This window comes from Pongo abelii, chromosome 19 (genome assembly GCF_028885655.2).
Source record: "Pongo abelii isolate AG06213 chromosome 19, NHGRI_mPonAbe1-v2.0_pri, whole genome shotgun sequence".
NCBI classification, from domain to species: Eukaryota; Metazoa; Chordata; class Mammalia; order Primates; family Hominidae; genus Pongo; species Pongo abelii.
The window spans coordinates 13,765,625-13,837,713 of NC_072004.2; positions in this window are offsets into that span (position 1 = coordinate 13,765,625).

Genomic DNA, 72,089 nt, shown 5'->3' on the forward strand with positions numbered 1-72,089 from the left:
CAGGAAGGAGAAGAATGAGTGCCCAGTGAAGGGGAAGCCCCTTATAAAATCATCAGATCTCGGCGGATCACGAGGTCAGGAGATCGAGACCATCCTGGCTAACATGGTGAAACCCATCTCTACTAAAAAATACAAAAAATTAGTCAGGTGTGGTGGTGGGTGCCTGTAGTCCCAGCTCTTTGGGAGGCTGAGGCAGGAGAATGGTGTGAACCGAGGAGGCAGAGCTTGCAGTGTGCCAAGATCACACCACTCCACTCCAGCCTGGGCAACAGAGTGCGACTCCATCTCAAAAAAAAAAAAAAAAAAAAAAAAAAACAGAAAGAAATCATCAGATCTCAGGAGAACTAACTCACTATCACAAGAACAAGATGGGGGAAACTGCCCCCATGATTCAATTATCTCCACCTGGTCCCTCCCACAACACATGGGGATTGTAGGAACTACAATTCAAGACACAGCCAAACCATATCACTGGTGGAGCACCAGTGTCTTGAGATCCGAGATTTGTGTGTCTTTTACTGTACTCTTTTTCCAACCTGGCCCAGTGGCTGTCAGAGAATGAAGTTGAATTTGTTGAACTGATGGATTAACAGCTCCTCCATGGTCCTGGATGGATTAACAGGCCCTGAATAGAGAGGAGGGAGGCAGATAGATATGGTGTCTGACATCTCCACTGATGTTACAGCTTCATACCCAATAGTTCTTTTGAGATAAACATGATGTTCCCCATTAAATTGGTGAACTTTAAATAAACAAGAGAGGGTTTTTTTTTTTTTCTCCAGGTTCTCCTTTTGAGATGAAACTGTAGAAAATCTACCACATTTGAAATTCTTGCTCATGTTTTTCTATTTAGTTCAACCTATTTTCAAAATTATAATTTGGGTCATAAATACCAAAATAAGTTGTCTGGTTTTTTTGGGAAAACAGTATAATAATTTATCTGATTTTGCATTTTTTCTACTTCTAAGAAAAAACAGGAGACATTCATGGCAATGTGATATGACTGGAGATTGTCCTGTTGGTAGTGATGGTTTGTTTTTTTCTGGATCGCCCACCCATTGTAGAGCACTCAGAGAATTCTGAAAGTATAAAGAATTGTAATCCTTAAATTACCTTTTATTTTCAAAATAAGCATTTTTTCTTGAGCTGGATTTCTCAAAAGCAAACACTGAGAGAAGAATTGGCATGTAAGTTATTTATTTTGGAAGTAACCTCAAGATCACCTGTAGGAGAGTGGGGAAGTAAGAGGAGGAAGGAAGGTATTCAACAGAAAGTGTGTTAAAGAGCAGGTCACCAACATAAGCAATGGGCTTAATCCTGCTGGGGATGTCTGTGAGGCTATATAATACAGACTTCTGAGTTGTCCCACCTCAGTTAAAAGTAAATTGATGTATTCATATGCCATTTCCAGCCCATGATTGGTTGAGGGCTGCTGCTAGGGATGTTAACTTGCTGGGCACCCAGTTGTGTCTTCTGGTCCTGCCCCAAGCACAGACTGAGGAAGTTACCATGGCCAAAGAAAGCCCTTAGGCTGAGATTCAGGGGAAGGTACATTAAAAAGAGAGTATGCACCAGAACAGTGTGTGGTACAGAGGCACAGGAGGGCATGGACAGCGCCCCCCACACAATCATTAGAGACTGGCTGGCATAGACCCAATCTAGCACCAAGTTCTACCCTCCCCTACAAACAGGCAGTGCTTAACAGATACAGCAGTAACAAAAACACTAGTTTAGGAAAATCAAATTCAAGACTGAACATACGAACAAAAATCCCCTTTAGTGGTTGTAGCAGTGACCCGAGGCTCCAAACATGCTTGCACCAGTTGACTTGGTCTCTTGTGTTCCTATCATTCACCAGGAGGAGAACATGCACCCAGGTAGTTGCTGGTCCAACGAGAGTGTGAAGTGGGGCAAACCTGGATCCAACCCAAATGCAGAAGCCCAGCCCAGCTAAATGTCACCTAGAGTAGAGCCACCTTAGTCTGCAGATGTGTGAGCAAGAAAAGTAAATGCTTATCATTGTCAGTCACTACTTTTCAGGATTGTTTGTTATGCAGCATTATTGCAACAATAGCTGACTGACACAATACTCCAGGAAACAGATTTAATACAGCAATGAGAACAATAGTTTAAATTTTTAATTGCAATCTTCACAGACATAGAGTGGCTATTATAGACCTTTTTAAAAAGGAAGAGAGAATCAGTGAGACAGCTTGTGAATTATAAATGCTATCACTAAAATTAAAATCTCAGAAATGTGGACTAAATGGTGTCATGGATACAGACAAAGAAGAATAAATTCTTGAGTTACTAGATAGAGCCTAAAACTTGACCTGATGTTTAGCACAAAGAAAGAAAAAGATAACTATATATCTTGATAAATGATGGATAGATCCAAGAAAGGAGGAAAGCAAATGTGAGAAGTAGTGATGGGAAAAAATATCGAAGAATTAAGAGCTCATCAAATATTTGAGAAGGAATGAATGAAAAAGGGCCATCATTGAGATACATTGTGGCAAATTTTTATTAGAATAATAAAATTTGAGAGAGAGAAAAGGATACCTATGAGGCAAAAAGACTGAATTAACACCAATACTCTCATCAGCAATGTTGGATTTAAAAGTTAAAATTAAAAAAAGGTTTGATAAATTAGAAACAGAGGGAAACTTTACTAACTCACTAAATGATAATCCTAGGAACATATAGCAAACGTCATACTTAATGGTGAAACAATTAAATTATTCTTTTTATAATTTGTCAATTTTAATTTTCAATTTCAAATATGTCATAGGTAACTTTTAAAGCCAAATTGGTATAGATCTATACAAAGAGTGTGAAGGGTTGCATACTATTTCATTGTATACCTGATGTGTTCTAATGTATTTAGTCAGTCCCTCTTTTGCAGGTGATTGATGATGTCTAATTTATAATCGAAAAATGTGCAGGACAGTTTAAAATTCCTCTACCCTCTCTAAATCTGGATATTACCAATATCTTTAATCTTGACTAAATTAATGACAAAAAATACATCTTCTGGGTTTATTAAAATATTCTTGTATAAGTACTACTCTACAGTGTATATGCTGTGGAAATTTTAAAAATAAAATCAAAAAATAAAAGTGCTACTCAGCTCAGGAGGCTAAGGTGGAAGGATCGCTTGAGTCTGGGAGGTAGAGGTTGCAGTGAGCCAAGTTCATGGCACTGCACTCCAGCCTAGGCAACAAACTTCTCTCAAAACAAGCAAACAAAAGAAAGCGCCACTAAAGCTAAAGATCCTCTTATATTTTTTCATTCAATATGAATGACTGGTGAATATGTGCACCAGGTCTTTCCTGAGCGATCGGAATACATCACTAAACCAAATGCAATTCACTGCCCTCAAGAACCCCATGTCTTCCTTCTTTTACCAGCTGTTAATCTACTCAGCTGGTCTTCTTGCTCTTTTTGATTTTTACAAACCATTGATGCATTAGAGTAGTAATCCTTTGTCATGTGTGTTACAAAAATTTTTAGCACACTGTTTATGTTTTACCTCTTTAGAGTTCTTTTGTGGAATCTCAGGGAAGTTTTGACTTTATGTAGACATGTTTTTTATGTTTCCCTATTTTTCTTTCTATTTATCCCAGGATTGAAGAAATAGTCACCTACATTCTCTTCTAACATTTTTATAATTATTGAGCTTCTAACTGAAACTTTTAACTTACCAAGTCATATGTAAAACAGATTTATTCCCTACCTGGGCATGACTTAAGAATCGTATATACCATGCATAATCTAGAGTGCATTGTTTGGTAATGAAAGAGTGCTTTCACATATTAATGGTTATGCTTTTACTCCTGCATCAGATTCTCCCGTGTTAAAACATGGTGATGTCATCAGAATGGTGTCAAATCACCCAAGTCAAAATGTTCTTCTTGGAAGCAGTTGATGCCTTTAGAATAAGGTCCAAAATCCTTAACATGGCTTACATAGCCTTTCACCACAGGCCTCCCTAGCCTCTCCCCAGCACGGCTCACCCTCCTCTTCCTGGCCCCTGCACCTACTTCAATCGCGGCTCTCTGCAAGTGTCATGCACTCTCTCCTGGAGCCCTCCTGCCTGACCTTGTTGCTTCTCACTTAGCTAACTCCTACTTATCCCTCAGGTGTAAGGTTCCATGTGTCCTGCTCAAGGAAAGGCTGGCAGTCAGTTTATAAATATTTATTGGGCCACCTACTAAATGCCAGACCAATGATCACCCTCACTCGGCAACAAAGGCTGAAGAGGTATTAATCCTATGCATGGCATATCAGCCATCACAACAACTTACAACAGCCTTGTGGCTTGATAGTAACAAATTGCTAGGTAGCAAGCATCTTGAGGGTAAGGACCTTGTCTTTTTCACTAGCGTTGCAGCAGCTGACATAGAAATCAAAGTGAATACGGACAAAACGGTAAACCAATGAGAGCCAGGAGGAAAGTATGATACAATTTCATTTCCTGGAAAGTGAATAGGGCAAGAGAAAATATGCCTGTTGTTCAAATATCTGTGCCATGGGTGGCTTTGAAAGAACACTGACTTTGAAGTCAGGAGAACTTGTTTCAACTTGAGGTGGCATCCAGTCCTAACCCTGTGACCTTGGATGAGTAAACTTTTTCAGCTCCGGTTTCCTCATGTATTAATCAGCATAACACCTATGCTACCCAAATCTCAGGGTTATTACATTTCTTGAGCTCTTATGATGTGCCACACATTGCAATTATTTCATTAATTTTATTACCTTGTTTAATCTTCATGCTGTATGGTGGAGATATTATTATTATCCTTACCCATAAGTTGGAGAGTCTAAGGACACTGAGCCCACATGAGGAAATTAGAGAGGGTTACTTAGTGTAGTAAGAGTACTTAGAGTTTATTTAGTGTCGTCTGAACCTTGGAGAGGTTAAATGAGCTAACCAAGTTCACACAGCTTCAAAATGGTAGAGCTGAGATTCTGACCCAGGACTGCTTGACACCTGAGCAAGAGCACTTAATCACTGCTTAAGGCTCACTCATGTCGGAACAAGAGAGTTTGTAAGTGGACAGGCTTTGTAAACTGTCAAGCACAAGGTAAATGCTGGTGATGAGGAGCAAGTCATTTGTACAACAAGGAAGGCAGTGGTATCATCTGGACGTATGTTTGCCTTCAGGGAGGGATGAATGCCTGGGATTTCAGATCTGATCCAAGTTCAATGTGTCTGGCCCAAGGTTATTTTTGATTCAAGGCCACTGTGTCCTGGTTTCTATCAACACTGAAATAAACACCACTTTGCAATCTGCGCCTTTTATTAATGGTGTGACTCACTTAATGAGGGCTTTGCTGACTCACATCAATCTTCCTTGTAGAAGAGGCCCATCAAGGAATGGTAGACAGCTGCCAGCCTGGAGCTACTCTGCGTCAGCGTTTGGCAAGTTCAGCCACCCTGCAAACACCTTCTTGCTTCAGAAGGGGGGAAAGAGTGAAGCTTCAAGGCTCAGGATCAGTACAACACACACACAGACACACACACACACATTTAAAAGCCTATTTTATTGGGTTTATCTGGACATTGTTGTTGTTGTTTTAAGTTCCAGGCAGCCAAGCAGCCATGGATGGATTACTTTTATAACCTGATCATAAAATATTGTCTACGTGGGCAAAGGCACTAATCGAAACTGTGAAAGGGAAGGTTTGAATTAAGGAAAAAGTTCAATGAGACACAAGGGATTTTTCATTGTAAAGTTTCTCTAATTTTGTATCCCAGGCTGACCCGTAAAGGAACAAAATATTCTGCCTTGATGACAAGGTGTGGTTTAGCGTAGTCTGTATTACAGAATGGCCACAGCTTGAAGATGGCGGCATGGTTTCCCCAGAGTCTGGAGCAGAACTTGTAGTTTTGTCTACACAGAATGACCCATTGAGCATTTTTTCCTGAGGAATTGCTTTTTTTTGTTGTTATGTGAAAAAGCCTTGCCCAATCTGCTAGTTCTTAGGTCTGTTTTTTGTCACTGTCCACATAGAGTTCCTGGAAAACAATATGGGCTAACCCCAAGTTTGGTTGTGAATTTCTTCCATAATAACCCACACTTCTTGTTTTACATGCAAGTTGCTTGCTGTGTCCCTCTCCTTGCCCTCCCTATGAGTCATCCACTTAGGTTGGGAGCTTCTAGATAATGATGCCCCTTCCAGGACCAGCATCTTTCCCTTTTCCACCCACACAGTCCTGCCTGCACTGAAGAAGGAAACCTAAAAACAAGGAAAGTTTTCATAAGCATTGCAATACAAGGAATGATGCTATTTAAATGTGAGATTATACAACAGATATAACATAGAGTAACACATAAGAATCACCTGGGCAGCACTGTAACTTACCTTTCCAGGATGGCAATTCTGACTTCATAAGAAACATGTAGGGAGTCCCCTTGTAGATTCTATTGTTTCTGGGTTGAGGGATGCTGGAAGTGCTGGGATGCTAAGAGGGTCAAAGAGATTGCTTCATTTAGAGGACTCTCTTTGGCTACCATGCAGAGGTGGAACTGCAGGGCGTCTGTGTGGTTCTGAGTTGGGGGTTTCCACAAAACAGTCATTCTCCTCCTCCCCACCCCTGCCTCTAGGCATAAGGAGTGGCCGTGCCTGAGAAGAAGACATGTGGAATTCACAACTGGCCTTGCCAGAACACCTGGGCCAGAAGCCAGGCACCAGCAAAGGCAATGGAGGCAGGATACAGGATTCTCTCCAAAGCAAGATTTCTTATTGCACCAGGCAGTGGCCACCACAGCAGTTGGCCAGATAGAGAGAAGAACTGCAGAGAGGAATTCATCCTGCCAGAATGCCAGGATGAATTGCTGAAGCATCACCCACCCTATCTCGCTATTCAGCTTCTGAACTGGTAACCAGACACCCAGATTAAGAGCTGAGAGGAAGACTGTGGAAAGGAAGGGGACAAATATAAGACATGGAGACTGTTGAGGGATTCAAAGAAAATGAAAAGAAAGGAAAGGAAATAGTGCACTCAATAAGTAGAGAAGGAATTAGGGAAAATGGTCAGAAACAGTCAGAATGTGGGTGTGTTGGCTGCCATTACCAGTCTTGACAACACCCACAAGAGACAGATGACCTCCAATTTACAATGGGATGGGCTGCAAGCCCTTGGAAGGGAATACAGCTTTTCCAGGAGAAACATTTTCGCTTGTAGTCTTCAATTTTAGTAGACTGAGAGTTTAGTAACCTTTACAGGGCTAAAAACTAACAAACAAACAAACAAAAGCCAATTTCTTCTAAACTCCAAACTGAAGCAGTTTTAAGTAATGACTTGAAGTCCTGGAATTAGCAAGATATAAAACTTTGGTCCCAAATCTCTGCTCAAAAGTCTTTCATTACGGAATCTTTAGCAGATGACATGTTCTAGCCTGGTAAGATTACCCAGGATTATCCCCAAAGCCTGTTGTTTTAGACAACTTCAAGGTCACTATTGAGAGGAGGGTTGCATAGAGCACAGAGTTCAGTTTGGAAACTACATGGAAACAAGATCTTTGGCAGTAGTTACTTACACATGCAACTGATGGGAAGCAAATAAACAGGAAATATCCTAAATTATTAAGGGAATTGTATCCAAAGAAATCACAAGCTTACCCTCAAAAGCCAGTAATCATTCAACCCCTAAGCAACTCCCAGGCCCTCAAAACTGCACCAGCAGGAAGAGAGCAAATAAAGTGCACAGCCCCCCAAGAGATCAGTCTTTCCAAAGCCCACCCCAGATGTGACCACCAAGGACAATAAGCAAGGAGCAGAGGCTGAGGCTGCAGGAAGGGACCACCAAGCCATCGACCAGCTGTGGCTACTTCATGGCATGGCTCATTGCTATAGATCCAGTTGGAAAGAAGGACAGAATTAGGATCACACAGTAGCCAGTGCTCAGGAAATATTGTGTGTTTCCAATTCTTTTTCTCCAAGAATACATTTTTGTTTTGGTCATCATATTTCTCCTTCACTGATATAGATTAGATATGGAAGGACAGGAAATGTGTGTTTGGGGTTAGACACTGATTGAAGAGGAGCCATAGCAGACATGGAGAAGATTGCACATCATCCTGCAATCATGGAGTTTGAGTTGAGCGCCCTAACTAGATAGGATTTGGAACTGTCTCCCTGTGGAAGAGGAATATGCCAAATGAATGGAACAAATGCACCTGGATATTCAGGTGGTCAAAAGGGCAGAATGACAGAAACAGCTAATTGACCTCAATATCTATTTTCTTCTATCCCAGAAATAAATGTCTAGCTGCACAGATGGCTAGTCAGAGTGAAGAAGATGCTTCATGGCCTCCCTCTCATTGTAACTAAGTTCTAGCCAATTCTATGTAAGCCAGCATGGTAAATGCACCTTCTAGGAAGATTCATTAATAGGAGGGTCCAACTTCTTCTTTGGGCTTTCTTCCTTCATGCTGGATGGAAGAAGATGTGATAGATGGTGCTGCAGCAGCCATTTTGCTACTTAGGAATGAAAGTGAAAACAAGATGGGCATTCTGATGACTGTGAAACTAAACTTCCATAGCAGCTCCAGACTGCCTAATGATTTTTTTATGAAAGAAAAAATCAACCGAATTTGTAAAAGTCATTATTTTTTTCCCATTGGCCCTTACAAACTTAATATGACTATAATACATGTATAACCTAAAATTACCTGAAGAAATATTCCAATCAACTAGTAAATGGATCACAATAGTCCTCACATAGAAAACTATGATATGAAAGAATTGAGGGTAGGTGAGAAAACTATTAAAGTAAAACATAAAGTCTAAATAATTCCCCAGATAAGCCTGTAAAAGTAATTAATGAATAAAAAGTTTCATGATGTAAAGTAATGATTATCTTTTAAAAAGTTAAAGGATGTATTCAATCTTACTGATCATTACAATGTTACTGCTGACTTACCATGTGCCAGGCACTGTTGTAAATGCATCCTGTGCATTATGTCATTTTATTTTCATAATAACCCTATGATACTATTATGCCCACTTTTGAGCTGAGGCACGGAGAAGGTAAATCCTTTGATCACTGCCCTATGCTATCTGTCAACCAAAACCTAGGAGACGGAAGAGCAAAGTAAGAAGTTAAATAAGAGTGTTAATTTCTTCATTTTATATAAAGAGGACTCATGAGTGTTTTGCACTTGTTATTGCCAATTAGGTTAGTCGATGGCAATGAAGCAAAACAGAATGTATCTGTTCTAAGTCACTAGAGGAAAAGGTGTTTATGAAAAGGAATAGCAGCCCATACAACAAAAAATTAAAAGTAAAGGAAAAATAAGAGAACATTAAAAATAAAGTACAAAACAACAGAAATAAAAGAAAAAATAACACTCATTACATTAAATGTATAGTTGGCCCTCTGCATCTACAGGTTTCACAACTGCAAATTCAACCAACCTCATATTTAAAATACTCAGACATGAACAATAAAGAATAATAATACAATAATTAAAAAGATATAAATAAAAATAACACAGTATAAGAAACATTTACATAGCATTTACATTATATTAGATATTATAAGTAATGTAGAAATTATTTTAAGGACACAGTAGGATGTGTGTGGGTGATATGCAAATACTATGCCATTTTTTATAAGGGACTTGAGCATGCTTGGATTTTTGCATCCTGGGGGTCCTGGAACCAATCCCCCACTGGTATAGATGACTGACAGTAAATGCTTAAACTACTCTATTGAAGGGTGAAGTCCTACAAGTTTAGGCAAAATAAAAGATACAACAGTGAAATCAATCTACTGTAAATAAGGACCAGAAACTAAACCACTTATTTAGTATATGCTAATGAGATATTTTAAGTCAATTGATACATGATTGTATTAGTTGGTTTTCACACTGCTGACAAAGCCATACCTGAAACTGAGCAATTTACAAAAGAAAGAGGTTTACTGGACTTACAGTTTCACATGGCTAGAGAGGCCTCACAATCATGGTGGAGGGCAAGGAGGAGCAAGTCACATCTTACGTGGATGGCAGCTGGCAAAAAGAGAGCTTGTGCAGGGAAACTCCCATTTTTAAAACCATCAGATCTCATGAGACTCATTCACTATCACGAGAACAGTGCAGGAAAGACTTGCCCCCACAATTCAATCACCTCCCATTGGATTCCTCCTATGAAATGTGGGAATTGTGAGAATTACAATTCAAGATGAGATTTGGATGGGGACACAGCCAAACCATATCAATGATGTAATTTGCCAAATGGTAGCTTATCTACCATTAACTGCAAGAATTAAGTTCCCTACATCAAAATGAAGCTGGAGTGAATCATAGGTAAAAATATTTAAAAAGCAACCTAAAAAAATCATAAAAGTATCTTTAAATAATTTAGAGCAAGTATGGTCTTTATATACATATAAGAGTGAAGGTAAAAGCATAAATGAAAAGATATGTGATACAACAGAACCATTTACAAAAACACACAATAAGCAAATCGAGATAGAAGAAATTGGGGCAAAAATAGCAATATTGAAGGCAGGAAAATAGATTAAACTCAAGATATATGACGTCCAAAAATCAATAAAAGATAAGCAACAAACTAAAATAAAAAGAGAAAAGAGTTTGAACATAAAATTTACAAAATAACCATTTTTTTATTTTTTTTTTACAATTTTTTAATAGAGACAAGGTCTCACTATGTTGCCTAGGCTGGTCTCAAACTCCTGGGATCAAGCAATACTGCCACCTTAGCCTCCCTAAGTGCTGGAATTACAGGAGTGAGCCACTGCTTCCAGCTAGTAACCATATTTAAAGCATGATACTGCTCAAAGTCTAATAGCAATTTTCATTAATAACCATGAAGAGGAATACATTTTCCAATGTTGACAAAGATATGGGAAAGAATACATATATATAGCGTTTCTGAGGGTGTAAGTTAGTTCAACTTTGGAAAAGTATTTTGGCAAAATATACAAATGTATCAAACCTTTAAAAATGCTCACCTGTTTTTACCCAAAAATTTTGCTTCTAATCATTTGTATTTTTAAAATAATTGGACTAAAGATTTAACTATAAGAATGTTCAGTGAGGAGTTTGAGACCAGCCTGGCCAACACAGTGAAACCCCGTCTCTACTAAAAATACAAAAATTAGCCAGGTGTGGTGGCATCCGCCTGTAGTCCCAGCTACTTGGGAGGCTGAAGCAGGATAATCGCCTGAACCTGGGAGGCGGAGGTTGCAGTGAGCTGAGACCATGCCATTGTACTCCAGCCTGGGTGACAGAGTGAGACACTGTCTCAAAAAAAAAAAAATATATATATATGTATTATATATATATATAACAGAAATATATATTTTCACTGAATTGTAAATAGTGATTACCTCTGGGTTGAGTGATCAAATTATGGACAATATACTGCAATTTATTTTCCTTTGTGCTTTTCCATGTATTTTGATTTTTCTGTGTGTATTTTTTCATAATATGAGTATACATTAAGTATTAGATTAATAAGGATTTTAAATATTCTATTTAGCTCTTAAAAATCAAAATGAAGGTCTTTTATGTCCCAAAATGAATTAATCATCTTAGTCTCCTAAGCTCATGTTTTCTTTAATATTTTATCTTGGAACCCGCAAGCCAGAAAGCTCAGGATCATGCTCATCTCCACCTCTGCCTGGGCACCTCAAGATCTCCTAAGACCCACATTCCATTCGTTTCACTTCCATTCACATCTGACATCCTTCTCACCATACCCCTGGTATATAATAAGCTGATTTGTGGTTGGAAAGATCCCTTAGCTGATGCTGTCTGTTCCAATAACTGCTTAGATACTTTCTGTCTTCCTTTCACACCAAGGGTGAACCTACCAGCTCAGCATTTCACCTGCGGCTTCCCACTACCAGCTGTGTCATGGTAATCTGTCAAGCCTCGGAGCCACATAATTTTAGAATGAAAAAGAACGTATGGATTATCTTGCTCTGCCCCTAAATTCTCTCAAAAGAAGAAACTGGAGATTAGAGATGCAAAGCGACTCCCCAACCTCACAGCTAATTCCTGTCTGGAGCCCAGTCTCCCCTAGTCTTCACCACCTCAGACCTCAAATTCATTCATTTCTTAGTAGAAGCCAGGCATTCTAGTCTGGCCTCTTGCAGCTCTAACAACAAAGGGGTTTGCACAATAAAAACACTGGTAAGATTTGGGGTGCAAACTCTGGCTTTCAGCTGAACTTGCTACATGGCTGCAGCTGAGCCATAAAGCAATCTGGTCTTGGCTGCCCTCTTAACTCAAATTTGCAAAGTAAAGTAGTAAAGTATAACAGAAGCTTCCTTTGATTTAAGGCTGCTGGGGGAGAGCGCCTTGAGTTAGGAACAGAGATCCGAGTTGTTTATTTAAATAAATGAATGGAACTTTAACAGAACAGCTAATAAACAAATCCACAAGGTCATGCCAGGCTCCCTGGGACCCGAGGTGTTGGGTCTGAAATCCAGCCAGAGACCAACGCATCACTTTGGCCTCCCAGAGGTCTCCAGTGGTCTCCAGGGTCCCAGTGGGGCCTTGGGTTTGGAATGGCTTCTGAGAAGCCAGGCCGGGAGCTGGGGGGTGGGGAGTGCTGGCAGTAAGGGGGAGCTTTATTTTACCTACCCTCTAGAAGGAGGCGCAGCCCAGGGACACTGCCAGCTGGGAAAACCAGCGCACCACAGCACTGAGGTCCACCCAGCTCCTCTTCTCAGACCACAGATTGGAATTTTAGTTTTTTAACCCTTTAGATATGATTTATAATTTAGGTTTGCATATTGACATCCTACTGGCAAGCTGACCTTAGAATGATCCCAGCCCTATCAAGGAACTTTCTCCTTGAAACCTCTATCCCCACTCCCCTTCTATGTAGAAGCATCTTCCTTCTATTCTCTCTCTCTTATATTTCAAGATCCTGTCCAGAAGCAACGTCCTTCATGTTGCCTTTGCTAACAACCCAAAGTGAACTTTGTCTCTTCTGCTTCCCTGAAGGATGTGGTTGGCCCTTGGGACTCTGGCTGCCATTGTAATGAGCTTTCTCATATGGTAGAGATCTAGGCACAATTTTCTTTTCCCTGTATGCTTTGCCCTTAATAAATGTTCAGTAAAAAGATATAATCAAACAAAGAAAACCTAAGCATGTGGCAGACAGCAGTTGTCATCAAAGAGGCCATAAGGGAGGTAGAGATGTGTTACCACTTTCTGGGACACTATGGTCTGTCTACACTCACAAAATGAGTGCTAGATGTTGCTTTGTTTTGTTTTTGGCAAGATAGGTGCATTTCAGGGCTTTCTTCCACTGCTTCTGCCTTTCAAAGCAAGCTGGGGAGCCCTGGCTGACGTAACAACTGCTTATGACTTTCCCTTGCGGTATTTTTTACTAATAGGCTGTTTACAGTCATTTTCCTTTCACAGCTGGCCCCGGAGTGAAATGAAAACAAAAAAAATGATACCCAGGGGTTTATCAATTTTTCTTCCTTATAAACTGTTAGTGCGTCTCAGCAGGAGAAGTTCACAATCCCCAATTTATAACTGTGGGTTCAGCAGGATTTGTCTGCCCAGATTGACTCACAACATGGAAAAAGCCCAGATCCCTCCAGGGGAGCTGGTGCCCCTTGCTGAGCCTGGCAGCCTCACTGCTGGGTCTGTGATGTGGCCAGGGGGCTGCGGCTCACGGGGCATCAGAGCTGTGCAGGGAGAAATGGAGACACCATCCCAAAGTGGCTTTATGAAGATTCCAAATGGGTAGAGGGGCTTTATTCCTCCTGCATATATTTACTTAAGTTTCTTTTTAATATTTCCAAGGGGAAAAAAAAACACACATTTAGCATGCAAGAAGTAGGGGACAGCCCAACAGCAGTACCTAAAATCCCAAGCTAGAATAAGACAGTGAAGGGACAGAGACACAGACAAGCAGGAAGGAAAAAAGTGAGAGGCGACAACTCAGATTTCTTCACTGATCAAATGGAGAAGAAAGACATAGCCAAATCTCATTTGGGTGGCACATGGGAGGAGCTACCCAGATAAGCCATTGCTTTTAGGTTATGGTAAGTGAAAGGAAGGAGTTTGTGCAAAGGATCATTTCATCCTTTCCATATACACTTGGTTAAATAATCAAGCCCATAGTTGTGATTCCCTTTAAGGGTACTTTTTTCATTCATTTAATGTTTTATTCACTTACTCATTCATCCAAACTGAGAGTCAACTAAGAGCTGGATAAGTCATAAAACAATCTCAGCTTCATGCAGCTTTCAATCTAGTGGTAGACATGGACTTAAATAAATTATTCTACTAATGAGCTGTATAATACAAGGAATCAAATCTAGACTCAGTTTACCTAGCCTAAGTAAGAAGAACATCCCTGCTGAGGTTCCATAGAATCTGAAACCTAAATGATGAAACAAGCCGGAAAAAAGAGACAGAAACACAGATGATACATGGAAAAATGAAAATGTGAAAAATTCTAAGCTTGAAAGAAGCTTGTTGAGTTTGAAAAACAATGAAAAGGCCAAAACAATCAGAGGATATAAGCAAAGGAAAAGATGGCTTCGGAGTTAGCAAAGGATGGATCATCAGTGCCCTGCAGTCCACACTGAGGCTAAGGAGGGTTCTCCTAAAAATGAAAGAAGCTGTTGGAAACTTTCAAAGGATGGCAAGACATGATCAGCTATGCATATTAGGAAGATTATTCTACCTGATCTATGGAAAATGAATCAAAGAGGAAAAAAAGCGACCAGTAGAAGTTTAGTATGGCCTTCTAGGTAAGGAAATGGTGGTTTATTTTAGGATCCCAGCTTGGGCTAAGGTGATCGCAATGGAGAGGAAGAGGATGGATGTTCAAGATGGTTTGTTTTTTTTTTTTTTTTTGGAAATAGAATTGACAAGACGTGCTGATAGAAGGGATATGCTTCTTCTGGCATGAGTAACCAAGTAGATGAAGGTGTTACTTCCTCTAATCAGCACCTATTTCCCACTTCCCCAAACTCACTTGGAGCTGACAAGTTACATGAAGCTTCTGTCTCTCCAGTCTCACTTTCAACCCACCATTCACTTCTCTATGATCACCCCTAATCCCAGCCTCTCCACTTATCAGCTCTGTGTCTTTGGCAAGATATTTAGTCCCATGAGCTTCAGAGTCCTCATCTGTAAAATGTGGGACAGTCAAAAGAATTAGAGATCGTATCTGTAGAGCTCCTGGAACACAGAAGGCATTCAATAAATGCATTTTATTTCCTCCCTGCTTCCCCTTCTTAGCCCTGCCCTTCGAGATCTTGAATTTGGTACTTCACGTTCCCAAATATAACCTTTTAGCTGGCTCCTTCTCTCATTCTCCATTCCACACAAATTTGTTCTTCCACCTCATCCAGATAAATATTCATTTATTAACTCCATCCGTCTAGCTAATTCCATTTTACATGTCTGTTCTACTCAACTTTCAATACTTGTTTTTGACCTCACGGTTATTTACAACCTGTGTGTACAATGACCTCCCTGTTCCCTGGTGTGTGACACAGTGAAGTGGCTGAAGCTGGGGACACAGGTTGTGTGCTTAGGAAATAAAAAGATGTTGTGGGTCAAAGGCAGGGCAGACAAGGATGCTGTCTGGTGCTGGAGTCAATTCAGAAGCTAAAAACCAGAGCCAGGCAAGCTGTTAGGTGAGTGGAGGCAGACACAACCTGCCAGAGATAAGGGGTCTTGAAACGAAAGCAAAGGCCTGCCTCAGACAGGAAACCTCTCATTCCCTCCTCTATCACTGTTGCGGCTGCATCCAACCATGGCCTTCCCCCTCAGCCTTGCTAACTGCATTCCTGGGATCATGGACTCATACCTGTAGACTCTGCACACCAGACAGCAGGTTTCATGCAGGCATGCGGTCTGGCTTCTAATAGAGACATCCAACCTGCACTTGCTTGCCTCTGAGAGCGCTAATGTCTCCTCTCCTTCCCAGCATTAAAAATATTTTAAATTAAGCAGGAAGTTGAAACTGGTTTATCTCTCAGAGTCCTTCCAGTTCAAGGAGTTTTTGTGTTCAACGGAATGAGCTTGATTTTACTTCATTTGAAATACATTTAATTGAATAAATAGTAGTTGCATATGGTAAAATAAAAACAGCCTAAAGGAGTGTATGCTAAACACCTTCACTTACCTTCCTCATATGCAATTGCTGTAACAAGTTATGTGTGTGTGTGTGTGTATGAGTGTGAATGTTTCCAGAAATATTCTAACCATTTAAAAGCATAAGTGGCTGAGCACCTATCCCCTTCACTTGTATCTTCAATCATGAAGCCCCCACTGCTTTGGTCTGATTGATTGTGTCCCCACAAAATTCATATATTGAAATCCTAACCATCGCAGTTATAATATCAGGAAGTGTCGACTTTGGGAAGGTGTTTAGGTCATAAGGGCAGAGTTTTCATGAATGAGATCAGTGCCCTTATAAAAGAGGCTCAAGAGAGATTTCTCATTCCTTCCACCATGTGAGGCTATAATCAGAAGATGTCCATCTTTGAAGAATGGGCCATCACTGGACACTGAGTTTGCTGGCACCTTGATCTTGGACTTTCTAGTCTCCAGAACTGTTGTTTATAAGCATCCAGTTTATGGAATTGTGTTGAAGTAGCCTAAACAGACTAAGACACCCACTCATTCCCAACCCCTATTTATAGAATAAATCTATTGTTCTTTTGTGTTCTCAACAGGCTAAGTACAGACTTCTATTATGGTATCTATAATGCTTTTCTGCCTCTGTCTTACTTCCCATATGAAAAAATATGAATAAAGTAATAAAAGTAACCCAAAGAAAGTAAAAGGCAGAAATGATAAGGATAGCAGCAGGAATTAATGATATAGAAAACAGTGCCCCAAAAATGTTCTCACTAATCTGCAAAACCAAAGTCTGTTCCTTGTAAAGACCAATGGACTAGATAAGTCTTTGGTAGGTCTGACTAAGGGCTAAAGAAAGACAAAAGTAAGACATACTGTAAAAAAAAAAAAAAAAAAAAATAGAAAAGAAAAAAAAAGGTGGTATTATCCCAGCTATACAGGAGGCTTATGAATTGTGAGGCTATCTTGCAACACTTTATGCCAACAAATTTGAAACTCTAGGTGAAGTAAATTACTTCCTTCCTAGGAAAACAGAAATTATGCAAGAAAAAGTATAAAGCCTGAATATATTAATAACCATACCAAAAGCCAAGAAAGTAATCACAGATTTGCTACTAAAGACTCTGGACCTATGAGTCTGTTCAAGGAACAGATAATTTCATGTCATATAGCATATTCTACAGCATAACAAAAGATAGAAAATTTCTCCACTAAATCTATAAAATAGTACATTTTAAAAAGTAGGCTAGTATCACATACATAGATTGAAAAGTTTTAAATGAATTCACATATCAAATCCAACCATTTAATAATAGAATGTCAGAATGGCTTACCTTATTTACCACTGGGCAATCCAACCACATAGGCTGATTAAAAGAGAAAAAATATATGCTAAATTTAAAAGATGCCAAAGAGAACATTTAATAAAATTCAACATCCTTTCTCATTAAAAAAATACTTTAATAATATCATTTTATCACAATAAAATGTCTTCATCTTCTAAAGCATAGTTACCAAATCCTACAACAAACATCTTGCTTAATGGTGAAATATCAGAGGAAGTCTTACCACTTAGGAACAAGACAAGGATTTCCATTATCATTGCCACTGGCGATATTAGCCAATGTAACAAGACAAGAAAAAAAAAGAGTTTTAACTATGGCAAAGGATGGCCTCAACTGTCTAATTTTTACAATTCTCTACCAAGGAAATCTAAGAGAAGTCATTTTAAAAAAACTATTATAATAAATAAGATACCTCAACAAAATGGCCAAATAGAAAAACAACATACCAAAACCATTTTTTGTATTCAGGAAAATAAAAAATATAGAGAATAGTAATAAAACACGTATGTACATATCCTTACAATGTGTAAGATGTAGCTCTAAGTGTTTTACACAGGTTAACCAATTTTGTCCTCACAACCACCCTAGGAGTAAAGTATCATTATTGTCACCATGTTCAGATGGGAGGAGCTAAACCATAGCAAAGTAAAGCAATTTGCCTGGGATCATGCAGCAAATAAGTGGCAGAGCCATGGTATGAACTGAGGGAGTATGGTCACAGGTTTCATGCTGTGGAAACGAATGCAGAATGAAGACCTTATTATAAGTTTTCTGAAAAACACAAGAAGAATTTCTGTCAGATGAGCAAAAATGTTTCAAATTATATAAAATCAAGTGATGTGGTCATTGAAGGATTCAGAGTCTCCTCTATGCTGTTACTTGAACTATAAACAGATGAAACTTTTCTGAAGGCAATTTATAGTATCTGCCAAAATTGAAAATAAATTAGAAATTTTATACTAAATACATCTTTGTGTATAAGATTACTTATTACAAAATTGTTGAAAAGAGCATAAAATAGACCACAAGAAAGGTCCATCAGTAGGGTAGTCTTGAAATAGAACATTCTATATCTTTGCTATAAAATATTATGGAGCTGTGAAAAGGAATATGAAATGGAAAAATCACCAAGACATATTTTCAGATGAACAAAGCAAACTATAGGACAATATGCATACTAGGGCCCTAACTCTGTTTTTTAAAGATGTAATATATACCCTTATGTGTAACTGTGCACAGCAATGGGACTGAGAACCATGATCCAACCTGTTGACAGCAATAACTTCTGGGAAAATGATTGAGATAAATGGGGGCTGTCAGGGTTTTTGTTAAACAATTTTATATCGTTTGAATCTCACATAAAAGGGATATATTTATAAATTTAAATGTTTGTTATTAAAAAGAAAAAAAAAAGTAGAAAATGCAATATTACTTTCAAAACCAGAGTAAAAAAAATGTTGGCTGGGCAGGAGCAGAGGGGATTCCTTTGACTAAAGAATGCATGCAAGCACAAATGCACATTTTCCTATCTTTTTGTAAAAGGAGTGAGTCTTCTGTATCATGAGTCACTAATGGAAAAAAAAAAAAAAAGGATTGAGTATCTTGGAGATAAGATAGTTTGCAGCTGGGCGTGGTGGCTAACACCTATAATGCCAGAACTTTGGGAGGCCGAGGCAGGCGGATCATGAGGTCAGGAGATCAAGACCATCCTGGCTAACATGGTGAAACCCTGTCTCTACGAAAAATACAAAAATTAGCTGGGAGTGCCTGTTATCCTAGCTACTTGGGAGGCTGAGGGAGGAGAATCACTTGAACCAGGGAGTCGTAGGTTTCAGTGAGCTGAGATTGTGCCACTGCACTCCAGCCTGGTGACAGAGCGAGACTCTGTCTCAAAAAAAAAAAAGGAAAAAGAAAAAAGATAATTTGGAAATGTTCATTCGTTTGACCGCTTCTACCAATACCTAATAAAATAAGGGCAACAAATTCTGTCCTACCTTATTCTCACACAGAAGAATGTGAGAAGCCCTGGAAAGAGAATTAACTGGCCCATCTTATAAGAATGGGGAACAAGTCCGCTTCATATTAGTCAGCAAAATGAGTAAGAATTGTAGACTTGTGAATGAAGAGCCCTCTAGCCTTCCTCTAGAGAAGTGATTCAAATAAAAATTTAAAAAAGAAGAAAGAGAAGTGATACAATGCTCTGCCTCAGAAGACATTGGAAAGCTGAAAGTAGAAGACTATGCGTTTGTGTTGGCAGGGAGAGACTGGCATTCCAGGAGACTGGTCATTTTAAATATAGCATCACTCGTAGCTTGTCAAAAGAGCTGCAGAAAAGGCTATCTCAGCTTCCAGGCTTCAGCAACACAGTGCCATGTCAGGTCAGGGGACAACAGTTAGTATTTAGGAGGAGGCAATGGTGACAGTGGAAAAAGGAAGAAGACAAAGAAATGAGTGCATAGCTTGATGGTTAGTGGTGTGGGCTCTGGGAACATTTGCCTGGTGCTTAATCCTGGCTCCACAACTCAAAAGTTCTGTGACCTTAGGCAAATTGTATAATTTTTACCCAGTTTACTTACTTGTAAAATGGTGATAAAACAATAGTAATTATTTTTGTATACTTTTTTTGTGAGTAATAGATGAAATAATCTTGTAAAACCCTTAGCAGAATGTCTGGAACATAGTAAATATTCAACATATATTAGGTATTATTAATAATAACACTATGTAGAAAAATAGGAAGAATAAAGAAGACCTACTATTTGATAACACAACAGGGTGATTATAGTTGATAATAACTTAATTGTGCATTAAACATAACTAAGAGTATAATTTGATTATTTGTAACAAACGGTAAATTCTTAAAAGGATGAATACCCCATTCTCCATGATGTGATTATTACACATTGCATGCCTTTATCAAAACATCTCATGTGCCCCCTAAATATATAAACCTAATGTATATCCATAAAAACTAAAACTAAAAATTTTAAATAATAATATTAATAATATGACCACTTTGGCTGGGCACGATGGCTCACGCTTGTAATCCCAGAACTTTGGGAGGCCGAGGAAGGTGTATCACAAGGTCAGGAGATCGAGACCATCCTGGCCAACATGGTGAAACCCTGTCACTACTAAAAATACAAAAATTAGCTGGGTGTGGTGGCACACACCTGTAGTCCCAGCTACTTGGGGAGGCTGAGGCACGAGAGAATCGCTTGAACCCAGGAGGCAGAGGTTGCAGTGAGCTGAGATTGCGCCACTGTGCTCCAGCCTGGCAACAGAGCGAGACTCCGTCTCAAAAAAAAAAAAAAAAGAAAGAAAGAATATGACCACTTTAAGCGCTAGAAATGACACCACTTTTGGAATTTGGTCTCTAACTTTTGGTCATTTTTGCTTATTTGTAGGGCATATTCCAGTGCTCCTGGAGAAGTACATGGGTATTAGGGGTGACCCGGAAGATGCTTGCCAGCTGGGCACAACCTCAAGCTGTGGTGTCCAGTCCAGTAGCCACTAGTGGCAGGGGTTACTGAGAAACTGATCTGTTCTGGTCCAATGTGAGATGTGCTGTTGGCATCAAATATGCTCTGGATAGTGAAGGCTTCACATGAAAGAAAAGACTGTAAAACATCTCAACAATTTTCATATTATTTACATGTTGAAATGATAATATGTTAGATATATTGTGCTAAATAGAATATATTACTAAAATTACTTTTGTCTGCCTCATTTTAAATTGTTTAAGTGGCTACCAGAAAGTGTTTAATTACGTTTTCATTGGACAGCACTGCGCTGATGTCCTGTCAAATCCTCTAGGTCTTGTTATATCCTGTCCTGCTATACCTATATTTCCTATTAAATGCATCTTCAGCATTTTTGAAACATTTTTATATACATTTCCTTACGTTTCTGGAAAGGTAGGTGAGAAGACATCATTTTCTGCATTACAAAGATAGAGAAACTGAAAATTAATATGATTCATCCAAAGACGTTCTCCGAGTAACACATACCCATGTGAAAAAGAACAGAAGGCCTTTTCATAGAAAGTAGCAGTCTTCCGCTACCTCCCTGGCCCCTTCCTTGGAGACTAACTCTATACATGTATGCATACTTTTTTTTGTAGGGCTATTGGTTTTCTCAGTGTTACCCACATAGCTCCTATTGACTCTGAACGTTTTATTTCAAGATATTTTATGGTATAACACCTGCCTTCACCAGAACAACTCATAGTCCATCAAAATAGTGGCCTCAGTTATCTGAGCATAGTCTCCAGCTTTTAACAAGAACTAAGGATTATTTTCAGAATAAAAGTGGAATAATTATTGAGAAAGTAACAAATATTCAACAACAGGTCTCTTTTTCCATAGTGAGATCTTTTGTGGGCACCATAGCTGCCCTAAGGTTTGCAGCACAGGGTAACAGAAGTACGAATATCCCTGTTAGAATCAGGATTTTCCCAACTTTTTGAACCGGGGATTCTTTTTGGGAAAAAAAATATGGCCTTTCTAAAGTCCAGCATCAATATATCAAAGGCAGAAAGAACCAAAGATCATATATAGCACCTATAACATTAACTACAGGAAAGATTAACTTGTGAGTGGACAGGCTTTTTCTGTAAAGAGCTAGATAGTAAGTGTTTTAGGTTTTGTGGGCCAAACAGTACCCGTTGCAACTACTCAACTCTACTGTTGTTGCACAAACATGGGCATAGATAATACATAAATGAATGGGCATGGCTGTGTTCCAATAAAACTTTATTTAACAAAACAGTCAGAGGGCCAGTTTTGTCCAACAACAGTAGTTTGCAAACCCTTGGATGAAAGTTTCCAGTGAAACCACATCCAAATGACAAAATACCTATAAAATTTGCACAAGAGAAAGAAATGCATGTTAACATTCAGTGGCGTTTTTCATAAACTCCAGTAACACAGGAATATCATGGAAGAAGGAATGCAGGATAAACCAAGATTGAGAGAAGATGCCTGGATTTTTATGATGCAGTGTTGATAGTGTGATGGCAGCATTGGTGAGGGGTATCAGGGTAGGAGTGACTTGAGATGTTTGGTGGAGAAGGGAGACAAAGGGTAACCAGAGGAGGCTGACAAGCCTGATGTAAGTTTTTTTTTTGCCCTCCACCACGGAGAAGACGTGTATATGTTCAACAGGAATGATTAAACCATGGGAAGCTAGAGACCAAGGTATCGTAAAGAGGCGGAAAAGTTTGCCTGCACAAGAAGTATCATTTTTTATTTTAAGAGAGGAATGAGAGTTGAGTTGTCCCCAGTCCCTCAGTTACAATTTGTTTCTATTTTTAATGCTTTCATGGCACATTGATCTTCACCATTTCCCTCCTATATCACCTTCAGCCTTGCATCTTCATCTGTATGTTGGCCTTTCATTCTTGAGGGAAAGGGACCATGTCAATCATCTTTCTATCTTTGTATTTGGTGACCTCCAAAGAGAAGGTGCTCAATATCATTTTCACTTGAATTACAGATGAGAAACAAGGAAGCATCACATTCTCGGCTGTATTACAGTATCAGGCCTATAGGGCTGCTTTATTCCCAGGACTTATCTTTAGGTTAAATTAAAAGCCATCTTAACTTAAGAGGTCACCTGGCAAGATGTTGGCGTACCAAGTCACCAGATGAGCATGAAATAGAGCAGACAGCAGTTATCCGTTCTGAGCATCTGCAGTCAAAGTATAAATGGAGATGGCCGATTTTCCTGAATAGAGCTGGGTTTGTGTTCAAGATAAATGGCCAGGCAAGGTGAGGTTTGATGATGAATGAATTGGGATTAGCATTGCAAGTGTGATGGAGAAAAGCTTTCTATTCCCAACACTTAAAATCATTACTCTTGGTGAACATCTGCCACAATTAATCAATTCTCTCCTGTGTTTGCTCAGGGAATGTTGTTTGGACCTCAGTTTGAGCACTGATTTGAGTCTACCTTCTTGATCCATAGATGCGTAAAGTCTGTCTTTCCACTGGCCTGTGATCCCTTTGAGAACAGGGATTATTTTAATTAATGTTTGTATCACAGTGGTAACTCCAAAATTTCCCTACAGCACCACACACACGCACGCACACACACACACACGTCCGTGTGTGTGCTATATAGAAATACACGTATTTCTATATAGAATATAGAAATAAATATAACCAGTGCTATATAGAATATAGAAATAAATATAACCAGTGCTATACAGCACCACACACACACGCACACACACACACACGTCTGTGTGTGTGCTATATAGAAATACATATATTTCTACATAGAATATAGAAATAAATATAACCAGTGCTACATAGAAATACACATACACACGTGTGTGTGTGTATTTCTATGTAGCACTGGTTTGGGGAGGGGCAATCTATGGTTTGGGGAGTGGCCAGGTGTTATAAGAAAAGTGTCTGGCCTGTGTTTGCATTACAGACTCATTTTTACTTAGGTTTTATGTTTTTTTTAGGTAGCTTTAGGTGGTAGATGATGGAAGAGTAGTAAATCTCTGGTGAGGCATCAATGCACCAGAAGAGTCCCTAAAATGCCTTGTACATAATTGTTCTAGTTGAATATGTTGACATTTTGCTTGAATTTCTTTAAAATGTTAGGGGAATGGAGGAAATGCTCATCCAACCCAGCTTTATCTTGTGAGGAGTTATTGTGCTTACAAGACATATTTTAATCAGTTCTGACAACCATTCCCTTCTAAGGATGGTGGATTCTATTTACAAGGGCCTGTCTTTAATGTTGCTGAGGGTGGGTATGTAGTTTAGGATTGAGTGTTTGGGCACGGCTGAGTGACTTTGCACAATAAAAGGAAGAGGCATGATGGTGCATGCTAAGGACTGAATTCATGTTGAAGCTCTAACCCCCAGCGTGACTGCATTTGGAGATGGGGTGACTAAGGAGGTAATTAAGTTTAAATGGATCATAAGGGTGGGGCCTTGATCTGATAGGATTAGTATCTTCTAAGAATACAAACTAGTGACCATTGATGGGCAGAAAGAAAGTGTGCACATATTCCCTAAAAAATATATACACACACATACACACAAATCTATCCTCTGGTGACATGATTGAAAATGGATTTTTAAGGGCAGAAATATATGAAGAACATTTAAATCTATTTCTGGGCTGGGCACAGTGGCTCACGCCTATAATCCAGTACTTTAGGAGGCTGAGGCGGGTGGATCACCTGATGTCAAGAGTTCAAGGCCAGCCTGGCCAACATGGTGAAACCTCGTCTCTACTAAAAATACAAAAATTAACCGGGTATGGTGATGGGTGGCTGTAGTTCCAGCTACTCGGGAGGCTGAGGCAGGAGAATCGCTTGAACCTGGGAGGTGGATGTTGCAGTGAGCCAAGATTGCACCACTGCACTCCAGCCTGGGCGACAGAGCAAGACTCCATCTCAAAAAAAAAAAAAAAAAAAAAAAAAAAATCTATTTCTGGCAAGATGTACAATGTAATCCACCCGCTGCACATATAGTGACCAGAAGCAAAAACATTTGTGCTCCTAGTGTGAAAGGGCAGAGTTGATGCAGAGAAGTAACAACTCAGCCAGGGACTACATTTCCCAGCCTCCTTGCATCTAGGTGGGTCTGTATGGCTAGTTATTGCAAATAGACTCTGGGTGAAGTAAGGTATGACTTTGCAGAATGAAGATATCAAGTCTCAGATGCTTGATCCTTTAGGTCAGAGGTAGGCAAACATTTTACCAAGGGCTAATAATACATATTTGTAGGCTTTCCAGGCCATACAGTCTCTATTGCAAGTAATACTCAACTTTGCCATTTTAGCAAAAAATCATCCATAGAAAATGTATAAACAGGCTGGGCACAGTGGCTCATGCCTGTAATCCCAGCACTTTGGGAGGCCGAGGTGGGCAGATCACCTGAGGTCAGGAGTTTGAGACCAGCCTGGACAACACGGTAAAACCCCATCTCTACCAAAAATACAAAAAAATATGAGCTGGGTGTGGTGGCAGGCGCCTGTATTCCCAGCTACTCAGGAGGCTGAGGCAGGGGAACTGCTTGAACCAGGGAGGTGCAGGTTGCAGTGAGCCGAGATCGCGCCACTGCACTCCAGCCTAGGCAACAGAGTGAGACCCCGTCTAAAAAAAGTATAAACAAATAAGCATGGCTGTGTTTCAAAAAAAAACTACTTATAGATACTGAAATTTGAATTTCATTTAATTTTCACATGTCACAAAATATTCTTCCTTTTATTTTTTCAATCACTGAAAAATATGAAAATCACTATTAGCCCAGAAGCTATACAACAACTGGCAGTGGGCTGAATTTGGTTGCTGGGCGTTAGTTTGCTGACCTTGCTCTAGGTGCTGTCTTTTCTCACACTCTATCACAGTACCTGATACCGAAGATCTTCTGGAGGACTCTGAGAACCCAGGACACAGTGGGCTGACAAGATGGAAGGAGAATCACCCAGGTAAGCTGCTCAAGAGAACTGTCCAAGAAGGATGATCTTTGAGTGAGCAAGAAATAAACCTTTATTTTTGTTTAGCCACTGAGATTTGGGAGTTGTTATAGGAGGTCATGTTGCTTATCCTAATAACCCCCCTTTGCCATCTCTTGCCTCGGTGACAGATTCAATTAATTCTATATTGTTCACTAGGCTTTGTGGAGCTTAAGAAGGCCCAGAAGGGAATGGCAAATACCTGGGCTATAATAATTTGTGTTAATTACTTTCTACATCAAAGTATTCTTGATATAGTTGAGAGTCTTTGGGAAGGAGAAGACCATACTAAATCTTGCCTGGACTGCATCCAAAGGCTTTTTCTTCTATTTCAAACTTATCTCCAATGAATATATACTAACACCTCATTTATCCACACAATTCCCCCATCTCCTTGACTACCTGCTGTATTTCCGGCAGTAGTTATTTGAAATTCATTGTATTTTTTTTCTCTAGTACATCCCTATCTCTTCCTCCATAAGTGAGCAGATTGTATCATTTTCTATGTATCTATGATTTGTTTTCCCAAGTCAGTTCATCTATTAATTTGTCATCAGTCTCCTCATTTACTTAAAACACCTTTGCATCACTGTGAATGTTTTCCCACTTTTTCCCTCTCTCCCTTGCAGAGAAGGAGGCTCCCTATCCCCGGACAAGTGGATTTCATTCTGTCTCCTTCCCCGCACAACCTCGACAGCACCTTTAACCCCTCCACATCTTTGTTGCTGTTGTTGTTGTTTGTTTTGAGACCAGGTCTCATCCTGCACCTAGGCTAGAGTGCAGTGGCACAATCATGGCTCACTATAGCCTTAACCTCCCAGGCCCAAGCTATCTTCCCACCTTACCCTTCCAAGTAGCTGAGACCACCGGCATGCGCCACCATGCCTGGGTAATTTTTGTATGGTTTGTAAAGATGAGGTCTCTCTATGTTGCCCAGGCTGGTCTTGAACTCCTGGGCTCAAGCAGTCCTCCCACCTCAGTCTCCCAAAGTGCTGAGATGACAGGCGTGAGCCACTGCACCCTGCCTAACCTTTCCACTTCTAATTGATTCTTTCCTTCTGCCTTCAATAATGCTGTGATCATTCCTATCTTTAAAGTGGAAAAACTCTACTAACTTATGAAACCTATGACTTTTCAGAGATTAAGATTTTTGACCCAATGCTTGGAACACAGCCACCCTTTTTCATGTACTGCTGTTTTATTTTGCTGCCAATTATCAGTCTTACACCACTGTTGCAGATCTTGAGGTCACAGATGACTTCTTGGCTGGCAAATCAGTGGTCTTTCCTAACTCTTTAAGCCATCAGAACTCTGCAGTCCTTGACATCTCAAAATACCATGTACCTTAGGTCAAAGGCAGTCCAACTTATTATGTACAACCTCAGAGATCCTGTATGAAGTTACTCATTAGCCATTGATTCCCTGTATTTACAGGCCCAGAAGAAATGCTATATTAGACATGAACTTGAGTGTTGATTCAGGCAAGAAAGAAGTCTGTGTGGATTGCTAGGGTCGTCAGTCATCCAGCGTGCATGTATGTACTCTTGTGAATTAAACTGATGTAGACATTTAGCCACCTCTGACAAGGCCAACTGCTTCAGAAAGTAGAGGATAAAAATGATTGAGAGCAGCAGAAATTCCAGATATAAGGAAAAGAACAAAGTAACTTATCAATATACCGCTATCATAGTACTTACATATTATTTGATTAAATCAAATGAAATAACCAATATTCGACATTTTTGGCCCACAAAAACAGCAATTGGTCATATGGTTCAATTTATTATAGAAATTGCCTGTTTTTTCTCATAGGCTGCATTTAAAGATCTGAAACTTACTCATATTTTATTTCTAGAGCTTAACATACAGTGGGGTCAACGCATGTTGAACTGAATCAGAATTCAGTTCATAATGTACACCAGAAAATTTGGGTTCAAGTCAGCTCTGCCACAATGGTCCATGCCAACTTAGATAAGTCATCGGAGCCAGCTTTTCTCATCTGCAAAATACGGGTTTCTGCACTGTCTTCCTCAAATATTTTTTGTAAGGATCAAATAGCATTGTATATATGGCAGCACTGTGTGAACTCTAAAAAGCTATATATCTTTACATAGTTTATATCTAGGATTCATTCATTATAGATACTTAAAAACTAACATTGAAATGAGAATAAACTACCATTGTGGCTAGCTATCTTTTCCTATTTCATGGATGAATAACAGGACAATTACAAGGAACGTACCTCAGTTTACTCACACCTGTGATGTAGATCTACTCCTGGAACATGGATCTCCTGCTTATACTCTTTTTCTCTCTGAATTTTCCAGACCATTGACCTATTATAGTTGACCCTTGAACAATGCAGGGAATAGGGTCACCCATCCCCAGCACAGTTGAAAATCCACCTATAACTTTTGACTCTCCCAATAATTAGCCACTTATAGCCTACTGTTGACTGGACACCTTACTGATAACACAAACAGTTGATTAACACACTTTTCATATGTCATATGTATTATATACTGTATTCTTACAATAAATTAAACTAAAGAAAACATTATTAAGAAAATTGTATGGAAAATATATTTACTATTCATGAAATGGAAATTTATCAACATAAGTGTCTCATCCTTGTTGTCTTCATGTTGAGTAGGCTGAGAAGGAGGAGGAAGAGAGGGGTTGGTCTTGCTGTTTCAGGGGTGGCAGAGTCAGAAGAGGTGGAGGAGGTGGAAGGGGAGGTAGGAGAATTGCACTTGGTGTAACTTTCATTGAAAAAAAATCTATGTGTAAGTGGAAATCTGTGCTGTTCTAGAGTCAACTGTAGTTACACACTCCTTTTTCAGGTAGGGCTTTTAAAAAACTGCACTAGTTTTATCTCCAACTGAAAACTTTTAGACCCTAAATAGTTTACAGGTAATACTTTTGGCATTGAAATATTCCATCATCAGCTCTCTAAGTCTAAGGATGCTTCCATTTACTACTTGGAGCTTTGCTCATGTCTTCCGCCCCCCAAAGCACAGATCAGTTCCAGTCTCCAGTTTGCAAAAGATCTCCTGGAACTTTTCTGCTGCCTAGTCAAAAGCTTTTTGACTCAGTTCCAAATAATCCTTTCACCTTCATTTTATTAAAAGTATTTTATCATATTACAACCTTTCAAGAAGACATGAACTACAACAGGGAAATAAATAGAGCTCATCTATTTTATATCATCAAAGTCCTTAAATGATGAAGATCTGAAATATCAATTTTTCTTTTTCTTCCTGTTCATCATTGTGCAGAAAGATTATTGAGGCTAATTGAAGCCTGTTTCATTTTTCTGCTATTGGATGTGGGTTTTAGCTGAAGTGGAATGAAACATATCATATATGAAGGGAGATTACTTTTACAAATTAAACCAATGTATCTTACTGAATTCTATTTCCAGAAATGTGACCTTATTATACTTCATAATTAAAAATGAGAGCAATAAAGACATGCTAGCCAACATGCCTTCTAAAAATGCCTGCTGGATTTGAATTAAGTTTGGTCTTGGCCAGTAAAATGTCACAAGGTACCCATCCCCTGTGGGGAACTGTGATGAAAAGCTCCTCATTGCGGCAGTTATTCCTGGCCACTCCAGATGAGATGCCAGCTTCCTTGTGTTCTTAGTAAATAAAAGGTTTTGGGGTATTCTTATTGGTGTTATTAAAGAAGGAAGGGGAAGATACTTAATATGGCCACCTCCAAGATGAGAGAAAAGGAAGGAGAGAGAGAAAGGAAGGAAGACTTGAAATCTTCATTTATTTTAAAGAGAAAGAATGGGTTGAAAAACAGAGACAAGAAACCTGAGGTCAAGGATGTGGGTGAGCTGGTGCAGGGAAAAGCTGACTTGGCAGAAGAAGTCAAGTGGAAGAGTGAGAATATCATGGATTATCTCATCCAAGGGAGGGAGACGTCATGCTATGAAGTTCTAAGGAAAGAAATTGAACATTTTTAGAACATCAGGAAAGAGGCTGGGAAGGGCAGAGTTGAGAGGATAAAGAAAAGGACTAAAGTCTTTAAAAGAGAAAAAGGTTGTTCAAATTTGCCGACTAAGCTGGACAATGCCAAACTCTTAACTCCATTGTTTCTTCTGGAACGGCTTTCCCTCATAGTTAAAATCCTGAGAATTATAATTATATATATAAAAGAAGGGGTGCATTCAGGACAGCAGACCTTAGACTGCTAGTGTGCAAACCTTAAAGCCAAAGAGGGGCTTACACAGTGAAACGTAAGAGGAAAGCCCTGTGTTTCCAAGTCAAGTCTCCCATCTGGAGCCCCCGATGATTAAGAGTCTGGAATATGTTATCTCTAGTCTTCATTTATAGGTTCTTCTGGTAGGGGTAGTTAAAATGCCTTTACTCCTCTCTGTCCAGCTGGACTTGATCCCAGCCGAAGTCAATTTCAAATGCTCTAGTGTCTCAGAAAACAACCTGTATTGAGAATCCCACACGCCAGCCCCTTTCTTATTTCACTCTGCAGTACAAAATGCACTGGTCATTTTTTTTTTGTTTTTTTATTTTTTTATTATTTTTTTTAGACAGAGTCTCACTCTGTCTCCCAGGCTGGAGTACAGTGGTGAGATCTCGGCTCACTGCAACCTCTGCCTCCTGGGTTCAAGCGATTCTCCTGCCTCAGCCTCCTGAGTAGCTGGGATTACAGGTGCCCACCACTACACCCAGCTAATTTTTTGTATTTTTAGTAGAGACGGGGTTTCAGCATGTTAGCCAGGCTGGTCTTGAACTCCTGACCTCGGGATTCACCCGCCTTGGCCTCCCAAAGTGCTGGGATTACAGGTGTGAGCCACCATGCCCGGCCACATTGGTCATATTTTTAAAACATCAAATGTCCAAAGATAGTCTGTGATCTTGCAGACAGATGAGATTTCAGATATCACCTCATTCATACTCAAACCATCTACAAGATGTGCTGCCCTTCATAGTGGACAACTTACAGAGGTAGGATTCATTATTGGTCAAGTTGCCTACATTCTTTTTTTTTTTTTTTTTTTTGAGACGGAGTCTCACTCTGTCACCCAGGCTGGAGTGCAGTGGCGTGATCTTGGCTCACTGCAACCTCTGCCTCCCGGGTTCAAGAGATTCCCCTGCCTCAGCCTCCCAAGTATCTGGGACTACAGGTGCGTGCCACCACACCCAGCTAATTTTTATATTTTTAGTAGAAACGGAGTTTCACCATGTTTGCCAGGATGGTCTAAATCTCTTGACCTTGTGTTCTGCCCGCCTCGGCCTCCCAAAGTGCTGGGATAGATTGCCTACATTCTTATCCTGCTTACAAGCTGTGTCAGCTCAAGCAAGTTTTAAAAACTGTTGTTCATCTGTAAAATAAGAATATTAACAGCATCTACAGCAATGTAACACCACTGGCTATTTTCTGTCATGTAGAAAGCAGAGAGATGTAGCCCATGGTGATTGTTCTGAATCTTTACAGGCATTTTAACTACCCCTACCGGAATCACCGAGAAGGTTTGCTAAAACACATGTTGCTGACTCCCACCCTGTTTCTGGGGTAGGGCCTGGAAATCAGCATTTGTAACAAGTTTCCAGGTGTTATTGATACTGTTGGTCTGGATACCACACTTCACGAACCATATTCAAAAATCAAAGATAGATGCGTGATAGAAGAAAAGGTAGGAAGGAAGGAAGGAAAGAAGGAAAGAAGGGAGGGAGGGAGGAAGGGAAAGAGAGAAAGATAACATATTCTGTCTTCCTTAGAGAGATTCAATCCCTTCTTGAGGCTTAGCTGCTTCTCTTTCAGTTTCGTGAACTACCCCAAGATCATTCCATTCAAGTCCCTTTTTTGAGTTATTATAATTTGGTGTTTTTACCATTCAAAATATCATTAAAGGGTTCTTGATGGGCAATGCAGTCCCCTAGTTGAAAAGCCAATTTCTCATACTTCATTTCAAACATCCAGAAAGTATCTATACCCATTCCCTGTAAAAACAAGAAGGATCTAACCTCCAGAATAAGACGAAGGCTTTCAAACAAAGGTAAGAAGACTCTCCCTCCAGGTAGACATCATAGCTGAGCATGGCTCAGTGACAACCGAGGAGATGAATCACAGACTTGAAAAATTTCTTAAAAGCCCACAAGATTGCCTATGCAGCCAGGGTATGAGGCATTTGTCAGCCCAACCCACATTTGCAGTGCCACACTGTAGTCTGCTACGGTGGAACAGGCCTGGGCTTTGGGAGCTACACAGACTTAGATGTGAGCCCCACCTTTGCCATCACCAGCTGTGTGGCCTCAGATAAGTTACTCAGCATTTCCAAGCTGCAGTTACCGCATGTGTTAAATGAATTAATAACAGTGTCCACTTGACAGAAATTACACAGGGTGCTTTCCACAGCTTACCAATCGGTGGGATTACCAACTGATCAATCCCAAAGATTGATAAGCTGTGGAAAGCACCATTTATAACTCCTGGACCATTTCTGGGAGGTGAAAATAAATCATACCGTCATTGTTAGGACACAGTGGGAGGAGGAGGCCAAAAAGATGAACGTTAATGAGAAATGGTTATGCAGAATACAGGACGGTCACAGGTGTGTGCCAGGTAACATGGCCAGAGGGTTGACTGGGGCTTTTTCCATGACCCCTCTCCAGCTGCATCAAACTTCTACAGGGAAACACAAGTGCAGGACCCCAACTCTCATTCTAATTTTGTTTTCTCTTTTTGAGATGGAGTCTTACTCTGATACCCAGGCTAGAGTGCAGTGGTGTGATTTTGGCTCATGCAACCTCTGCCTCCCGGATTCAAGCGATTCTCCTGCCTCAGCCTCCCAAGTAGCTGGGACTATAGTCATGTGCTATCACGTTCAGCTAATTTTTCTTTTTGTATTTTCAGTAGAGACACGGTTTTGCCGTGTTGGCCAGGCTGGTCTCGAACTCCTGACCTCAGGTGATCCACCCGCCTCAGTATCCCAAAGTGCTGAGATTACAGGTGTAAGCCACCACACTCGGCCTCATTCTAATTCTTAGTCCACTGCCAGACCCTCATTTTTTGTCAGTTTACTTCTTTCCACTCAGTAACTTCAATTCTTGGTCACAGCACAGAGTAACCAAAACTTTCCCTACCAGAGCACAATCACACCATGTCTGGAGAAAGCCCTGGTATTCCTGAGTTCCCCTTCTGAGGGCTCCAAAGCAGATGCCTCCAGAGATGTCTGATCCACCAGCCTGCTCGCCAGCGTGGTGAGTGGAGTAGCAGGGGCCTCTCACCAGGTGTATTCCTGCTTCCTTTCGCCAGTCCTGGCCCCATCACAGGAAAGCCCTCTGCACCTATAACTGGGCCCCTCCACCTAAGACCTACCATGTGTAATGCTCAGGTAACTGAGCTGATTTTTAAGGAATAAACTTGCCAGGACGTTGGCACCCAGATACATGCTGTCCTCTTTTAAGTGGGATCTATGTGAGGCTGTGCAGAACCAGGGATGTCATCTTGGTATAGATGTCTCCAACTCTAGAATTCTCTGAGCCGTCAACACTCACAGCCTGTCTTCCCTCTACAATGCTGATATTGGTGGCAAATCTTCATTTGCTCCAAGTGGATTTGATTTTGAAAATAGCTAAGAGCTATTTAATACCAAGCCTTGAGAAGAAGGGTAATCAAGCAGTTGAATAGCAGTTTGGGTAATAAACAAGTGTGACTTGGAGACTGATTTTTCTGAGCACGGGCCATAAACCGATTCTGAGAGTAATCAGAAATGCAGGTATACAAGTGTTCCCACATGCCCTTTCTTCCCAAGTAAATGAGGTGTAAACTCATGAATGCTGAGGCCTACTGTGCACCAGACACTTTCCATATATAATCTTGTTAGAACCTTGCAACAATGCTATGATCAAAGTTTGCAAAAGAGGAAACAGATCCCCAGAGCAATAACTTTTCAGTCTCACAGAAATAATAACTGGCAGAGGCAGGGTGAGACTTTAAGCTACCTGATTCCCAAATACTTATGCGCTAGGACTTACTCAAAAGGCTTTGCACTCACCCAGAGCCGGGGACTTGGTTCCTGTCTTGGCTGCCATCTTTAGGGTTTCATCCTTTCTTGCTGTCTGTTTTCTGAACCTCAGCTTCCCACTTGGCACCTTCCTGCTCTTTAAAACGTGAAGTCAGTATAACTTTGCCTAATAAAGTAAACCTTCAAAAAGCTCTGATAAAAATAATATTCACAGTGTTCAACTGGCAAGATACCCCTACTTTTCTCAGAAGTCACCCCAAAGCAACAAGGGAACAATAAAAAAAAAAAGAAAGAAAAAAAACAAGAAATATGGTCACAGACTCTGTCTTTCATGTAACTAGGAAACATCAGTAACTTAAAGTAACAGTACAGTTGGTTCTTGTTCATAGCAGCTATGGTCTACAAAGTCACTGCAAATGCTGAGTTACCAAATACTGAACCACTGTTAGGGGAGATACAGAGCTGGGCTCCTGCAAACCTCTGGTCACAATATGTTCATCAACCAATCAATACACAACTTTATGTGTAGACTTTATGTAACGTATAGTTGGTCCTTCAACAACGTGGGCTTGGACTGCACAGATCTACTTATATGCCTATTTTCTTCCACCTCTGTCACACTTGAGACAACAAGACGAACCCCTCCTCTTTCCCCTCCTCCTTATGATGTTCTTTTTTTTCTTTTTTTTTTGAGATGGAGTTTCGCTGTTGTTTGCTGTTGTTGGCGCTATCTTGGCTCACTGCAACCTCTGCCTCCCGGGTTCAAGCAATTCTCCTGCCTCAGCCTCCCTAGTAGCTGGGATTACAGGCATGTGCCGCCACACCCAGCTAATTTTGTATTTTTAGTAGAGACGGGGTTTCTCCATGTTAGTAAGGCTGGTCTCGAACTCCTGACCTCAGGTTATCTGCCTGCCTTGGCCTCCCAAAGTGCTGGGATTACAGGCATGAGCCACTGCATCCAGCCATGATATTCTTAATAACATTTTATTTCCTCTAGTTTACTTTATTGTAAGAATACAGTATATAATACCTATAATTTATAAAATATGTGTTAATTGACTGTTTATATTATCAGTAAGGCTTCCAGTCAACAGTAGGCTATTAGTAGTTAAGTTTTGGGGAAGTCAAAAGGTATACATCAGTTTTCGACTGCACAAAGGGTCAGTCCCCTTAGTAACCGATTTGTTCAAGGATCGACTGTATATTGTTAATTCATTAACACTGAACTCATGGCCAACAGCATGATAATTCATGCCTGAACAAACGTTGTCTAAACACATGTATTTTTTTCTGTAAGGCATATCACAGGCCGGGCACGGTGGCTCACGCCTGTAATCCCAGCACTTTGGGAGGCTGAAGCGGGTGGATCACGAGGTCAGGAGATCGAGACCATCCTGGCTAACAGGGTGAAACCCCATCTCTACTAAAAATACAAAAATTAGTCGGGGGTAGTGGCGGGCGCCTGTAGTCCCAGCTACTCGGGAGGCTGAGGTAGGAGAATGGCGTGAACCCGGGAGGCGGAGCTTGCAGTGAGCGGAAATCGCGCCACTGCACTCCAGCCTGGGCGACAGAGCAAGACTCTGTCTCAAAAACAAAAAAAAGAAAAAAAGAAACACTAGACAGTGCTTCAACACTATATTTGGTGGCCATTTTAAGTGGCAAAATCACCAATTGATATGGTTTGGCTCTGTGTCCCCACCCAAATCTCATCTCGAATTGTAGTCCCATAATCCTCATGTGTCAAGGAGAGTACCTGGTGGGAGATGATTGGATCATAGGGGCCGTTTCCGACATGCTGTTCTCATCATAGTGAGTTCTCGCGAGATCTGATGGTTTTATAAGTTTCTGACCATCCGTCCTTCACATTCTCTCTCTCCTGCTTCCTTGTGAAGAAGGTGCCTGCCTCCCCTTCGCCTTCCGCCATGATTGTAAGCTTTCTGAGGCCTCCCCAGCCGTGTGGAACTGAGTCAATGAAACCTCTTTTGTTTATAAATTACCCAGTCTGGGGTATTCTTTATAGCAGTGTGAAAATGGACTCATACATCAACCAAAAGCTCAAAAATGTTAAAAATGTGGCATTAAATAAACCATGTTGTTTACAGTGTGAAAGCAGAAACAAGAAGGCAAAAGGTCAAGATACAAGGGCTCACGGAAGATAAGTGAGCTGATAGAAGGAAATAAAACATAAGTTGGGAGCTTAGGAAAAATAAAAGTTAAAAAAAAAATCCTTAAAGGTCGCATTAGAAGCAGCACATAGAAGGATAAACACTGCTGTGAACGTGTAAAGAAATGTAGAGAACAGAAATGAGGAAAACGAAGAAAATGAAATGGGATAATCAAAATTTGAACATGGAAAAGGAAACAACAGAGAAGAAAGACATGCATGATACAACATATTAATATAAAATAATTGATATCTCTAAAAACATGAGCTACCAGAGGAGACATGTCAACTAACTGGAGATAAATAGGAGAAAAATACGACAAAAGGACGATGGAATTGTAGGACTAAGATAAAAACAAAAGTGGTTAGTGGTTCAGAGTAAAATGAAAATATTAGAACCCCTGAAAATATAGAAATGAAATCCCTAACAAAAGTTATGCATCTGTGGGGAGGAAGAAAAAGTTAGCATTTAAATATGATAGATCAAGTAATTGAGCTATAAATGTACTTAACAATTATAAGTTAAACGACAGAAAAATAATAAAGTCAACTAAAATTGAGTGGTAGAAGTTAAGGGCAAAACATAAAAAAGGTGTCATATGCCAAATTTGTTGTTATCTGTAGATATTACAATGTTTACATAGATATGTAAATGTCAAATACAAATACCTAAATGAAATACGCATCTTAATGTTGAAAACAGTAACTCTTAAACTAAAATAAAAATTTTCCAAATTAGTAAAGCAGACACACGCACACACACACACACACAACCACACACACTAAAAGCAGAAAAATTCAACCCAGAAAGGCTAAAATATAGAGAAGGGCAAATAAAATTCAAAGAAAGAACTGCTCATAATCTTAACAGATAAAATTATATTCCAGGCAAAAAGACTTCAGTGAATCAAAGCAGAACCCTTTAAAATAATACAGGTTCAATTTACAATGAAGATCTAATAGTTATTGATAATTGTGTGCCAAATAATAACATTATTATTCATACAGGAAATGAACAGGAAATCACTAGATAAGTAGACAGACGTCATAATAGAAGACTTTATTTCACCTCTCCAAATCCATAAAAGAGAAACTAAACAAGAAATAAAAATAAAAAAAGATAAAGAAACTCAAGGAACATAATAATATGGACAAAATTGATATATAGTTACCTCTCTACCTTAAAGACAGAGGTAGAGGTATCTTCCTTGTAAGTACTTATGAATCATTGGGAAAAATCTGATCATGAGGTCGGAAAGTAAACCTCAGTAAATTCCCACAAGAGAAAATAGTTTAGAAATCTCTCTCTGATCACAGTGAAATAAAACTAAAAGGCAATTACAAAACTAGGGGTAAGAAAATACTCAACCATTTGGAAATGTTAAAACATTTTTTTAAATGTTGAGTTAATTACAAAGAACCAGAAAAATAAAGATAAGAAATTACTATATACCAGAACATGCAGGATACAGCTAAAGCAGAACTCAGAGAAACGTCTTTAACTATATTAACGAACTAAAAAAAAGAAAAAGAAATAACTTAAATATCATCAACCTGGCATCTTGTAACTCATAAAATAAGCCAAAATCAGCCAACCAGTCAACAGAATAAGGAAAACAGAAAAATCCCTGCCTCCACTAAAATAAATTTTACATTAATCAGAGATACAAATATTAAAAAGAAATAATTAAAAATTGCTATTTCTGTTTTTTATTTCTATTTTTATTTTTTTGAGATGGAGTCTCGCTCTGTCGCCCAAGCTGGAGTGCAGTGGAGCAATCTCGGCTCACTGCAAGCTCCGCCTCCCGGGTTCATGCCATTCTTCTGCTTCAGCCTCCCGAGTAGCTGGGACTACAGGTGCCAAAAATTGCTATGTTTCTGATGTAAGAAAGAGCATTCCATAAAAGGAAAAGCTAAAACACCACACCACTGAGAATATATAGTAAAATTTCTTCATTAAAAAAAATCCATAAAAACAAAGAAAAGTTAAGAGGAAAAATATGCTTCCTCTGGCAGGAAATAATAATTTATTAATATATAAAAAGCCCCCAAACTCAATAGGAAAAGAAGACAAAGAGCGTAAGAGAAAAATGAGCAAAGACTATGAATAGATATTTTAGAAAAGGAAAGACAAATGGCTTTTAAAACTTTGAAGAGATGCTCAGCTTTACTCTTACTTAGAAAAATCAAAATAAAATTCCAATTTTTTAAACTATTAAATGGTCATAGAGCAAATATTGGATAATCCACTGTCTTGCAAAAACGAAGGGAGAAAGGTATTCACGTTGCTGAGGAGAGTGAAAACTGTGCTAGTGACAGCAAGTGGGCAATAACTCAAAAACCAAAGTACATTTGCCTTTGATTCCAAAATTCTACCTCTAGAAATGTAGCCGTAAAATACACTCAAACACTTGTGAAATAACACACGCACAAGTTTTTTAGAGCATTGTTTACAGTAGCAAAAGAATTAAAACAACTTTAATATCCATCAGTAGGATGGGAGCTAAATGTTTTGAGGTAGTGATACAATGGATACAATATGGTTTTGTTTGTTTGTTTGTTTTTGAGACAGAGTCTCACTCTGTGTGGCCCAGGCTGGAGTGCAGTGGCACAATCTCGGCTCACTGCAACCTCTGCCTCCCGGGTTCAAGCCATTCTCCTGCCTCAGCTTCCGGAGTGGTTGGGATTACAGGCACCCACCACCACGCCTGGCTAATTTTTGTATTTTTAGTAGAGATGGGGTTTCACCATGTTGGCCAGGCTGGTCTTGAACTCCTGACCTCAGATGATCCGCCTGCCTCGGCCTCCCAAAGTGCTGGGATTACAGGCGTGAGCCACTGCGCCCGACCCACAATGTGTTTTTACAAGGAAACAGCTCTGAATATATTAATAAGGAACCAACTTTAAGGTTTACGATTGAAAGGAAAAAGCAAAGTGAAAAAAAAAAATAGGTCTCATATCCTACTGTCTATGCCCACTGAAACAATCTATGTTGATACTGATGTACCTCTACACAGATATATTTGTGTAGGAAGGAAACTGATAGCAGTCCGTATCTGGGCAGGGAATAAGGGTGGCTGGCTGATGGGCAGTGAGGAGGGGGAGTGACCTAAGGTTCACAATATGCCATTTTTCAGAGTTTGGATTTTGAATCCGTGAGTGCATTACCTATTTAAAATATGTATTGTAACTTTAAGACAGTGTGTATGGGGAGTGGCAGGGAAGCGTGGCGTTTAGTTGGCTTCCCACCAACCATACTGCTCAGCTGGGCGTCTCTGCGTGGAATACAGTGAGAGGTGGGACACAGAGATGACCAGCTGAGCAGTCGAGTTGGTGGGAAGCACAGGAGGACGTGCTAAGAATTGGGAGGCATCCTCCTTGCCTCTCCTTGTGGGTATTTCCCTGGCCTCAGCTCCAATCTCCTCCGTACACTGTAACCTCTTCTATTGTACATAGCCCAAGTTCACTGTCAGCGCAGGGCCCAACCCACAGTCCTCTGTCGCAGAATTCAACTTCTAGTGGCAAATGGGTTGATTAATTATAGCCTAGTCTATAAATCGGTTTCCCCTAAATCCAAGCTCCACTCTTTTTCAAGGGGTAGCCAAGAGGATGAGATAACACAAATATAAACCCATTCCCTGTAATATCTCCAGCAGGGGCTGTTAGTGGGAGGTAACTTACAAACAGGAAGAAATGTGAGGACGGGGCAGTGATAGGCAAGTTTAGTATAAAACTGGTGGGAGAGGGCACACTTTTGAAATCACACGTTTGTGTTTACATTCCTGCTCTGCTTCTTATCAACCACGTGACCTTGAGCTAACAACAGCCTCCACCTCTCTTGCACGGTTTTTGTGAGGATGGGTGATGAGATAGTTTAAAACGGCAGGCACATCGTAAGTGTTTGATAAGTGGTAGGTATTGCTATGAGCAAACTTTGAAATGCCACATGATTTCAATTATATGTGGAATATAAAAAAATAAAGAGTAGAATGGTGGTTAGCAGAGGCTAGGGGTCAGGGTGGATGGGGTAAGGGGAGATGTAAGTCAAAGCATACAAACTTTCAGTGAGCCAGGAGGACAAAATTCTAGCGATCTATTGCACGACATGGGGACTATAATTAATAATAATGTATTATGTATTTCAAAATTGCTAAAAGAATGAATTTTAGATGTTCTCCCCATAAGGAAATGAAAAGAATATATGTGAGGTAACAGATTTGTTAATTTGCCTGATTTAATCATCACACAGTGTATGCCTGTATCAAAACATCATGTTGTACCCCATAAATATATACAACCATTATTTGTTAATTAAAAGAAAAATAAATTTAAAAAAAATCATTTTCTAAGAGTTCAATTCAGGCACAGGTAAGCCAAGCTTTTAAAAATCCTAAAAAAAAGAGGCTTGGGTCTGGGCATGGTGGCTCACACCTGCAATCCTAGCACTTTGGGAGGCCGAGACAGGCCGATTGCCTAAGCTCAGGAGTTTGAGACCAGCCTGGACAACAACGGTGAAACCCCATCTCTACTAAAATACAAAAGAAATTAGCTGGGTGTGGTAGTGTGCACCTGTAGTCCCAGCTACTCGGGAGGCTGAGGCAGGGGAATTGATTGAACCCGGGAGGCAGAGGTTGCAGTGAGTCGAGATCATGCCACTGCCCTCCAGCCTGGGCAACAGAGCAAGACTCTGTCTCTACAGAAAAAAACAAACAAACAAAAAAGGCTTTGAGAAGATGGATGGATTATGCACTGCCTGAGAGTGACACTTTCTTAGGATACAGGATAAAGCCCACACGGGAAAGAAGAGGTGGAGAAGCCAAGACTCCCTGTCATTCTGCATATACGGGACCCACTCATGTTTCCCTTAGACTTAGTTCCAGAGTCTGGAGAGGGCTGAACAGGAAGGCAGGAAAAGTAACTCTGTGGTCCCTGCCTCCTTCCCAAGTGAATGCTTGCACCACCAGGCTCTCCTGTGCAGGGCAGTACTGCTGTCTGCAGCATTCCAAGAGGTACGGAAAGACAAGGGGAAAAGAGAGAAGCCTTCATTTATGGAAGTTCCTGTGTGTGCCTTTTATGTAATCTCTCTTAATACAATACTGGCAGGCAGATTTCAATGTGCCTATTTTATCAATGAGGAAACCAGTGCTTAGCCAGATAACGACAGGTAATTAGAAAAGTATCCAGACTATACGCTCCTGATTTGGAAATCTAAATTCTCTTCACTATACCATGCCATGTCTTTCACTTGTACAAGCTCATAAAACACCAATCACAGCAATCATATATATATATATATATATATATATATATTTTTTTTTTTTTTTTTTGAGACAGTGTCTTGCTCTGTCACCCAGGCTGGAGTCCAGTGGCGCGATCTCAGCTCACTGCAAGCTCCACCTCCCAGGTTCACGCCATTCTCCTGCCTCAGCCTCCCAAGTAGCTGGGACTACAGGCACCCACCACCATGCCTGGCTAATTTTTTTGCATTTTTAGTAGAGATGGGGTTTCACTGTGTTAGCCAGGATGGTCTCGATCTCCTGACCTCGTGATCCACCCGCCTCAGCCTCCCAAAGTGCTGGGATTACAGGCATGAGCCAGTGCGCCCGGCCAGCAATCATATCTTTGATTCCCTCTTGTGACATTTTATTTTCCTATGATTCACATAATACGGTTCAACCAACATTTCAGATAACTGAAATCCAAGCATCTAGGAATCTTTGACTTTGAGACTTTCCTTCAGAATGTTAGAGACAGAAACTATCTGTGACATGAACCCAACCAAGTGCGGAAGTCTACTGAGGCTAGAATATAGAAATGGACATAACAGTGGCAGAAAGAAGTGTGATGGTATGAGTTGATTAGGTAAAAGTCCTAAAGAAACCTCTGTGGGGCAGAGGAGTGAGAAGAGGATTTGCAATGGTTCGAGGTCAGTAATCCAGGTGGTAAAAGAGAACTGGAAGGGAGGCTGAAACTGCAAGAGAAGTACAGGGATAAGTGGATCCCCTCTATTGAACCAGATAAGAAAGTGAGTGAACACGTGCCTTCAAAAATTATGGGCTGGGTGCGGTGGCTCATGCCTGTAATCCCAGCACTTTGGGAGGCTGAGGCGGGTGGATCACAAGGTCAGGAGTTTGAGACCATCCTGGTCAACACGGTGAAACCCCGTCTCTACTAAAAATACAAAAAATTAGCCGGGTGTGGTGGCGGGTGCCTGTAGTCCCAGCTACTTGGGAGGCTGAGGCAGGAGAATGGTGTGAACCCGGGAGGCAGATCTTGCAGTGAGCCAAGATCACGCCACTGCACTCCATCCAGCCTGGGCGACAGAGCAAGACTCTGTCTCAAAAAAAAAAAAAAATTATGATGTTGTCAAATGCTAAAACAGTGGTTGTCAGAGACAAGGCGCATTGCCCAGGATTCTCCAGGAAAACAAAAAACAAAACAAAACAAAACAAAACCCATTGGAGATATCTGTATTTATATCTATACCTAGAGATTTATTGTAAGGAATTGGTTCACATGATTACAGAGGCTGACAAATCCCAAGATCTACAACCAGCAGGCTGGAGACTCAGGACAGCCAATGGTATAGTTCCAGTCCAAAGGTCTGCAAACTCAGGCCCCAGGAAGGGCCAACATGTCTCCGTTCAAAGGCAGTCAGATAAGAGTTATCTCTTATTTGTAGAAGGATCAGACTTTTTGTCCTACTTGGGCCATCAAAGGATCAGATAAGGCCTGCCCACGTTAGGGAAGTTAATCTGCTTTAGTCAGTCTACTGATTCAAATATGAATATCATCCAAAACCATCCTTCGAGGCACACCTAGAATAATGTTTGACCCAATATCTGGGTAACCCATGGCCCAGTCAAGTTGACACAAAAAATTAATCATACACAAGGGTATAGGAGTAAATATGAAATGAACTCAGGAAAATAACAAATGTCACTGAGAATCTGGTGTGAGATGATAAGGAATGGCTAGAGGAGAGATTAATGCAGATCTTAACAGTATGAAATGGCAAAGCCACCAAAGGAGAATTTGCTTGGCATCATTGATGGCTGGGATGAGAGGAGTGTGTAGGTGAATACTGGGATAAGCAATATATGGGCCTGTGTAAACTTAGAGTAGCATGACAGGTGCTTCTAAAGCCAGTTTGGATTTGGAATTAAAGCAAAATTGCTTTCACTCATCTTCTCTCCAAGGAAAATTATACATCATTGTTGAGATAATGGTGTTAGGAGACCAGTGCAATCTGTGCAAAAGTTCCTTAACAAGAAGTTCTGCTCTTAAATGCAAGTGTGTAATGCACAAATTCACAGGATGTCATAGGACATAGGACCCAGTGTGGTTCTCTTGATATGATGGTGCTTATTACCCACCCCAAGACCAAAGGCAAGGGTAGTCCCATCAAGAGACACTGAGTTTCCTTCAGACCCAGCTGACCTAGGTCATTTAGGGAGTTCCATCCAGAGGCTGAAGATATAAATTTAGTAGTAATTCAGCATAGTGATGATACTGTATAAAACTGTGGAACAAATGAGACCACGTAGGGCAGTGGTTCTCAATCCTGAGTGCATGTAAGGGTCATCCATGATGATTTCAAAACCAGCCACAGCCAGAGTTCCAGATGCAGGGATTCTAATTCACCTTGCCTGGAAATTATCACTGCATTTAGAAACCTTCTGGATGACGCTAATGAGCAGGTAGAGTTGAGAACAGATGATTCAGGGGAGCAAAGAGGAACACTGAAGCACTAGACATTAGACATCAGTTTGAGAAGTAGAAGCTAGAAAAGACAAGGAAAGCCAGAGATAAAAGTGATTTGAGAGGAGGCCAGATTAATGGTATCAAATCCTACCAAGTGAATCAGATAAGGTCAGAGAAGTGGCCAAGACATTTGGCAACCTGAAGGTAGTTTGTAACCTTGGCAGTTTCTTTGTGGAGTGGTAGGGACAGAAATCAGCCTGGAGTGAGTTGAGGTGGAAACAGTCATTGTAGCAACATTCTTGAGTTTTGTTCTGAATCGATGACTGCAAATGATGCAGCAATTGCTATAGGATGTGAGAATGGGAGCTTTTTACTGTGCTGATGGGAGTGATCCAACAGAAAAGAGTAATTTTATAATAAATAAGAAAAGTATAATAACTATATCAGTAACATCCCTGCAAAAGCAAGAGGAGATGGAGTCCAGATAATAAGCAGCATTTGGCCAGGCCCAGTGGCTCACGCCTGTAATCCCAGCACTTTGGGAGGCCGAGGCGGGCGGATCATGAGGTCAGGAGTTCGAGACCAGCTTGGCCAACATGGTGAAACACCGTTTCTACTAAAGATACAAAAAATTAGCAGGGCATGGTGGCATGTGCCTGTAATCCCAGCTACTCGAGAGGCTGAGTGAGGCAGGAGAATCGCTTGAACCTGGGAGGCGGAGGTTGCAGTGAGCCGAGATCACGCCATTGCACTCCAGCCTGGGCAACAGGGCGAGAATTCGTCTCAAAAAAAAGAAAATATGCAGAAAGAGAATGGGGTCCCCATCTGATGACTTCTACAAACATCTATTTAAGTCAATGGAATTATAAAATAAATATTTTGAAGTCTGTTTTGGTCACCCCACTGACTATATAATAGACATATTTTATGTCAGTACATCTATATCTCAATCATTCCTTTAAAATTACTGCATAATAGGCCGGGCATGGTGGCTCACACCTGTAATCCCAGCACTTTGGGAGGCCGAGGCAGGTGGATCACGAGGTCAAGAGTTCAAGATCAGCCTGGCCATGATGGTGAAACCCCGTCTCTACTAAAAATACAAAAAATTAGCCGGGCATGGTGGTGGATGCCTGTAATCCCAGCTACTCGGGAGGCTGAAGCAGACAATTGCTTGAACCCGGGAGGCGGAGGTTGCAGTGAACCGAGATCACGCCACTGCACTCTAGCCTCCGTGACAGAGCAAAACTCCGTCTCAAAAAAAAAAAATTACTACATAATATTTATTTGTATAGGTTGTCATTGGTTTAATTAATACTGTTGGAATGGGAGCATATAGATTTTTTTCCATCTTTTTTTACGATAAATATATTTTACAGATGTTTTTCTTATTTCCCTTAAGATAAATTCTAAGTATGAAATTCCTATAAAAATTATCCTTTATTATATTATTAATGGTTCTTCAGAACCAATAGGATATATAGACATACACAAGACGAGATATGTTGTGGAAATTGGTTTCATGTGATTATGGAAGCCAAAACCTCCCACAATATACCGACTGTAAGTTGGAGAATCAGCAAAACAAGCGTTGTCATTCAATCTGAATTCAAAGACCTAATAATAAGGAAGCCAGTGCTGTAACTAAGTCTGAGTCCAAAGTCCTGAAAACCATGGGGGCTGCTGGTGTAACTCTTAGGCTCTGAAGGCTGGAGAACCAGGAGCTTCAATGCCTGAGGGCAGGAGAAGATGGATATCCCAGTTCAAGAAGAGAGAGTGAGTATGCCCTCCCTCAGCATGTTTGTTCTACTTGGGGTCTTCAACAGATTGGATGATGCCTCCCCACATTGGTGAGGGTGGGGCTTCTTTACTCACGCCACTGATTCAAATTCTAATCTCTTCTAGAAACACTTCCACAGACACATCCAGAAATAATGTTTAACCAGCTATCTGGGCATCCCTTAACCTAGTCAAGTCGACACATAAAATTAACCATCACTATTATTAATTAGCTTTCCCTTTGCTAGTATTTTTATTACCTCTTTAAGTAACCAGATTCTACTTTATAGAAAGCCACAGATATAATTTCCATTTTCTTTAAACTTCTTATGCTAGGCAAAGAATATATTATTATATGTTAATTATTATATATTAGTGTACATATTATATTATTACATAACATATAATATGTAGCCTCTTTTAATATATTGTGGTCTCACAGATTAGTTGAACTTCATGTGAAATTTTATATTAATTATTTAAAGAGCTGCTTTTCATTTTTCTCGCAACCCAATGGTAAGCAAGAAGCTGTTCGGGCAACCTTGAAAAAGCTGCTTCTGGAAGTTGAAAGGAATTGCAGTTTAAATTCACAAGGACAATCTCTCTTCTCCTTCCACACATACCCTCCACACACACATACCTTTTATCTTCCTTCCTCTGCTCATTTCTGTTAATCTCATTGGTGAATTTTTAATTCTCAAAAACTGACCCTAAGCCCTCTGAAGATACGACTTGTGCCAAAATTGGTTCAAATGCTCTTGACTTTTCTCTACCCAAAGGCAATTATCGGTTCTTGACATGGCACTGAATCCTCAAATTCTCCCCCCACCCTTATTACACTGGAAGCTACTCGGCAGAAGGACACTGTCTGCCACTTCATTTGAATCGTTTGCTTTATCCGGTATAGAATCACAAGGTGACCAACTCTTGGTCTAAAAGACTCAGTAGCCAAGGCCACCACAAGACCCAACACCCAATTCTAATGTCAAAGATGAGAGATCTTTTAAAAATACAAATATGATTTGATTGTTCATTGCTTAAAGCCCATTGCTCTTGGAATAAATACAGGCCTCTGTAGCTGGACCCAAAAGAGCCCTCATGCTCTTTGATCACATATTCACCATGCTACCCCTCAGTCTCTGAAATCCATTTGCACTGGTCTTATTTCAGTTTCTTGAGCAAGTCATGTACACTTCTATCCCTGCTTGCAAGGAACTCTTCTAACATCCTTCTTTGCCTCATCCTTCAGATCTTAATATACCTCACCTCTTCAGGGAAGCCTCCTTTACTCTAGATAGGTTGAACACCCCTATTATTTGCCTTCATAGTGCCATGTGATTCTCCATTCTAAGCCCTCCCCTCCACTGAAATTTCATATGTGTTTCTCTGCTTCTTTGATTAATATCTATCTCCCTTTCCAGAGTAAAAGTTTCATGAAAACCAGAATGGTACTTGCTTCCCTCATCATTACATACCCATCATCAAAGACAGTGTACAAGAAAATGTTTGTTGAACAAATGAGAGAATGAATGGGTGGCTAAAAGTGAAAGTCATAGTCTACAAGAGGTAGAGATGGGTAGTTGATGAATGGACCTCATGGTGGTGGTGTAGGGAAATAGGGGAAGCAGGAAGTTGAAATCACCTAGTCAAACATCACCCTACTCTTTTTTTAGAAACGGGTGTCTCACCAACTCGTCATCTAGCATTAGGTATATCTCCCAATGCTATCCCTCCCCCCTCCCCCCCATAAACCTAAAGTATAATAATAATAATAATAAAAGAAAAAAAAAAAAAAAAAGAAACGGGTGTCTCACTCTGTCACCCAGGCTGGAGTGCACTGGCATGATCATAGATCACTGCAGCCTCAAATTACTGGGCTTAAGTGATCCTCCCACCTCAGCCTCCTGTGTAGTTGGACCATAGGCATATGGCACAATGCCTGGCTAATTAAAAAAAATATATTGTTATAAGACAGGATCTTGTTTTATTGTGCAGGCTGGTCTTGAACTCCTGGCTTCCAGCAATCCTCCCATCTCAGTTTCCCAAAGTGCTGGGATTACAGGCATGAACCACTGTGCCTGGCCTCCAAGCCCTCTTAACATGGGTGCATACAAAGAGTTCAGAGAATCAATGACTCTACTTTAACTGAATATAACATTTTATGTATACATATACCTTGTGGGAACAGAGTCTACTGAATTCATCTCAATTTCAAATAGAAGCTGAGCACTGTGGTGCACACCCATAGTCCCAACTACTCAGGAGGCTGAGGCAGGAGGATTTCTTGAGGCCAGTAGTTTGAGACTGTAGTGAGCTCTGATCGCAGCTGTGAATAGCCACTATTACACCCCAGCCTGGGCAACATAGCAAGATCCTGTCTCTTAAAAAAAAATTCAAATGGGTCTTGATCCTCCAAAAGGATGAAAAACCACTAGTCTAATCCAATTTCTGAACAAGAACCAGATACATGGCCAGAGGTGAAATCAGTGCTTTATCCATTGCACTTTCCTTTTTTTTTTTCTTTTATTTATATATATATATTTTTAAGAGACAATGTCTCCCTCTGTTGCCCAGGCTGGAGTGCAGTGGTGTGAGCTTGGCTCACTGCAACCTCTGCCTCTCAGGTTCAAGTGATTCTCCTGCCTCAGCCTCCTGGGTAGTTGGGACTACAGATGCCTGCCACCATGCCCAGCTAATTTTTTGTATTTTTAGTAGAGGCAGAGTTTCACCATGTTAGCCAGGATGGTCTTGATCTTCTGGCCTTGTGATCTTCCCGCCTCAGCCTCCCAAAGTGGCATGAGCCACTGCACCCGGCCATCCATTGCACTTTCTATCAAATAACAATAATAGTAATAATTCATCTCAAAACATCTTTTAGCCAGCTCCTGATTCTTTGAGACTCCATAGGCAAAATTAACTTTTTGATACCCATGCTGTTTAAGCGTCCAATAAAGTGAGAGTTGGCTAGCTGTCCCTTGGCGTCCAGCCTCATGGCCCCTTCTTGAATCCTCACTAGCAGATAGCTCTGAAGGTGGCGTGCAGCCTGGGGCATTTCATCTTTCATTTGCCCCTCATTCCTAGCTAATGAAGCCTCATGCCCTGGTCGGGCCTTGTTTCTACAAGGCTGGACACCTTCTTTTAACAGGATGTACTTGAAAAACAAGATATTTCCCTTTGTACTAGAAACAAATGGTGATTAATGTACTTGTTGTAATTAATCTGTGGTGACAGATTAGTGGCGTAGCAGCAGTTCTTTTGCTGCTCTGGGAACCTTCCTTGATAGGACAGCTGGTGAGAGGGGACACCAAATTCAATTTGTTTCTCATTTGCATACATATGACAACCATCTGTGCTAATAGCACTGCAATGTCTCCATTAGGCCCAGAGCTCGTGTGCTGGCTCTCCCTTGCTCTCATTAGGCTTGGGAGAGGGAGAGCTCACAGCACAAATATATGTGGAGGAAAAAGGGTGGGCTTGATGGAACACAACCAATTACGTCCCCTTCTAGCAAAGGTCAAACATCCAACATGAGCTAAGATCCTTCTCACCCATGGGAGGGTAATCTTCTTTGAAAAACCCCTACTCCTTTCATCAGAAGGTCTCTACCCTCTCCATCTCAAAGACCCAGTGGAATTATTCACGGCCTATTCCCTATGGTCCAGTCACTCAAACCAGCTTCACTTAGGCAGGTATCTTTTTTTTTTTTTTAACTGATACCTTCATTCAAAAAATATTCATGGAATATCAGTCCACTGATCATGCCAGTGTACTCCAGCCTGGGTGACAGAGTGAGACCCTCATCTCTAGAAAAAGAGGGGGTGGTGCTTGACTAGGTGATTTCAACCTCCTGCTTCCCCTGTTTCCGTACATCACTACCATGAGGTCCATTCCTCAACTGCCCATCTCTACCTCTTCTAGGCTATGACTCTCAGTTTTAGCCATTAATCCATTCTCTCATTCATTCAACAAACATTTTCTTGTACACTGTCCTTGATGATGGACATGTAATGCTGAGGGAAGCAGATGCCATTCTGGTTTTCATGAAACTTTTTACTCTGGAAAGAGAGATGGATATTAATCAAAGTAGCACAGTTTCAGTGGAGAGGAGGGCTTATAAGGGAGAATCACACAGCACTATTCATGGAATAAATATTCATGGAATAGTGTCTAAGTTCAGGCACTATTCCAGGTGGAGGAGGAACAGCAGTTAACAAGAGAGAGAAGGTTTTTGTTTTATGAAGTTTACATGATAGTGATGCACGCTGATGATAAACAAATAAACAAGAAAAAATTCATGTAGTGTCATGTCCTAAGCAGAGATTCAAAAAACAGGGTTTTAGATGGTGTGGAATAGGTCATATGTGACGCCACATTAGTTTTGGTGCTCAGAGATGTCCTTTCTGAAGAGGCGACGTGCAAGCTGCCATCTGAATGGCAAAGAGGATCCAGCCTGTGAACACCAAGGGAACACACATTTTTCCAGAGGGAGAAAATCGCTAAAATAAAGGCCTCTAGAGAAAGTGAGCTTGATGTCTTGAGTAAGAGGAAGATAGCGTGTCTGAAGGGAGGTGGGAGTGATATATCTGCACTAACTTGCTAGGGCTGCTGCAACAAAGAACCACAAACTGGGGCTTAAAACAACAGAAATGTATTGTCTCAGAGTTCTGGAGCCTAGAAGTCCAAATCAAGGTGTCTAGAGGGCCCTGAAAACCACAGAGGAGAATCCTTCCTTGTCTTTTTTAGCTTCTGGTGTTTGTTAGCAATTCCTGATGCTCCCTGTCTTGTTGATGCACCACTCCAATCTTTGCTTCTGTCATCCCATGATTGTCTTCTCCCTGTGTGTTTCTATTTTCTTATAATGACACCAGTCATAATGGATTAACCCCCTGAACCACATGGGGATTTGGAAGCCAGGTAAGGCATGCAGATCATAGTGTAAAAGGAATGATGACATTTAAAGGCTTATTGCAATGAAATGGCATGATCCATTTTATATGTCGGTGTCATGTATAGATTGGATGGGGGCAGGGCAAGAGGGGAAGGATGAAGGTGAACCATTGAGGAAGTCCATCTTTGGATCTACATGTCATGGCAGCCTGAACTAGGAAAGTGACAGAAGAGATGGCATAAAGAAGGAGGTTTTGAGATATATTTAAAAGGTAGGATCCATAGACTTTATAATAGGCCAGATATAAGTATTTGGAAAATGAGAAGAATCATGTTCTTATCCTGAACAATTGGCAGGATGGTGCATATTTGCTGGAAGAGGGAATACTTGGCGGAAGGGAACAAGTTTGAAAGAGAAAATCAAATGGTCCACTTTGGACACATTGAGTTACAGACATTTAAAGGACAGCTACACAGAAATATAAGATTGCCTGTTTGAGTATGTGAGTCTAAATGTCAGAGGAAATGCTTGAGATTAAGACAGAAATATGAGCATCATCAGTTTAAAGAGGTTATTTAAAGTTCACAGTGTTGGATGAGATCTCTCCTTAGGAGGGATAGAAGATATAGAGAAACAGGACCCAACCCCAAACCCCAGGGAACTCTGTGACCCTCATTTCTTCTGTCCATGCTTGTGCTAGGGGTCCTCACTCCCCATGGTAAGTGCTCATTCTTATTATCAACAGCTTTGCTCTATGACACATTGCATATGGTGGAAAGACAAGGCAGACCCCTCTCTGTTTCGTGCCTCATTATATACATATTTCATCCCAATTTCCCTTTGTCTTGCTTTTACTCCATGGAGGAAGAGGCTATGTTCAGCATGTCTTCATTTCCACAGACTAGGGCTTCTCAAGCCCTCATACTATTGACGTTTTGCACTGGATGATTCTTTGTTGTTGGAGGGCTGTCCTGTGGATTATAAGATATTTAGCAGCATCCCTAGGCTTCACGCACTAGGTGCCAGTAGAACCCCCTAGTCATGGCAATTTAAAAATGTCTCCAGACACTGCCAAATGTTTTCTGGGAAGGAGAAGGAGGCAAAATGGACCCCAGTTGAGAGCCATTGCCACAGACATCTCACAGGGCTCCATATACAGGAGAGACACTCAGTAAATAGCTGCCGTTGGTGTTGGCAGCAACTATGTCTTGGCACACAGCTTCCTTCTGCCTTCCCCTGTGCCCTAAAGGAAATGCATTCTTCATTAAAACCTTGTAAAATGGCTTTGGAATTTCTCATTAGTCTCTGGCCAGACCTCCAGATTCCAGACTCCTTCTTCAGAGTTGAAGACAAATGTGTGAGGGACCAGAATGAGGTGTGAGAGGGTGTTATTCATTCAGCCAGTCAACAAATGGCAAAGTTAAACAATTTAATTAAGAGAGACTTTCCACAGCCAAAGCCTGCTTTGATAAGATAAGGGAGGGAGGTTATTACCTAAGAAAAATTGCTACTCCACATTCCAGTGACTTTGCATCCTAAAGAAAAAGGCATCTTTAGCACAACAGATGTCCTTTTCAAAATTTTATCAGCCAGAAAAATAGAGGGGGAGAATGCAAACCAGACCATTAAAATGCAATCTAGAGTCTATACAAATTAATACAATGATAGCATAATCAGGTTGAAAATGACATAAAATCAAATGGTATGTAGCTGTCCTTATGGTGTATCACAGCTCCTGAAATCTTAAAGGGTAAGTGAAAATACGGGGCCTCCTGTAGCGTGGTGAACATAGCAACCTTTCCCAGTGACTCCCTATACAGCTTTAGCAGCTTGCTAACATGGCCTTTCTGAAAGCCGCTAAGTCAGTCAGAGAAACATTGCAGATAATGTGTATTTGCAAAAGCAGCCCCATTGGAGGACTGCACAAGTCCACACCTGATCATGATCTCCAAATTAAACCACTTTTACTGTCAAGTAGAGTGTAGAACATTGAAACCAGGTTAAAAAAAAACAAATAAACAAATAAACAAAACAGTAAAACCTGATCCACTGGCTGCTCGTCTCTTTTCCCCTGAACCCCATCCAAGTCCTGAAAGGTCTTCTAAGGTAGAGATGAAAAGGGTGGCTGGACCACTCCCTGTGCAGAAAAGAGTCTTGGGTTAGCTCTGATGTTTCTGTGACATGAATTCAAAGGGAGAGAAAATTAGAAAGGAAAAGAAAGACATTCCCAACAAAGGGCTTTCAGAAAACAACCTTGTATGAAGAAATCAAAGTGTTCTGATTATCAATAGCATCACAACAACCCACCCCAAAATGAAACAACACTTTATTATTGTTGTTGCTAAAGAAATGACAATTTATTATTTTTTATTCTGTAGGTTTTTTACTTCTTTTGTTGTTGGCTGGGGTATTAGAATGACTGGAAAATCCAAATTGGCCACATTCCCATGGCTAGCAATTTATGCTCACTGCTAACCGGAAGCTCAGAAGGAGCTGCTGGTGGAGGTTCTTGGTTCTCCTCTGTGGAGACCTTTCCACATATCTGCTCAGTCTTCCTCACAACATGGCGCCTTCCTTCCAAGAAGAAGCATTCAAGAAGAAGGAAGTAGAAATTGCCAATCTCTTAAAACCTGAGCTTGAAAGTATTGGAATGTAACTTTAACTATTCTATTGGTGAAAAGCAGTCACAGGGCCAGCCTAGATTCAAGATAAAGGAACATAAGCTTTCTTGTGATGTAAGGAGTAGCATATACATAGTGAGAGAGGCTGCCTTTGGAAGGTAATAGTCATAATAAACTTGTCATTTGACTCCGCATCTTACCACTCTGGGGGTATTTCTATGCTCTTGATCCATATTTGTGTTTCTTTCTCTAAAGCACTGTCATATTGTAAGAGCAACGGATGAGAAAGAGATGACTTGCCCTCCTGCAATTACATATATGTGCATGTGTTGATCATATATACCTGTATGAATTGAAAGAGTCATCAGAAGCCTGGAAGGAATGACTTGCTTCATAGTAGCTTTTGGTTTTGAATACCAATTATTCCCCATGTTGTTATGACAAGGACATATATAGAAAATGTGCAAGAGCCATCTCTTTAATCAAGTTTTTTTTTTTTATTTTAAGTTCTGGGATACATGTGCAGAATGTGCAGGTTTGTTACATAGGTATACATGTGCCATGGTGGTTTGCTGCACCTATCAACCTGTCATTTAGGTTTTAAGCCCCACATGCATTAGGTATTTGTCCTAATGCTCTCCCTCTCCTTGTCCCCCACCCCCCGACAGGCCCTGTTGTGTGATGTCCCCTCCCTGTGTCCATGTGTTCTCATTGTTCAACTCCCACTTATGAGTGAGAAAGTGAAGCGTTTGGTTTTCTGTTTCTGTGTTAGTGTGCTAAGAATAATGGTTTCCACCTTCATCCATGTCCCTGCAAAGGACATGAACTCATTCTTTTTATGGCTGCATAGTATTCCATGGTGTGTATGTGCCACATTTTCTTTATCCAGTCTATCTTTGATGGGCATTTGGGTTGGTTCCAAGTCTTTGCTGTTGCAAATAGTACTGCAATAAACACACATGTGCATGTGTCTTTATAGTAGAATGATTTATAATCCTTTGGGTATATACCAAGTAATGGGATTGCTGGGTCAAATGATATTTTTGTTTCCAGATCCTTGAGGAATCACTACACTGTCTTCCACAGTGGCTGAGCTAATTTACACCCCCACCAATAGTGTAAAAGCATTCCTATTTCTCTATGTAATCAAGTTTTTAAGAAACCTAATTCCTATTTCATCTTCTGATATTAAGTAACTAATATGTAAGTAAACAGTTGGCTCTCTTTTTAAAAAAAATACCTACTTCATAAGCATAGGACAAAATTAAATGACAGAATATGAGATTTCTTTTAATATAGTAAATGTTCAAAAATATCAGATGATGATGAGGATGATTAAAATTGCTACCACAGAGTCTGATGTAGTAGGTGCTTAATTAATGACAGCTAATATTTTGAAGAGAAGCTCTTTTAGAGGAAGGAATGGTGAAGGAAGAGGGTACAACCATTTGAATGAGGAGAGAGGAATGTGAGGGCTAAGAAGCTTGGGGTCAGGGGAAGGGCGACACTCACAGTGTCTCGAGAGGCATGTGACAGAGCTGTCTTTAATACCAAATTATCAGAGACAGTTTTGGGATATTCCCTGGCACAGAAATGCATTCCCCCTGAGCCCTTGAATAAATACTTAGAAGGTTAAAGGTCAGTTCATTAATCTCCTCACTTGCCCATTTGTTTGGACATACAGATGCTCTGTTGTTAAGGCAATCTGAGCAGACAGGAAAAAGTGTGGACTCTCATCCACTTCAATACTGTCCCACGTTGGATGGAGGTATGTGCAAGAGAAAAAATATGTTTCAAATTTAATTCTATGCTTTTCAAAACTGTAATGAAAATTGGAAAGTTATGACTTGGTTCAGTTCCTTTCCAGGGTTTATGAAACTTGCCTTCTAGTTCACATTTGAACAAATTTTCTTTGCTAAGAAAATTGTTATTTTCCTAAATGACCCAAAGTCTGTCAAGCAAGAGCAACGTAAGTTCCTACCTGCCCCCTTGTACCAGTGCTACCCTACTGCTTTACCCAAAGTCAACACATCTCCAAGCTTCTGAGGGCCTTGGGGAAGCCTCATTCTTAGAGATATTGAAAGAAAAGCAGAGAAAGATTTATACTTTTTTTTTTTTTTTGACAGAGTCTCGCTTTGTCACCAGGCTGGAGTGCAGTGGCGCGATCTCGGCTCACTGCAACCTCCGCCTCCTGGGTTCAGGCAATTCTCCTGCCTCAGCCTCCCGAGTAGCTGGGACTATAGGCGCATGCCACCACACCTGCCTAATTTTTTAATTTTTAGTAGAGACGGGGTTTCACCATGTTGGCCAGGATGGTCTTGATCTCTTGACCTCGTGATCCACCCGCCTCGGCCTCCCAAAGTGCTGGGATTACAGGCGTGAGCCACCACGTGGGGCAAGACTTATACTTTCTAATGAGGTGGAATGAGGGAAATTTTGACTAAAGTTATCTCCGCTCGACTCCACATCATTTTTTTAAATGGCCAATAAACATTTTTTAAATTTTGATTCAAATGACAAATGACTTATCCTGAAAATGGTCAGCTGTCTCAGAGACATTCTGGAATGGAAAGAAAGCCTCGGGAAAGAGCTGATGTGACTTGGTAAAAGTCACTTCTATAGACAATAGAATAAATATTGTCTATAGAATAATAGACAATAGAATAAATATTGTCTATAGAATAATAGACAACAGAATAAATATTGTCTATAGAATAATAGACAATATAGACTTCTATAGAGAACAGAGTAAATAAAGAAGGCAAATTCTGTATGATTACCATCTACTTGTATGAGGGTGTGGCAGGCTGACTTTAAGGTGATTCCCCCATTATCTTTACCTCTTGATGTTCCTACCTTTGTGCAGTTCTCTCCTCTTGGGTGTGGGAAGGAGCAATGGCTTGCTTCTGAGCAATGGAATATAGCAAAGGTAATGGGATGTCATTCTCATGATTATGGTATGTTATAAAATCTTCTGTATTATTAGTGGATTTATCCTAGAGGCTCTCCTTGCTGGATTCATGAAGGAAGCAGCCGTGTTGGGAAAGCCCACATGGTTTAGAAGTATGAGTGCTTTCTAAGTATGGGTGGTCTCTAAGAACCATAGGTGTCCTCCAAGAAAATACAGGCAGCAGACTCTAGGAGCTGAGAGCAGCCTCCAGCCAAGGAAAAAGCTAGAGTCTCAGTCCCCCAACCACAAGGAAATGAAATGATACAAAGAACCTGAGAGAGCTGGGAAGTGGCTTCTTTCCCAGCTGAGAAGTGATTTCTTCCCCAGTCTGTCTTTCAGGAAAATATGTCCTGGCTGACACCTTGATTACACCCTTGTTGGACACTAAGCAGAGGAGCCAACTAAGCTGTGCCTGGACTTCTACCCATAGAAACTATGGGATAATCAGTGTGTGTTGTTTTAAGCCACTAAGTTTGTACTAATATGTTACACTGTAATAGAAAAATAATACAGGGGTCCTTTGCTGGGGAATAGCACTCTCCGGCATCCTACTTTCATCTTCCATGAAGACATCTGGGACTACTTAGAGAAAAACTCAGGGTTCCTTCTGATATTCCTTATCAATCCCAAATTTCCCCATATTTCTTAAAATTAGGGGACTTAAAATGAGGTGACTCCATAGCCAGGCACGGTAGCTCATGCTTGTAATCCCAGCACTTTGGGAAGCCAAGGCGGATGGATCACCTGAGGTCGGGAGTTTGAGACCAGCCTGACCAACATGGAGAAACCACATCTCTACTAAAAATACAAAATTGGTTGGGTATGGTGACACAAGTCTGTAATCCCAGCTACTCGGGAGGCTGAGGCAGGAGAATCACTTGAACCTGGGAGGCAGAGGTTGCAGTGAGCCAAGATCGCACCATTGCACTCCAGCCTGGGGGGACAAGAGTTAAACTCCGTTTCAAAAAAAAAAAAAAAATCCTCATATTTCCTACCTCAATATGACTGTGATTCTCAACCAAAATGTATTATTAATGTCTCACATATATATATATATTCATTTATAATTGTATTTTATTGTTTCATTTGTTGCTTCATCTCTGTTTATCAGACACCCAAACACAGTCATTATTAGTAAAAATTAGTTGATGTTTTAGTACCATATTAAAATATCTACAACTCTACTTTCACCAGAAAGTTTTTAAATTTAAAAACAAAAATTGAATCACAATTTATAAATTTAGAGAAAAAATGCATTCTAGGAGTTTTGTTCTAACTTTCTCATTTTACAAATAAGAAAGGTGATGCCCTCCAAAAATTAATAATGTGTTAAGCCTAGATGAACAGTTATTGTCAAAATGGGACAAGAATGAAATTTACATTGATAGGGCACCTGCAATGTTCAAGGCACTGTGATAAATACTTCTGTGTTACCACTTCATCCTTAACAGTTTTGTAAAGTATGCATTTCTTTCCCCATGGCAGGGTACCTTTCCAGAGATTATTTTTTTCTTTATTTTTCAATAAGAAAGGTGCCTTAAATGAACTAATTGAAGACTCCCTTAGAAAGTGGGGACCAGGAAGGTACAATGGAGGGTCAGAACACATTAGAAACATGGAGGCGATTGCACTTAGAAGAGTGAGTATAGGGCTAGTAGTCCCATTTTCCAGGCAAAGCTATATAAAACTAGCCCCTTTTAGAGATGTAAAAGCAACCTGTGATCAATCCTTTGTAGATGAACTTTAGTTTAAAAATACTGAGTTCAGAGAATATGGGCCCAAAATTCAGGACAACAACATATTTTAATTTTTTTTTTTTTTCTTGAGACGAAGTCTTGCTTGTTGCCCAGGCTGGAATGCAGTGGTGCAATCTCGGCTCACTGCAACCTCCACCTCCCGGGTTCAAGCAATTTTCCTGCCTCAACCTCCCGAGTAGCTGAGACTACAGGTGCAAGCCACCACGCCCAGCCAATTTTTGTATTTTTATTAGAGACAGGGTTTCTCCACATTGGCCAGGCTGGTCTCAAACTCCTGACCTCATGATCCATCTGCCTAAGCCTCCCAAAGTGCTGGGATTACAGGCGTGAGCCAAGGGCTTAAAAGATACATTGCCCATCTCCCCAGGGAAGACTGGTAGAGGAATACAGGACACTGACCCTATATCTGTGATTTCAGGCATAACTGATTCAACCATGAACCAGCTAGCAGTTTGCATCAGTTATCTATTGCTGCATAACAAACCACCCCCAAAACTTAGTGGCTTAGAACAAACACCATTTATATAGCTCATGATTCTACGGGTCAGCTGAGTGGGTCTTCTGGTCTGGTCCAGCTCAGTTACTCTCTGCTGGTCTTGCTCAGACATCCCTGGTCATCTGGCAGGTCAGTTGGATGATCTAGGATAATGTGGTAGGCAGAATAAGGGTCCCCAGAAATGTCCATAAATTAATTCTCAGAACTTATAAATATGTTATCTTACATGGCAAAAAATACTTTGTGGATGCAATGAAGAGTGTAGACCTTGAGATGGAAGATCATCCTGGATTATCTGGGCGGACCCAGTCTAATCACACAAGTCCTTAAAACCAGAGGACCATTTCCAACTGGGTGTAAGAAATGGGAAGGAAGAAGGAGGAGGAGAGATTCAAAGCATGAGAAGATATGACCCACCATTATCAATTTGGAAGAGAGAACAAGAGAGATTTAAGCCAAGGAGTATGGGTAGATTTTCAAAGTTGAAACGATCATCAATTGACAACCAGCAAGAAAATAAAGATCTCAACCACACAACTACAAGAAACTGACTTCTCCCAACAACCCAGATGAGCAAGGAATGCCCATTCTTACCTCGATTGGGGATGGGAAAAAAATGTATATTTATCAAACCAGGAATACTTGGGATGAATTCTTTCAAAGACTGTTTGAGTCCCTACGCAGATCTTTCCAGCTAAGATGTAGGGATAAGAAGATTTAATTAATATAGTGGTTTACAGCAAGGGCTTCATGGTAGGCAGAGAACACTCCCCTGCAAAGGTTCATGTCCTAATCCCCAGAAGCTGTATGTTACATGAAATAGAAAAGGAGAATTAGGCCCAGCGTGGTAGCTCATGCCTATAATTCCAGCACTTTAGGAGGCTGAGGCAGGCGGATCACGAGGCCAAGAGATCTAGATCATCCTGGCCAACATGGTGAAACCCTGTCTCTACTAAAAATACAAAAATTAGCTGGGTGTGGTGGCACACGCCTGTAGTTCCAGCCACTTGGGAGGCTGAGCCAGGAGAATCGCTTGAACCTGGGAGGCAGAGGTTGCAGTGAGCTGAGATCACGTCACTGCACTCCAGCCTGGCGACAGAGCGAGACTCTGTCTCAAACAAAAAAGAAAAGAAAAGGAGAATCAAAATTGCATATGGATAGATTTCTAATCAGCTAATCTTAAAATAAGGATATTATCCCAGATTACCCAAGGGGGCTCAATGTAATTACAAGGGACTTTAAACATGGAAGAAAGGGGCAGAAGTGTCAATGTCAGAGTTCTGCTGCATGGGAATGAGATGAGCAGACACTGCTTGCTTTGAAGATAAAGGAACGGACCATGAACCAAGGGAAGCAGGTCACCTCAAGAAGCTGGAAAGGGGCAAAGAAATGGATTCTCCCCCAGAGCCTCCAGAAGGAATGCAGCTCTGCCAACACCTTGACTGTAGCCCAGTGAGACCCATGTTGGACTACCAACCTGCAGATCTGTAAAGTAATACATGTGTGCTATTTAAGCTGCTAAGCTTGTGGTATTTTTCTTTTCAATGGCAGCAACAGAAAACGAATGCAAGAGCATCTCATTCACATATATGGTGGCTGGAAGATTGGTTGATCATGGAACCTCAACTCTGATGGCCCCTCAATTCCAACAAGCAAGTCTGAGCTTCTTCCCATAATAGGCTCAAGGATCCAAAATCCAGAAATAGAGGACACGTTTTCATTTCCAAATGCTTTTACATCTCTTCTTTAGCCATGTTTATTACTGTTTGACTGCTCAAAGAGTGTCTTAAGGCTAGTCTAGATTCAGGAGAGGAAAAATAGACTCCACCTCTTAATGAGAGAAGCTTCCATCTAACAAGCAAGGGCAAGGGAGTGGGAGGAGAAATATTTGTGGTCACCTTGTAATCTACTGCATGATCTGAGAAGCAGCCCAGTGTGTGAACCAAAAACGCCTGCTAGGGAAAGGCATCATTCCAGTTTCTGCGTCTAGGGTGGAATGGAAGACTGAGTTTCACTGTACATCTAGGACTTAACAACAGCATTGACTCTGCTCCCAGTGCTTCTCCTACTATGGCCAAAACAAGAAACAGTGCCCTTTCTCTACCTCCTTCTCCCTCAGCCCCTAAATGCAGGAAGCATCATGCTAACATTTCCCAGAGACCTGTCAGTCCAAGGAGATGTCTGACCACATATAGTGGGAATTGTTACAAACTTGCTGTGAATATCACCTAGGGAGAGGGCCCAGGATTCCACCTTCTGGTGATGAACATGCAGAGGCATGAGGGTCACACCCTGAAATGTGGAGACACCCATATATTCCAGTTTTACGGATAAAGAAATTGAAGTTTTGAAGAAACGAAACCATTTGCTCAAAGCCACATCACGGCAGAACTGAGCTAGATCCCAGAAATATGGACTATTGGGAGGTAGCAAAATATAGGAAGGCAAACAGAAACCTTGGAGATACACACACTGCAATCAGACACTGCTGATTACCAATAAACACCCTTCCCTTCCTCCACTTCCCTGCATGGCAGAATTTCAATTTCATTTCAATTTCCACTCCTCTCCCTATGGTTCTGGGAAGGGTGGCCCCTGCCCCAAGTATGAGGGATAAATCTCAGTTCAGCTAAGCCAGTGATAGTGGCCCTATTCCCTTTGTCTATAATTACAGTTGATCCATGAACAACACAGGTTTCAACTGCATGGGTCCAATTATACACAGATTTTCTTCCGCCTCCGCCAATGCTGAGAGAGCAAGATCAACCCCTCCTAGCCATCCTTCTCCTGAGCCTATTCAGTGTGAAAACAACAAGGATGAAGACCTTTACAATGGTCTATGTCCACTTAGTGAATAGCCAATATATTTTTTCTTCCTTTTAATTTTCTTAGTAACATTTTCTTTTCTTTAGCTTTTATTGTAAAAATACATATATATAATGCATATAACATAAAAAATATGTGTTAATTGACTATTATGTTATTGGTAAGGCTTCCAGTCAACAGTAGGATATTAGTGGTTAAGTTATACACCAAGTTTTGACTGTGCAAGGTCGGCACCACCAAACCACAGCATTATTGAAGGGCCAAATGTAGCTTTGCCATAAGCATAGGCAGTACTGGCTCTATGGACATGCAGCCAGTCCATGCTGAGTCTTGTGCTCAGAAGGACCTAATGCTTCATTCAATGCTTGTCATCATCCTAAAATTCTTAGTAATTGTTGAACAAGAGATCCTGAATTTAATTTTGCACTGAGCCCTGCAAATTACGTAACTGTTCCTAAGCATATGGTGCAATACTGGTGAAAATGACACGGGGAAGCTTGTTGGAGAACTTTTAATAAATATTTTCTTTGTTGTTATTGACAGGAAACATACACATACACATATACACGCACAAAGACACAGCCTTCTTCTTGTGCATGCAATGCCTGGAACTCCTGCAGCCATCTTGCAACCTTGAGCAAAACAAAGCTTACAAGCTTGACAGAGCAGAAAGTTGGAAAGAACCTAAATTCTGATGATGCCACTGAGCTGCTGAATGAATGAGCCTTTGGGTGTTTTGTCATGTGAGATAATAAATCTTCTGCTTTGTTTTTACCATTTGAGATGAAATTTTCCTTAAAGATTTTGCAGAATACGTTTAATCAACAAGTATTAACTAGATGACTTTGAGAACGGTATTTGACTTTGGTGAGCATATTTTCCTATCTATAAAATAAGAGCAATGCCACCTCACACACATGTTGTGAGAAATAAATAATATTTGGCACACGACAGGTGAATTAGTTCATTCTTGCACTGCTATAAAGAAATACCCGAGACTGGGTAATTTATTTAAAAAAGAAACAAGAGGTTTAATTGGCTCACGGCTCCACAGGCTGTACAGGAAGCACGATGCTGGCATCTGCTCAGCTTCTGGCAGAAGGCAGAAAGGAATCATGGCAGAAGGCAAAAGGGAAGCATGCTCCTCTTACCTGGCCAGAGCAGGAGCAAGAGAGAGAGGGGACAGGGAGGTGCTACGCACTTTTAAACAAGCAGATCTCACAAGAACTCACTCACTATCATGAGAACAGCACCAAGGGGGATGGCGTTAAACCATTCATAAGAAACCATTCCCATGATTCAGTCACCTCCCACTAGGTCCTGCCTTCAACAATGGGGATTACAATTCACCATGAGATTTGGCCAAGGACACAGATTCAAACCGTATCAGCAAGGAACAGTCCAATGATGGTAGTAATAGTGATTGTCATTGTGTTGTTATTATTGCAGTTCCTAGCCCAGTGCTATTATTCATCATAACCTACAACCTACCCCCATTCCTACCCTATTTGAAATATATTTTAGTTCACCATTCATAGGCCACTTAAATATATATTCAGTCACAAGGAAAGCACTTCAGTTAAGAAAATTCTATATAGCGCCTATGAGTCATGTGAATGCCAATTATGAAAGCTGCTTAGTTCATGTCTGTATGTGCGCTCCACTAAACCAGCTCATTTATCCCATACCTGAACCAGGAACTGTCAAAAGTAAATTAGAACTTAGATATTCACATAACAATATATTTCTCAAAATCATAATACTTAGTGAAAAAAAGTTGTAAACTAATATGTATTATATACCGCATGTTGCCCTTAAATGAATGTAAAATGATAATAATGACTTCTGCTTCTGGGAGGACGAAGTAAATATATTTTTTCCTATTCTTCCCACTAAGTACAACTTAAAAAAAAAAACACGGTATGTTAGATCTGAAGCTAACATATAAAAAGACTTTGAAAGGTGAAGAGAAGGAGGTCAACAGCCTAGTGGCTGTTGGAACTGGAAGAATGGCATGGTGGTGGATTCCATAGCTTTTCTTTTTTTTTTTTGAGTTGGAGTCTTGCTCTTTCACCAGGCTGGAGTGCAATGGTGTAATCTCGGCTCACTGCAACCTCTGCCTCCTGGGTTCAAGAGATTCTCCTGCCTCAGCCTCCCAAGTAGCTGGGACTACAGGTGCGTGCCACCACACCTTGTATTTTTAGTAGAGACGGGGTTTCACCATGTTGACCAGGATGATCTCGATCTTTTGATTTCATGATCCACCCGCCTCGGCCTCCCAAAGTGCTGGGATTACAGGTATGAGCCACCATGCTCAGCCCATAGGTTTTCTTTTAACTTCATATATCCCAGACTTGAAGCAAAAGTAGCCTGCAATCAGGAAACACCAACAGGCTCAGACAAAAAGACCCTGGTAAAATTCTGCTGAGTCTAACCACAGACTGAGGGACGGGGCAGCCTAGAGCAACAGAAAACTTGTAAGAGTAACTGCTCTACTCTAGCCAAACACCACAAAAGAAAAATGTGGCCCACCTGCCATGCCATCTCCATCAGCAAAGACTGAGTGGGAAGCTTAGACTTCCACCCACCCCACAAAGCTGTAACAAAGTGCCAAACACCCCCACTGTATCCCTGCCCAGGGTGGTGCCAGAGAAGGCCAGGTAAGAGACTGAGATTTTCATCCCCATGAGCCAGTAAGGAGCTCCCTGGCCCCTCACAATGTCTATGGAGACCACATGGGGTAGATGCTGAAATTCCTACCCTACTCCGCAGTAAGGAGGAGCCCATCTGATCCCACAGGTATCAACAGAGACCAAATGGGAAACCTGGACTTTTATCTCCCTGTGGCACAAACAAGTTGACAACCCCCTTCTTCTGCCACAGCAGTGTCAGAATAACCCAGTTAAAACAAAAAATTTAGGCTAGGCGAGGTGGCTCACACCTATAATCCCAGCACTTTGGGAGGCTAAGGTGGGCAGATCATGAGGTCAAGAGATCGAGACCATCCTGGCCAATATGATGAAACCCTGTCTCTACTAAAAATACAAAAAAAAAAAAAAATAGCTGGGCATGGTGGTGTGCACCTGTTAGTCCCAGCTACTCACTAGGCTGAGGCAGGAGAATCGCTTGAACCGAGGAGGCAGAGGTTGCAGTGAGCCGAGATCATGCCACTGCACTCCAACCTGGTGACAGAGCAAGACTCTGTCTCAAAAAAAAAAAAAAAAAATTAAATAAGATCCAATGTCTCATAACAACCTACAAAAATGCCCAAGTTTCAATCAAAAAACATTTATCCTATCAAGAAACAGAAAGATCTCAAACTGAGTGAAAAAAAGACAACACTAAGACAAGAGAGATATTAAAGTGATCTGACAAAAATTTAAAACACCCACAATAAAGATGCTTCAATGACCAATTATGAACACACTTAGGAATGAACAGACAAAAAGCAGCAGTAAAGATATAGAACCAAATGGAGATTTTAAAACTGAAAAATACGGTAGATACAAAAAATACAGAACAATACAGAAATAAAAACCTTGATCAGTGGGCTCAACAGCAGAATAAACGGAACAGAGGAAAGAATCAGTGAACTGCAAAATAGAACCATAGAAATTATCCATTCTGAACATAGGAGAGGATAGAATGGAAGAGAAAAATGAACAAAGCCTCAGGGACCCTTGCAACCGTAACAAAAAGTTTCACATTTGTGTCATTGGGCGTTCCAGAAGCAGAGTTAAAAAAAAAAAAAAAAAATGTCCTGGCCAGGCCTGGTGGCTCACGCCTGTAATCCCAGCACTTTGGGAGGCCGAGGTGGGCGAATCACGAGGTCAGGAGATAGAGATCATCCTGGCTAACACAGTGAAACCCCGTCTCTACTAAAAATACAAAAAAATTAGCCAGGCGTGGTGGCGGGCACCCGTAGTCCCAGCTACTTGGGAGGCTGAGGCAGGAGAATGGACTGAACCCAGGAGGTGGAGAGTGCAGTGAGCCAAGATTGCACCGCTGCACTCCAGCCTGGGGGACAGAGCAAGACTCTGTCTCAAAAAAAAAAAAAAAAAAAAGTCCTGTGTTATACTCAGTGTCTACATGCAAACCCAGCTGTAAGACAAGTCTCTAACGCCTGACTCCTCAAAGTGAGATTCAAGGACCAGCACATCAGCATCACCTGAGAGCTTTTCAGAGGAACATCATAGACCTAACAGGCCTGAATCTGTACCTGCAAGATCCTCAGGTTAAAGGTTGGGCGTGGGGACTCACATCTGTAATCCCAGCACTTTGGGAGGCCAAGGTGAGAGGATCGCTTAACCCCAGGAGTTCATGACCAGGCTGGGCAACATAGTGAGACTCCATTTCTTAAATAAATAAATATCCCCAGGTTTGCATGAAAATCTGAGAAGCATTTCTCCAGCTGCCTTCTCCTTTGCCCCAACCAAATGGATACCCCTGCATCCTTTTTACATAAAAATTCTGGACTTCTCTATGAACTGCAGGTTAGAAGCAGACCAGAAAAGAATCAATGTATTAAACTAGGAAAAGTATTGGACTAAGAGGTCTGAATTTTAAATCTCCATCCTGAACCTTTGTATCAGCGTTGGCAGGATTGCTGGTTTTTATGTTTGTTTTCCTTATGAATTTGGGGGCGCAGACAAACTAGAAAACTAGAAGGTTCTTCCTATTTGAATATTCTAGGATTCTATTACATGCTAATCAGATTACCCAAAACTACGCAGGCAAAGCTCATGCACAGGGAAGGTCTTTACCATGTCTGGTGTATGATTATGACAGGAATATTTTTGAATCTAACTGTAATTCTATTTAGGAATTTGGATGACTTGAGCTTTGCGCCTGCAGCTTATAATATCACCGGCGACCTGTCACAGAATTGTAACCTTGTAACTCACTTACCTGTTGATGCTCAAATATATACATATATAATTTTAATAGTACCCATTACACATAGACTTCCATTATAACACTATTTCCACTCGGTCATAATTTTATAAAAAATTCCCTATTGGCTAAAATTTTCCAGGCTTAATCACACTCTTGAGGTGAACTTTTTCAATTAAACTCCACTTAAGCCAATTTTGAGGTCTTTGAATGAAGGAAAAATATATATATGCCAGACTCTTAAAAATAATTGTCAGGCAGGTTCTCTCTTTTTTTTTTTACATGTTTATTTAACACACTATCATTCATACTTCAAAAAAGGTCTGACCTGTTTTGCATCTTAAATTTCCCAACGATGGAGGCAGAAGTGCTTTTTTGCTTAGAAGTCCCCAATAACTCTCTCAATTATCTCCTCTGCCATGGAGAATTATGGAGAGTCTGTAAAACAGGTAGTTAGTTCTAGGCTTGTGGGGCCACTTAGCATCTATGAGGCAGAATTCAGTTAATACACATTAACTCTCTTCCTTACAACCATGTCAAAGTTTTCCATTTAGGGACTAACGAGAAAAAAGTCATTTGGATTATTGATCCAGTGTGAGTCATCTAGAATGGGGAAAAATATGTAATTACCACTATTTTGAATCACTTCCTTTATTGTTTCTAAACTTGATTCTGGACCCCACAGCCTCTGTTGATTGTGTTATTTTTACAGGGGAAAAACAAGCTTGGACTTATCTCTCAAAATAATTAGAAGGCAGTGCCTTCTGGCATTTGGTCCTGTCTCTGATCCTCTGTTTGGTTGTTTTGTTTTGTTTTGTTTTTCTAGCAAATGCTTTGTATTCACTCTGTACATCTTCATTTGGTTGATCGGGAGCAGGAAGCCTGCCAAAATACACACAGCCATCCTCTGTGGCATGGCCAGCCCAGGGCAGGGCAGGAGTGAATTCTTTGCTGGATTCTTCATGCCCAGGCCTTGGTGCCAATTGACAAGTGATGGAGACTTACTTCTTGATTCTAAAGAGATCTCTCCAGCAGAGTGGCACAGAAAGGATGAAAAACCCTCATGGATTTCAACTGCCCCTTCTCCCAGCTAAAGCTTTTGCATGCTGCTTAAGGAAGAACCATGTCCGAAGAGCTCCAGTTGGGCAGAAATAGTCTGTACTGGGAGGCTGAGGCGGGCGGATCACAAGCTCAGGAGATCAAGACTATCGTGGCTGACATGGTGAAACCCCGTCTCTACTAAAAATACAAAAAATTAGCTGGGCGTGGTGGTGGGCACCTGTAGTCCCAGCTACTCGGGAGGCTGAGGCAGGAGAATGGCCTAAACCCAGGAGGCGGAGCTTGCAGTGAGCCGAGAATGCACCACTGCGCTCCAGCCTGGGGAACAGAGCGAGACTGCCTCAAAAAAAAAAAGAAATAGTCTTCTGCAGAAAGGCAAGATGCCTTGGACCACTGACTTCTTTTCTGCCAGAGCTCAACTCTGTCCTCTTCTTTTCAGGGAAGCCTTTTCTGCCTTCTTTGAAGAGGTCACTTTGCTCTCTGCACAACAGTCATGCTGATCTTTTAGTCCTGGACTATGCCATCCTACCTCCTGCCACAGGACCTTGGCACATACCATTCCCTTTGTCTGAGACACTCTAGCTACCCCTCTTTCTCTAGTGAGCTCCATTCATTATTTATATCTTAGTTTATATTTCCTCAGGAAAGAAATCCAGCCTTTTTGGTAAGTATGAATGATCATGTGTTAAATAAACATTTTAAAAAAGAGATAACTGGCTGGGTGTGGTGGCTCACACCTGTAATCCCAGAACTTTGGGAGGCTGAGGCAGGCAGATCACCTGAGGATGGGAGGTCAAGACCAGCCTGGCCAACATGGAGAAACTCTGTCTCTACTAAAAATAGAAAAATTAGCAGGGCAGGGTGGCACATGCCTGTGATTCCAGCTACTCGGGAGGCTGAGGCAGGAACTGCTTGAACCCAGGAGGGGGAGGTTGCACTCCAGCCTGGTTAACAAGAGCGAAACTCCATCTCACAAAAAAGAAAAAAAAAAGAGATAACCTGCCTGACAGTGATTTTCCCAATCAAATCAACCTCTCCTAATGTTTTGTAACATACCAACATATGCTCCTGTTTAATGGTACCTGTCACTGCTATAATCTTACATTTATTTGAGATATTTTTGCTTTATTAATAAGAGTATCTATTCTAGCTGCATGAAGATTTAGACCACATATAATCCTGATGCTTGACATAGGGCTTAACACATAGCAGGTACTCAGTAATTATTTGTTAGATAAATGACAAATATTTGGCTGGGTGCGGTGGCTCACACCTGTAATCCCAGCACTTTAGGAGACTGTGGCGGGTGGATCATTTGCAGTCAGGAGTTCGAGACCAGCTTGATCAACATGATGAAACCCCATCTCTACTAAAAATACAAAAATTAGCTGTGCATGGTGGCACATGCCTAGCCCCAGCTACTCAGGAGGCTGAGGCAGGAGAATCACTTGAACCCAGGAGGTGGAGGCTGCTGTGAGCTGAGATTGTGCCACTTTACTCCAGCCTGTGAGACTCCGTCCCCCAACCCCCCCCAAAAAAGACAAATATTTGTTAGACAGTATCAATGAATGAATACATCATTTATTAGACATTTCCAGGGGGAAGGAAGATCACAGGGCCTAACCCAGCTCTGCCAAATGCCTCAGCATCAGAAGAATGTGCCTGTTCTCTTGTACGATGTTGTTCTCATCTTGATACATATAAGACCTGTGAAATGAGTAAAACGACAGAAAGGGAAGAGTTCCGAAGAGGATCTGGGGAAGCCTCCATTGAGCTCTATGTAAAACACCTTCTGAGCCAAAATGCTGTAAACCTAGAAATGAATCTGGGAGATCATTCCTGGGATTTTCCAGGTGAAGAAAATGAGACTCATGATTCCACTGTAGTTACTGGCAAACTCCAACCCTTCTTACTCCTCATCCCTTCCTGATCCACTGCTCCTACGAGACAGCCCTTAACAGAGATGCAAAAATTGAAGAGAGTGCAGAAATTACCAGGAGCTGAAGCCCTGAGCAGAGATGACCATAGGAGAGGAACAGAGTGATTAACTACACGTAAAACCATAGGGTCTAGCTTCACTGGGAAGGCTCCAAGGGTATAATTGTCCTCTTTTTTCTGTAATCTCTAGTGAGCTCTTTTATTCTTTAATCTATGAAGACACTAAAGGAGGTCAGATAGAAAAACTTACCCAAGTCTCACTCATTTTGTTAATATAAATCCCACTTGTGCTGCTTTCAAGTTGCTTGTAACCAATCTCATCTAAGTTTTCTCATCCATAAAATGGAAACAATTGAGCCCATCTTTTAGGGTTATTGTGAGAATGAAATGGAATATGATTTATAAAGTGCCTGTGCATAGCACATAGGAAACACTTCGTATGACCTAGTTTAATTCAACATTAAACATATATGTGAGTGCTTACTATATGTCTAGTTGGGACTAAGCTAGGTACTAGGGTTGGGACTTGCATTACGATGGAGGAAGAAAGACATATTTAAGAAACAAAAGAATTGCAGGTAAGGCTCAGAGATATGCATAAAATATTACAGAGCAACTGGAACAGAGAGGGGTTTGGCTACTCATAAATAGGTTAAACTAGGAGATCCTCTTTGAGGATGTGACATTTAAACTGATTCAACCATGTAAAGAGTTGGGGAAAGTGTGTTTTGACCCAGGAAATACTGGAAAAATAAAGTATAAGGTATTGAGGTGGGGATGTCCTTATTCCCTGTGCGATGGGAAGCCTATGGAAGTGTTTCAGCAGGAGTAAGAGAGAATCTGAGTAATGTTTTAAAAAGATCTTTCTGTCTGTTATGTGGAGAGAATGGGTTTTAATGGGGCAGAGAGGCCAGTTAGAAAGCTAGTGTGGAAATAAAGGTCAGAGATAGATCGATGGTGGTATAGACTAGGATGGGTGGGAGGGAGAGGAGTGAATGCAATTAGGATGTATTTTAGAGACAGAGGCAAGGATGATCTGCAGGAAAGGGGACGTGGTAGGAAAAAGGGAGGAATTGAGGTTGAGTCCTAGTTTTTTGTCTTAAACAACTGAAAATAATGATGTCATTTGTCAAGATGGAGAAAAATGGAAGATTGAGACTCTGGGGCTTTTGGTGTTTGCTTTTTTTTTCTTTTCTTTTCTTTTTTTTTTTTTTTTAACAATGTGGGTGGTAGATCTGGGAATCTAGAAATCTGTGTTGTCCAATAAAATATAACTCATCTCAGAAGGGTTTTAACAACATAGAAAGTACGAATTTATCTAGAATGGTGACATGGAGAGCTCTTTAGGAGAAAGAAAATGAATTAGTTCACTTCTAGCAATGCTACCCGTTCTTTAGAAATTGCGGTTACTTCCTTCTGGTGACAGAGTCCTCATATACGCTATGAGATCATTTTTCTTAATGCAGATAAGTAAACAATGCTGCCAAGTACCATCCGTCTTTGTTTCCCAGGAATCCCATTTAACTGCATTTCCTTTCTTTGTCCTGTTTTCTCTTTTGAGGTTTGAGGCAGAAAAATTCTCAAAAAACGGCACAGAGAACATAGTACATGCCTTTGTTCTGGGAATTTAGTAATGTCAGTCACACTCTGTTTAGGAAAAATTCAAGAGTTTACCTTTAAAAAGTAGTTAAGGTTTTGAGGGATCTTACTTTATTATAACAGATGGCAAAGCCTGTAAACAACTCAGTGTCACTTTCATATAAGCTTTTTATTTTTAACACAAATACAATGAAAAGAGCATTAGACCTGAGAAAAGATAGCAGTCCCAACTCGACCATTAAAAGTCACCTACCCTCTATGGGGTTTGGTTGGTTTGCCTGGGAATAAAGAGAACTTGGACTCCACATCCTTTCCAGATTTAATGGTCCATCAAATGTTGGCCAGGGTGACACAAACTTGCTCACACTAATCAAGGTGATGAACGTGTGTGCATTTGCATTTCCTGGTCTTTGATTTCCCAGATGCTCTGCCTTACTCCCTGCAATGCAGCCCATCGCTTTGATAGCCAGTCGGCTTGACAGCTCTTTCCATAAACTCTAAATTGGCAAGGAAGTTTGGAGAAAAGAAACAGCCTTTATGTTTCAGAATCAACCCTCAGCATAAACGTCGTCTGGGGGCCACATGTCTTGGAGAGGAGTCATTTTCAACCAAGAGTGCTTCAAGTCACAAGTCACTCCAGCTTTGATTCATGTTGGGAAGCTGCCTTGCCTGCCTGACAAACAGGGGAACCACCATCAGAGAGATTATACAACGTGTAATGCCATGGTAATCAGGCTTGTCAACTTATTTTATAACAAATCTGTGGCTTTGATTTGAAACTAAGGAAAAAGCCATGGCTACAAAGTGATGGGCAGTAAGACAGGAATGAGGCAGGATGGTGAAGCACAAAGGTAGCAGGCTAGAAGCACAGGTCTTCTCTCTAGTCCCACTCTTACCCCTAACTGGCTGCATATCCTTGGGTAATTCATTCTGTCAGACCCACTCTCCTCATCTGCAAAGTGCTGGAGTTGAACCATCACCTCTCATGTCTCTTCCAGCTTGGAGATTCCACAGGCAATTGCAGGCCCTGTTAGTGTCTGTGCATACAGGACAAGAGAACAGTGCTATTTGGCCCAACTGGACTTGATATATCACATTCTTCCCCCCATAGAGAAATATCAGGCAAGGAGGAGTGAAGGAACAGGGGCTGGGGCTTGGGGAGGCGCTAATGAAGGATTTCACCTTTCCCTGAAGGTTTCCACTAGGGTCTTTGAGTTGGAGCCAAGACAGGTGGTGACTAGAGGGGAATGGTGATTAGTAAGACATGATGAGGTGGAACCTGCAGGGTGAGGTATTTACTTTGTCCTTCTCTACAGGAGGAGAATGAACAGATGGAGCCTTAGACCTTCACAAACATTTTATTAATGTAACCTTGAGTGTGCAAACAGGCAAAAGCCTAAACCCTAAAGGCCAAAAATATCAATATTGATTCTCTTTTCTCTCTAAAAAAAAAAAAAAGGAGGTCAGTCCCATAATATTTCCC